The sequence below is a fragment of the Pygocentrus nattereri genome, chromosome 16, assembly GCF_015220715.1.
Source record: "Pygocentrus nattereri isolate fPygNat1 chromosome 16, fPygNat1.pri, whole genome shotgun sequence".
NCBI lineage: Eukaryota > Metazoa > Chordata > Actinopteri > Characiformes > Serrasalmidae > Pygocentrus > Pygocentrus nattereri.
In genome coordinates, this window is record NC_051226.1 from 28976770 (window position 1) to 29048858 (window position 72089).

The 72089-nt window shown below is 39.5% G+C and overlaps 2 protein-coding genes across 9 annotated transcripts; one reads left to right on the forward strand and one right to left on the reverse strand.

Annotated features, from left to right (window-relative positions):
* The first annotated feature begins 2058 nt into the window (after positions 1–2058).
* On the forward strand, positions 2059–43236 carry LOC108431879 (short transient receptor potential channel 5-like). Of its 2 annotated transcripts, XM_037545661.1 has the most exons (12): positions 2059–2712; positions 4376–4422; positions 16664–17090; positions 18921–19442; positions 22041–22377; positions 22923–23062; positions 23244–23566; positions 26015–26210; positions 28493–28702; positions 31881–31922; positions 39756–39845; positions 40689–43236. In XM_037545661.1, exons 3-12 carry the CDS (start codon positions 16704–16706, stop codon positions 41553–41555), a joined length of 3114 nt encoding a protein of 1037 aa, XP_037401558.1. In that variant the 5' UTR covers positions 2059–2712; positions 4376–4422; positions 16664–16703; the 3' UTR covers positions 41556–43236. The 2 variants fall into 2 exon arrangements, with proteins under 2 accessions (XP_037401558.1, XP_017560826.1); XM_017705337.2 differs by lacking the exon at positions 4376–4422.
* Positions 43237–45777: 2541 nt separating this feature from the next.
* Positions 45778–63794, reverse strand: alg13 (ALG13 UDP-N-acetylglucosaminyltransferase subunit). 7 transcript variants are annotated; one of them, XM_017705269.2, is made up of 24 exons: positions 63506–63794; positions 63216–63299; positions 63080–63130; positions 62932–62978; positions 58976–59048; positions 57563–57644; positions 56733–56895; positions 56485–56554; positions 56293–56401; positions 55219–55283; positions 54988–55088; positions 53879–53994; positions 53290–53533; positions 49492–49602; positions 49095–49239; positions 48757–48898; positions 48641–48676; positions 48482–48537; positions 48217–48288; positions 47910–48093; positions 47008–47127; positions 46873–46913; positions 46384–46579; positions 45778–46232 (listed from the first exon to the last, which is right to left on the reverse strand). In XM_017705269.2, the coding sequence occupies exons 1-24, from the start codon at positions 63692–63694 to the stop codon at positions 45955–45957; spliced, it is 2775 nt and encodes a 924-aa protein (XP_017560758.1). In that variant the 5' UTR covers positions 63695–63794; the 3' UTR covers positions 45778–45954. The 7 variants fall into 7 exon arrangements, with proteins under 7 accessions (XP_017560758.1, XP_017560757.1, XP_017560753.1 ...); XM_017705268.2 differs by having other exon boundaries at positions 49095–49242; XM_017705264.2 differs by having other exon boundaries at positions 48757–48901; positions 49095–49242.
* Positions 63795–72089: the final 8295 nt, after the last annotated feature.

Genomic DNA, 72089 nt, shown 5'->3' on the forward strand with positions numbered 1-72089 from the left:
GATTCAATAGCCTTATTTTGCTCCTTGATAGTGTCCTAACCTTTGCTTTGTAGCCTTGGAACTTGATACTAGAAAGCTTTTCTGCGTTTTCTGGTTTCTCTCACTGAATTTCTGAATCTCTTTCTTGGCTTTAATCTGTAATTAAGAAATTAATCAGATTTGTAAAAATATATATATTACTTAAATGGGGATGTTTTGTGTTTAATTACAGAAACAGGACAGGTCAGTAAAATGTTCATCAGGCTTGACGTCACCAACATTTGTCCCATGGTGGCTCCCAAGAGTCCAGCACCAAACTACACAGTGATCCTGGGGGTCCACAGAGTGCAGAAGCCATTAGTGCAGATGTAACAAAAGAACAGATATCTACACTATGAATGACATAGCTCATGGCCACATGAGGAACCTCGGTGTTTTACAGATCCCAGAGTTATCACTAGGCATTTATAAAGATCCTCATTTAATGAGATGGTTAAAGAAGTTTTAAAAATTGCTGAACAATTCAGTCATTAAGACGTCAACAAAGTCATTCTGAGTGGCCTGATACGAAATGCTCCATTCCAGAGAAACTTAGAGAATCTGTATTGTTTGTTTACAAGAGGTTATAGGGCCCAGATATTTAAAGACTTTAATGCCTTTAAAAGCTATCTCACAGATAAGCATTACATGAAATGTTTATGAATACATTGTCTGATAACTAACATATTGTTTTATGACAGCCAGTTTCAGCGACCGAGGATCAGAACACCAAGGCCCAGGCCTTCGATCACTGCCCGATCCACAAAGCACCGAACCCCTACTACTGCCCCTCCCATCGGTGGTGGGTCGATGGGAGGGGGGACTCATGTAGCTCCTTCGGGCTGGGCCCGGCTGGGGGCGAGCCCCTCCTCCAGGCCTGGCTCCATGGTGGGGCCCCGGTAACCCTGATCCGGGCAGGGTACACAAGTCCTGTGTGACCCATTTTTTTTTTCAGATAGACCACTATTATAACATTATTAACATTAGAAATATTAAAACTAAAAAAAGACTAAAAGTTCTATAAGTATCCAATATAATCCAAAGCATATGAAGTTTCCTCCCAAATACCACAAATCAAAAAAATGCTAAGGAGAGAACTAAAACAGGTAAAACAGGTTGACTGCATGGTATTGAAGTGTTTTTTTACCTTATATTACAATAAGCATTGGGAATTAATAATTGAGCACATTGTACATTGGTAGTGATAGTAGGAATACATCATTAATTTCCAGTATGGTTGTACTGCAGATGTGCATGGTAGAATCTACATCACTTTTACACAAACATAAAGCAGAGAAACAAATGAAATGGAGACACGGTCTATGTGCTGGCTGCTGCTGTGTCTGGAGAGAAATGTAATGAACCAACACCTAATCATCTCGGCGTCTGTGTGCATTTTTAAAGGTGGGCGTCTCCCAGGACTGCTGTTCTGTGTGCATTTGTGGCGATGGCAGCAGCAGCATGTGCACACATGCGCACACATACATCAGGCTCTTATCCTGTGCGCTTCAGCATGGCCAAATGAACAGTGCAGAGCGCTGCACGCCTGTCTTGTTTTTTGGAAGGGCTGAGTTGATAGCTGGCACGCACCTGCACTCATACCCACTGAGCCACTCACTGCATTGGGGGCGAGAGATAGAGAGAAATGGAGAGAGAGCGAGAGGCTGTCCCCCAGATGAAAGAAACACCACACTAACGACGGCTCCAATGTGAACCCCATTTACTGCACAATGAGAGTGTCAAGGGAGAATTAGGGTGCAATTCGAGGAGACAGCATCTCAAGGGTGCATCTCACCGGTGGAGCGCCTCGGAGACTAGGAGCTGCCGCTGTCACATTCAACAAGGTTTTAAGATAGTGGGAGAAAGCGAGCTGACAACAAGAGCAAAAAACAACCTGATGTGGAGAAGCAGAGGGTGGGAGGAGGGAGGGTACTAGGGGGGGATGCTGCATAGAGGGAGGCAGAGAGAGAGAGAGAGCGACAGAGAGAGATAGATGGGGGAGAATAGGGGAGGGAATGAGAGTAGGAGGAGAGGGTAAAACATGCAGAAAGGAGAAAAAGCTAGAAAACCAAAAGACAGCAGGATGAGAGAGCTGGAGAGGAAGACAGAAGGATAGAGAGAGAAAAAGAGAGCCAGCCAGTAGCAGCATCGAGACAGACAGAGTTGGAGCCAGAGACACCGCTACAGAGACCACACTCCATCCGGCAACCATGACAACCAAGGCAAGCGCACACCGAGCCCCCAGCCTTCTCCTTCTCTGGCGCCAATGAGGGGGCTATGATCCTCGACGCATTTAGGGAACGAAGACTGCAAAAAACAGCTTAAGAAAACATCAAGAACAACATTACCCAAAGGATACTTATCCTTTTTTTATACCTCCCTCTTCCCTCAGTAGTGATGGAGAGGTATGGGGGTTGAATGGATGGAGCCGTCTCCACTGCTGATTGTGAGGGTGCGCTCCCCTCATTGCTTGGGAGAGATACTGAGAAGCTGTACCCAGGAAACCCTCCAACCTTGACCCAGCAATGGATTCCCTGAGGTGGGCTTGAAACACCTCTCCACCCTACCCCCTCATGTTTCCCTTTGGGAACAAACAAGCAGAACTACTAGACAATAGACTGGAAAACCAACTCGTCCTCCTCAAATTGGTGGAGGAGCCCAAGAGATGAACCATGTAAAGCCCATGGGCATCAGGTGAGTTCATCTGCTAACATTTTGCCATGTCTACCATTTTTGCACAACATGAAACGTGTAATTCCCAGAACTAAAATTAAATATGCATTGCTGCACTATGCGAATGTGGCCTTTTAGTTAATATTTCATTTCTAAGATCAACTGACAGTTTTTAGTGAGCTGCATCAACATATATGAGTTTCAATGAGGCAGCAGGGAATGCTAAATTGAATAGATGATTGGAAAAACATTTGGAAAACATAAAAACAACTTGCATTACACTTTGAAAATGGAAACGATGCCAGCAACCCTCACAACAAGTACATCAACAATAAGTGGATTTGATGTAATTCCCTGGTCAGATTTCAGCTTTCACCACACTGCATCCTCATATTCGACCAAATCCAGAGGGTAAGCTGAAAACCTGAAAACCAGCATCTTTATCTGCTGTGTTTTGCTACTCCAACCCTGATCGTTCTTTCGAAGGCTTAGGAACAGATGACCCCTCTCGCACCAGCACTTGTCCTCAACCTTTTCAAAGGACACAAACACAATTAAGTGCTGTACTCAACAGTGACTGTCAACAGGTTATTAATAGTGTAATGAATCTCCCATGGCAGAGCTTGCTAAAGACCATTCAGGCACCAGAAAGCCTGGAGCCTAAATTTATGGAGGTGTACAGGACAGATGAGTCCCCTCTCCATTCAATAGCAATACAATTAATCAATTAATGCTGCCTGAAGAAGTCTCCATAGAGCATCAGGGATGTACAGTGTGCAGCTACACAAATCCACAATTAAATATCATTCTACACGAAAAAAAGAACAGTGTAGAAGGAGCTTAGTAAATGATCATGAGATTACGTATTGCACACAGGCTTTTTTAATCTATCTTTAATCAATAATTGAATGTCTCTTTGTATGAAGAGTTTTATTCCAATTTGTTGCATATCTATAATTTTGCATACAAAGAAATTTGATAAGAACGATCAAAGGCATATAACACGGTCAAAAAACACATTTTTATTTCTCTAATATAGGTGGTTTTAATCATAATATAGCACTGATATTTCTTGTATGTGTGAAGCCCACTCCCAACAACAAATATCCAGAAAATCATGAAAGTTTATTCATATTTATATAATGCACTACACTGCATTCTACTGTATTCTTTGTCTCTGTTAAAAACTTTAAAAAAGAGTATAATTAGAAAACTCAAAATCACAGTGCACAGTTTCAGAAATGAACTGCAGAAATGTCAGGGTTGCTATCATAACAGTGCCACAGATGAAAAAAAAGTAACACAGCTGTGCACATATGGAACTAAGGCCTGTGAAAAAAATGCATGTTGTGTTTAGAGGCATAATTCTCATATAAATAGGTTGAGTGAGCACAGCTGTTAAACGTTGATTTACAACAGTAACTGTAGGCATGTGAACAGTTGTGCAACTGGATGAGTATTGGTTGCGGGCTATAGACTTTCCTCATGGATGAACTCAGGTGTGCTTTGATGTACCACCTGTGGCAATGCACCTGATACAGACACTTACCGAGTTCCGTTCTGGCATCATCAGCTCATGTGCCCATAAAGTCACATGTCGAGGCAGCATAAAAAATTCTTCTCTGCTTATGACACATCGCATTTCAACATGAGATCACGTTCAATTTTTCTTTTCATACGCCAGGGCACAGTGGTGGAATCATCAAAGTGAGGTCAGCCGTCACAAGTGAGGTAACAGATGTGATGCCACTATTACATTATCCACTCTTCATCTTAGTTATTATCCTGACCAAAAGGAAACTGTCCATAATGAGAAAAACCTGTCTTATGTTTTATGGACTGTTTTCATATTACATTTTTTTTTACTGTATCTGTAGATTTTTTTAAACATTTCAGGGGAGTGAAATTAGAACACAATAACAGAGTGAAACTGAAACACTCAATTATCACTCCAAGTGCCTTTGATAATTGTATCATTAGCATTGACAATGTATGCTGTGTTGGCTGATAGCACACATTATTATGGTCTTCTCTCACAGCAATATCTGACACTCCCACTCACTGTGCTATCTACAGAGGCCAGAAACATACACCATGTGTCAGGTGGTGTAGGATGACAAATGCCTGGAGGGTACAAGAGTGCAGTAGGTGTACACTTTAGATATACACAGAACACAATGCAGGTGCAGTGCAGACTAACTGCTTAGAGCCCTTTGTTGCAAGAGGATGAAGGACGACTGGGGCATGCACTCTGACTGTTGACTAGCACCAGTGCTTTGGATAAATCACTGCCATTGCTCTCCATGAAGGGATGGTTACAAAATATAAAGAAAGTCCTTACTACCTAATGCTACTACAGTTCTGGCTTCCTTTATTGTGCACCCTATGATTATTTTTGGTAAAACTTTTCAGCCGAGTAGGTTTGCTTCTCCTGATATCACCTTGCTGGCTAAATGCTAACGCGGCCTTGAACAGCGCATCTGCGGTTTGTCTGTCATCAGGAGTGATGAGGCCAGTCTGGCTAATGACGCTGCTCTGTGTTGAGGAGCATTAGCTGTGTACTTGTAATCACTCACCATGAGTCACTATGAAAGAGCAGTGGGCAGGTTTTATGGAAACAGCCATTCAACAATCCATCCTTTCCCACATTGCTGATGCTGTAAGATGGATTGCGTCACAGGTTGACTCTACAGGGTTAACAGTGTTGGGTTTGAGAAAAAAAAAAATCACAACAACAAAAGAGAGACGGAAAAAAAAATCCCCCACATCACATTTGCTGGCTGACTCCCCTGTGCTCTAGTAAACAGCTGCCACTACCTAATTAGCGTCTCGAATGGAGTGTCTGCACCATGTGTTTCGAAGGTACTGGCAGCAGTGCAGCTGCCATGTAGCTTTTACTTAATATTACCTTTCCCAGCATTCTCTGCCCGGCTTGTCCTATTCCTCTACAACCCCACGTTTGGTGTAGATTTGATGAAAGCTATCAGCAGAGAAGCAGGTCTCTGGTGGACTTAATTTCTTGGATACGTTAATGAGGTCTTTATTTTGGTACATAAACTGTCCTTCTTCCAACAACAAACAAGCAAACACTAGAAGTTAATCAAAAAAAGTGCTTATACTGGAAACAAGCCAAAGCAGAGATAAGACTTCTGAAAAGAGGTTTGAGAAACTCCATTGAATGCCAAATACCTGTCAGAGTCTCACTGGAATTAATTTGTAGGAAAGGTAAGAAAGGATAATATGCATATATATATATATAAACAAATACCTTTAGAAGAGCCTACATCACATTGCAAAATACACCATTCACTCACCAGTCAATACAGTCCCTATACAAAAACTGAATTAGCTGTTTCTACGATGTCATGAAAACCAACACATTACATACACCCACCCATTCCCCATCCAGTCATGTAAAAGAGATAAGCAGCGGTTCAACCCAGACTGCTTTGTGAATGATGCACAATATAGATCAGCCAATTAGACCGGAGATAATTTGCAAAGGGCAGTCTTAGGCCTTAACCAAGCTGGATTAGTTCTACTAGAGAAGGTCTGGTAATATAATTTTGGTCTCATTTGACTGGCCAGTTAAGACTCAATAAAGGATCTTTGTAATTACCAAAAATTACCCCAAATAGACGGGACTGAAACTTTATCATGCGTACGTTTTTTTTTTTTCTTACGTCAGCAATACAAATGCTACACTCTTGAACAATAACATGTTGTGTAGGGCTGTGTATTGGCAAGGACTTGGCAATATATGTATCACGATACAGGGATTATGTTTCAATAAATTTCAATATATTGCAAGTTTTTAAATCAAATTTTAGGAAACTCATAAACATGCCACCATATGCATAAAATCTGAGTAAATGTAAAAGTTAACTTTTTATGCAATCTTATCAGTGAGATCTGCATTTGCGTTTATCACAGTCCCAGTAAAATCAGACAACACAGCACAACTTAACGTGCAATCTGAACAAAGGAATTAGTATTTTCATATATCAGTAAAAAATGAAAGTTCATATTTACCTCCTTGTATAACGGGCACGGTGTTGTCAGGAGGGTATGGTGTAACGAGGCTCCATTGGATTCACTAGCCTTGTTCTGACACATTGTGCTGCCTTGTTCAAATGTCTTACTGTATTGCATATGTATAGGTAGCTCTGTATCTAAAACCTTAAGCAGGCCATTTTGATATAGCCTAAATCATAAGAAGCTGAAGTCTGCTTCCTACTTACATTTTCCTATTCCACCTTATATGGTGTATGGCAGCGTCCAAAATTCGAACCATTGTTTTTCATGGTTGTGTGCACACCAGCACAAGGTGTTCTAACAATCTGTGCTACCCAAGTGGTCCTACCGAGCATGCACATATCATTACTACAGCATAGTAACTTGTGTTTTTCATGTTAATCCAGGCTTTCTTTAAGTCATCATACAAATTAATCTTAATATTGCCATTTTTTCCTCTGATAAGATGCTGTATGCTATCAAAATATCCTAATTATTCTTTTAATGCTGGTAACACTTTCTGACAAGGAGGTTCAGGTTATCAAACTATTTTACCCATAGCTGTAATGGTAGCATTTTCCGATGCAGTGATTTAAGACAGGGTTTCTCAACCACAGGGCTGAGGACCACAAGTGTGCCGCAAGGCACACCTTGGTGGTCCTTGAACCTAAACTGAGGGGAGGCTGTGGTCTGAAATGGGCCTGTGATAGCACTTTGTCATCAAAGTCAGTAACAGTGACTTAACAGTAACAGTGCCAGTTAACATTAATACAAGCCATTAAGGTGTTTTTATTTATTTATTTATTTATTTATTTATTTATTTTCTGGGCCTTCATGCTTTGTACTGATGAACAGGTGAGGCTTCAGGCGGAAAAGGCTGAGAACCTCTGATTTACGCGAAACATCTTTCCCTCTTTTAAGTAAGGAGTTACCTATACATTTGCCCTATGGTAGGACATTTTGACAAGGCTGTGCAATTTGTCAGAACACTAGTGCTCCATTACTCCTAGCACTGTTCACTTTCTCAGTGCGTCACAGAAAACGCTTTTGCGCTCACCCTGGTGCCCAATTTCATCCCCATCTTGATCCCCGTCCTGGTTTCCAGTCACGCTATTAGCAGTGTTATTGGATGAATCAGTTATATCTGTGCTGTCAATCAACAACTCTGCAACGACCCTCTAAATAAATGCAGAGTGGTTGATATGTAACTATATGCCTTTTTGTAAATATATTTGTAAAAAAACTCAATAAAGTTCACAACTTTCACTGTTTACTGTACTGGCCAACATGGTACTTAAAACGTGCTAACTTGTTAAAACCTCCTAGGGCTCCTTAGGAAGTGAAATCAGGACGGGGGTGTGAGGTCAGGCTTCACACAGGCATTCTATAGCAGTAACGTTAACTACTCAGCTACGCCACACGGCGCGTCAGGTGTGCGAGAATGTAACTATCGCACTATTTAACGTGGAACGGGAAAATTCAAACAACAAGATGGCTAATAAGAAACTGACTTAAGCCTCCTCTAAATCTCCCGACCAGAAAATGTTACCAGCATTAAAAGAACAAGTAGGATGTTTTGCTAGCCTAAATCAGCATATCATGGGGTTAGTATAAATATTTAGCTGGACAATGCAATACAGTGTACAGCAGATTTAATGTAAGGCTGAATTAAAATTAAACAAACAAGTTCACTACACTATTGTAATGATATGGGCACACTCGCTCGATTAGTAGAAATCCTGGTGCTGTCCCTCAGCCTGTCTGTCTTATTATGCTTCAGGACCCAAACAGAAATTGTGGCTCACGACCAATGAGAAGCGCTGTCCGGCACGAGACTTAAAAAACGGCTCCGAGACGAACACTCACAAAGTAGCTACACTGTACTATACACTATACTATATACTATACTATACACTATACTATATACTATACTATACACAATACTATATACCATGTACGATACTATATACTGTACTATACACTATACTATACTATACCATACTATACACTATACTATATACTATACCATGTACGATACTATGTACTATACTATACACTATACTATACTATACCATACTATACACTATACTATATACTATACCATGTACGATACTATATACTAAACTATACAGTATACTTTATACGATACCATGTACAATACTATATGCTATACTATACACTATACTATACTATACCATAATATACTATACTATATACTATACTATACACTATACTATATACGATACCATGTACGATACTATATGCTATACTATACACTATACTATACTGTATACTATACTATAAACTATAGCATACACTATACCATACTATATACTATACTATACTATATAGTACACTTTATTAACTAGTTATAAAGTTTACACCCAAGTGTGTATGTGTAGTGATTTAGCTAATCCAGCGCCCCCACTTCTAGTTGTACAGCCCCGGTTTGTTGATTGTAACTCGTACAGAGATTAGATGAAGCTGAAGTTAGTTTTTCATTATTTGCCATTCCTCTGCAAATGATGCAGCTCTTAGATTCAGATGCATGTTCGGTTGGTAGCGTTTAAATGCAGCACTAATTAAGATGGAACGGAAATTCCAATAGTAAGCTAACATCAGCCTTGTGAGATTATCAAATGAAGTGGTGCTGCTAACAGCAGACAGCTCCAATGTGTTTAGTAACTTAAGCTAGCTCGCAATTTTCATACGTGAATTATGTGAAGATGAACAATAGCGGCTAAAACTGCAGAGAACCAAGGTATGAAAAAGCTAATTAATGAGGATGGGGGGATTTCTGAGCAGGTGGGCAGTGAGGAATTTTGATTTAATGTTAAGTTTAGTTATGACGTTAATGTTGGCTTCATTCGTAGCACATTATAGTATTGTGTCATACTTAAGACAAAGGATTCCTCCTGGGCTGAAATCATCCCCCCATGTAAAACTAACCCTTTTGCACCTTTTTAATTGCAGGGCATAAAGAGAAGTAGGAACATGGTCATGTAACAAAAACAACATCAAACACATTTTATGAATATGTAAAATAATGTCTTTGTTCATGAAATGCTGTCATTCAGTAATTAACTGCCTAACAGTTGTATCATTGGTTCACCTAAATATTTTGTTTATGTTCAATAAAAACTCATTTTCTTTTTTGAGCCTTTTCAGCCTTTTGAGCTATTGGGAACTTTGCTTGTGTGGCTGAGCTTGTGGTTTGTAACAGTAAACTGTTGTCTGGTTAATCTGTGGCATGAACCCATGATGTGTTTTGTCAGACTCTAGTAACCTTGTGTAGTCCAGATTGAGGTCATTTAAGAAGAAATTGCAACATGATGGCTAATGCTAATGTACCTACACTAAAGCTCAAATGATTCGTTGACAATGTTGAATAGCCTTTGCATCAACTCTGGAAAAATGTTGACAGGTCGACCTCTTTAATATTTAAATTATGCTTCCTGTTGAGTATTGTCCTCTGGTATAATGACCTTTCACAATGTGTTGGTGCGTAATGGCTTCTGTTGGTTTTTGGCATCATGAAAGAAGATGTTCAAAAATTGCATAAGTCAATAATTGAAATGTAAACAAAATCATTCAGAATAGTGTGGTGACAGGAACCAGGGGATTCAAGTCCTAAAAAAATCTGACTACAGCACAAATATAACCCTTTAATTTATGGATCCAAAATGACCAGTGAACCTATATGTGACTTCTGAGTTTGTGTATGTAATCTGTGCTATTCTGCGTTGCATATACCGCTGTTCCATGAATGGATTTTTAATATGTTTTACTGTGAAACTATGCTAAAAGAATGTCTCAGGCAATGTGTTCATAACTGTTTAGTGTAAAAAAGTCTATTTTGTCAGATAGCTTTTAGAGGCATCAAATTCTCTAGATGTCTGGTTCCCATCACTACTCTTGAGAATAATTCTGTCAGTTCTTGAGAACTGACTCTGTAAGTTTCTCTAGAATGGCATATTTCACAGCAAACCACCCCGAATGACTTTGTTTACATCTTAAATAAATTAAGTTAAAGTCACATTTAACTTGTTTTAGAGAACAGTAGACAGTAGCCAGGCCCAAATGAGAGCAGTACTTGGAGGCCCTACATTATTAATTCCCTCCTCTCGTCAGGAAGCCATTGCGTTTCACTGCTGAGAGGCAAGACAGAAGAGAAAAATAAATAGCAGCGTGCAAAACCAATGTGATCTTAAATGTATGTTCTGCCAAATGCCAAGAGATTATGCAAGTTAATCAATGAACACATATGCTTCAGAATATTTTGCTTGGGTTGTGGAGGAACGGCGCCAATGCGATATGTCTCAGCTCCATTCTCCCTCTTCTTCTCTGACAAAGGGAAGAATACTATGCCATGATCTCTCTCTCTCTCTCTCTCTCTCTCTCTCTCTCACTCTTGCTCTCACTCCCTCACCCCCCCCCCCCCCCCCCCGCCCCCCCCCGCCCTACAAAGTAATGTTCCACTGTCACTGCTTATGGCCGCGGGCAGGGGCCTGTATGGCTCACTGGGGGTTTTGCTGTTCCTTTTCTTCAAATGAGTAATTCCTATAGTTGAAACATACAGCAGCATTGCTCTACCCACACATACACTGCTCTTAGTGAACTGGTACTCGCGCTGTGTCCAGGATGGATTTACAAGTGCACTGAATCAGTCGCATTAACCCTTCGCTGTATCAGACCTGCACTACCCACGCTTTCCGGAGCTCATGGCTTATCACTGTGCTCTGCATGTTGCTTGTAGTGCTTGTTCATTTGTACCTTTATTGATACATAATAAATTAAACAAATTCAACAGCATTTTTCTTTTGCAGAAAATGCTGGGTCAATTCCTTTAATATAATATGAGCAAAGAAATTGCACTTAAGTTGTCATCATTATAACCTAAAATCTGACCATTAATGCAGAAAAACAGCAGGTGATTTAAAGGAAACATATGATTGCATACAGTATATGAAATAATAAATAAACTTGCAGAAACATTGCTTTTCAGAAGTCAGAGATCACTTTTTTTGTGTAGTTGTCTGCTATTAGCTTTTTTTTTAGGAGATATATGTAAGGAGATAAGGTGTAATCTAATTGCCAAGGGAAATCAAAAGAAAATATGTGGAAAAAACAAGATTTTCTAAAACTGGAGCTTTCCACTGGTCCACTGGTGATTCTGTCCATTCTGGGCAATTGTGGACACACTGAAAAATGCAATTCTATTTAAGCGCTCGAATGTCTGTGTGAAAAATGAACTGAAAAATGAACAACTTGTTCTTAATGGCATTTTTTCTTAAATAAATAAAGGGTGGTCTCTCACTTTTGCACGGTGCTGACGTCAGCATATTTTCTACCATGCAGAATCATATATGACAAGCAAGAGGGTTGACACCCTTGAAGGACAATTTTCAATATTCATTCACCTAACAAACGACACCATTAAATGTATTTAATTTGACTAAATGTAAACTATGGAAAATTTTAGAGCAGCTTCTCTAGCAGCTGTTCAGAGTCAAAAGCATTAGTCAGTATGCAGCACTACATGTAAGAAGAAAAGCAGCTATAAGTAAATGCTATAATCCTGTCTAAACATTCAGTGTCGAGGTTCAAATGTATCACCAGTAGCCTCAAAAGAGCTTGCATTTTCATCTGTATTTGACAGCTCAGCGCATAAGATCCACACAATCAGTAATCAATACATACTTTACTGCTGTTGGCAGTACACATTACCAACCATCTAGTCAGGGATGCAGGTCAGGCCCACAGAACCTGTATTCTGTATTCACGAAACATTTGAGCGCTGCTTGCAATTCTGATAGCTATTTATAACCGCAAGAATTGTAAACGGCAGAATCTGCCTGAATCAAGCATTAGAGTGTGAGCGTATGCACGTCTGTATGCATTTGTTCTCTGACCTCACTAACGAACTCAGGTGTCAGTCCAGTTGTACAAACATACTGAATAAAACATGGGCCCATAATTCCCTGCAGAGGTCTTGTTCAGCTTTTATGAGACAGAGAGGGATGTAAAACACAGCCAACAGAGGAAACACACTAATGCGCTGCTATTAACAGCTTCACTGATTCTAAATTCTGAACCTCAAACTAACGCCGATTTGTCAAACAACACAGTATCTAATAAAACTTTGACAGAAGGTCACAGTAAAACTAGGTTTTGGCTGTTTGACTTTTGGCATGCTCCAACACAGAGCCAAGCCAAGAGCAGTTAAACACTGAATTGTGCTTCCAGTGGCAGTATTTGTTTTACTGAGAGGGGAAAAAAGGCTACATTTTGAATGCGGATATTAAAGTCAATCAGATCTATTTTGAAAGTGATTCAGTGGCAGGACATTATATATCCGGCCATAACCATCAACTGAATAGACCTGTCACAATTATTACATAATCAGCTGAATGCAATTATGTGAGCTGATCTGTTAGTTTCACAGTTGTTGGATTCCACAATCATATGTTTATGTTGAAACAAACACAATGTGAATTGATTTTGGGTTTATCAGTTGGCTTGCATCAAATAGATGTAAATAAATGAAAGCAAAAAACGCTTTTATTGAGACATGTCTAAAAATTGTATTTGACCAGGAGTGTCTAAATATTATGTTTTGCATATGACTGCACATCAGCAACTATCTGCCAGTATTTTTTGATATAGCTGTTTTGACAGCTGTGGATCCAGCATAAATGTTCAAGTGCATGGATGCAGAAGGCATTTTCATTAGGCTAATATAATGGTCAAGTTCTGGTCAAGTTACAGTTAGGTCATCGGAATACATATGAATGTGCATCACAAACCTGCAACCTTGCAAATCTAACCACTACCAACCTCATCTCCTTCTTGCCCTCCTTCCCTTCTCTACCCCACTATTACCCTTAAGCCTCCTTTAAGGCCTGACTATGTTTGTTCTATGTACCACATTATTTGTAAGTCGCTTTGGATAAAAGCGTCTGCTAAATGTAATGTAATGTAATAATGTAACAAACCATGTAACCTTGATTTTTTTTTTAGTTCAATGCTATAAATTAAAACTTGGGCCGGGCCCACAGGTGCAGTGATTAAAAGACAAGCATGTATTTCCAGTACAATATCAGTCTTGTGAATGTGTCTGGAGAATGCAGAGAAGGCAAGAGTAACAGTAAAGAGACTTCAGTTGTGTAAGCAAATTAGATCTGGATGATTAACTTGTTGCCTCGATTACTTTTAAAGGCGATGAACCTTCCTTGTATGTATGCTCTTTAAAGAGGGAAATTCAATTCTCTATATAGGGAAATTCAAATGATGATGTCCTGTTTCTTGTTAGGGTTCATGCATTTGCGTTAATCTGTGAGCATGTTCAATTAATGAGAACCAGTGACCGGAAAAATGGGTTTCCTTAAAAGCATCATAGCATTCGAGCACAGTAGAAGAAGACAAAATGTAGATCCTTCAGTCTTGACTTTTTTTATTCAAACACTCAAGAACTCACCACATCTCCGTAGCGGTAAACCTGATCCACTGATTTGTTCATGTAACCCAAGCAACAAAATTTGATTTATACCAGTGTGTTTCATTCAGAGATGAGATATTGACACAGGAGTGTTAGGGGGGAGGGGTGATTCTGTTAGTACAACGCAATAATTCTAATACTGTTTCATAGTAATTCTGTTATATTTATGGAACATGTTTCTTTGTATTACTTTACTGAACATAGACAGTATAGAATCTGGTTGGAACCCCCAAGTAATTAGAGAATTATTATTGAACAGATCATTTAGTATAAACTCTACTGCGTACTTGGTTTGGTAGATTGGTTTTGATTATTGCGAATCATTTATGTAAATGCTGTTGAACACAGTCTTGATTGCGTCTTCTCTAACTCTTCAATTGGATGTGAAGGAAAATAAACATTATGGGATAATTAGAACTGCAGCATTTTCATGGATTAATATAACCATGACTTAGAAGGTTAATTATTCCAGCTATAATTATATATATTAAAACTGTCATGGAAAAAGGCAGGAGAGACAAACAAGGACACACAGCATCTATATATACTAATTAGGCATGTGCCAATAAAAAATTAATTACAACAGTTCCTTAAACTTTTATCTCACACACACACACACACACACACAAACACACACACACACACACACACACTTACACTTATTCTAAACCACTTATCCTACTGGATCACGGGGGAGCTGGAGAACTTTTGTGATATTATAATTGTTGTTGGTTTTTTTAAACTATATCTTTAAATGTTTATTTTAAAGACCACAACTAGCAGTATATATGTGCAACATTTCCAATATAGTAATAATTAAAAATAAAAAATAGACACTGTGTATCATTATCATTCAAGACTATCAGCACTGAAGAACCCTGCCAAATAGTACTGAGACCTTTTCCAAGAGCTTGTAAGCTCCTCCAACTTAAAATAAAGCATGGAAAATCTACTAGTATCTGTAAAACAGTGAAATATTCTTCATATAATCATCATGAACGTGTGATGTGTGATATGGAATCTTTTATGTTGTATGTTCTTAGTTGCTTTTATTTATATAAAAATTTGTTCTACCGCAAATATGAGATTCTCTATGATGTGTTGGCATCAAGCTAATGGCTAATAGACTTTTGACAAATGGAGCTTGTAACAGACATCAAGGTAGCTCAGAGGAGGGACTGCATCACATGATCAGACTGAAGGCCAACCTTCTCTTACGAGAACACTCAGTAACCAGAGAAGAAGAGAGAGAGCTTATCATCAGGTTATGTTAATAATAATAAAAAAAAAAAAACTTTTAAAAGTGCATCACAAAGATCTTCCACACCTCTGGAGGACAGTTCTCCAACAAAAAACAATGCTTGTTCTTGCATGAGCAGGCTCTGAGAAACACTCCTTCTGAATGTCAGTTTGACAGCCCAGCCCCAGCCAACCATCTCTGACATTTTTCTGCCCTCAGTTCCATGTCCCCAGGTAGGAGCAGAGCACATGGTCGGGGTTTGGTGGAGCACCCTTCTCAAGGCATCCATTTGAAGTCAGGCATGCATCATGAATATGGATGGGCTTCCTGAGGTCACTGCAAGCTGAACTCTAGAGACAGGAAGAGCCCCGTGGAGGAATATGTGGAGTCCCTCCACATGATACAACAATGAAGCAGGAGGCAAGATTGCCTCATAGATCCATTGCCCAGTGTGCCCTTTCATTGTCCTGTCAGTTTCTTAGAGGGGGAGAAAGCGAGGGGGCCAGCATGCTTACCGGGATCAAACACGGCTCCATCAAACATTTATCTGTCCGATTAATTTAACCTTCTTTTAACAGGGAGGGCTGAAGAAGTGTGAAAGTGAGTTGGATAATAGAGGCATTGCTTCTCAGACTCATACGAGTACATATTCTTTTCTCAGACTTATGAGACAGCTGCTCATTTTTTATGTTGAGATTTGAAGATCAGTGTGATACGTATACATGAAACAAATGTCCATGGCTTGTTTTTGAGACATGCTAGTCATTCTGCAAGGGCTTGATTTAGTATTGGTTTGACAATAAAACGACTTCAGAAACATACATTATTTCTAACAAACTGTGGTTAAAACTTCATAGTGAAATCTTTCGGTAGCACAGCTTGAACCACTCTATGTTACTTGAACCATGCTATGTTATGTCACATAGCATGAATTGTCATATTTTGCTTCTTAGTATAACAGTGTCGTGTTACCATTACTGGTAATTGCCATGACGAATGCTATACTGTTTGATAAATGTACTCAGTTGTCATCAAACATTATGACATCTATCATGGCAATTATTAGGAATGGTAACATGATGCTCTTATGCCTTTTTATGTTTATGGCATGGTTACGTCAGTATTATGTTGCAGGGTTCAAGTAAAGTGTTACCAGTCCTTCTTTCCTTTGCAGACATGCTCTTGAAATCTAACCCTGTCTTCATTTAACCTCTTCCTAGATTGCAGTAACCTTGTATAAGCCGGTGTCAGTGAGTCCTCATGAACCCCATGGCCCAGCTGTACTACAAGAAGGCGAGCTACTCGCCTTACCGTGACCGCATCCCGCTGCAGATTGTGCGGGCAGAGGCAGAGTTGTCAGCCGAGGAACGGGCCTACCTGACCGCAGTGGAGAAAGGCGACTATGCTGGGGTCAAGATGGCCCTTCAAGAGGCTGAGATCTACTACAACATCAACATCAACTGTCTTGACCCCTTGGGGCGCAGTGCGCTCCTCATTGCCATTGAGAACGAGAACCTGGAGGTGATGGAGTTGCTGCTGAGTCACGGTGTCCATGTGGGCGATGCACTGCTTTACTCTATCCGCAAGGAGGTGGTGGGAGCAGTGGAGTTACTGCTGTCCTACAGGAAACCCAGTGGTGAGAAGCAGGCGAGTAACAACATGTGTCAATGTACAAATGATGGATAGTGTTACCCTCTGTTCTATTGCAGCTATACAGTTGAAAGGATCATGACATGATGAAGCAGGCGCACACCAGCAAGGCTGACCGGCATCTAGTTGAGCCCATATCCATAGTTCTGTCAGTACGAGAGCGCCGCAGGAGGAAAATGAAAAACTGTAAAGGAGTTCAATATCAGAAGGCTCCTCCACCCTCAAAAAACTCATCTAGTATAACATTTTCTCTACTGTGAAAGTGGAACACTGGACAGTGCTCTTTGAGACTCTCCAAATCAATTTGCTTGCCTATCCTTCTCAGGTTTTTTTATCCATGCCTTTTTTCCACCATTATTGTTATGCATGGTGGTGCTCCTGGCAGATGTCCTGAAATTCATTTGCAAGGTTCTTTAAAGTGAAGCGAAAGCCTCAGAGATCAGGGCGACTGTCATAAAGTAGCCTTTGAAGTCACTGTAAAATGGCAACCACTATCTTTTCTCAGCACTTTCTCTAAGTATTCAGAAATCTAAGTCCTGCACAAGACTTTGGTATTGAATGTTGAAGTGCATTTAAAAAAAAAAGAAAAAAATTGAAATTAGCAGTTATTTTGTTAGCGAAGTGATGTTGTCAAAACATTTAGTGGATGCTACCATTCACATATTTTGACTTATCACTCATACTAATCATTTCTGTCATTTTATAAACAAGCCCAATTCCAAAAATGTTTCTTGGGTGGCAAAGAAAACAAACAGCTGGATCCTCAGACAAATCAAGCCTCACCTCTCAGTCAAAGCTCAGAGAATCTTATTTTGGGCATATTCTGACAAGAGACAGTGATTGAAAGGGCTATTATGCTTGTAATAGTTAAAGGTAAAAGGAGAGATTGACCAGCAACAAGAAGGACGGTAACAATCAGAGGAGCTATGAGCCAACCATTCAGAGGTCTAAAAACCCAAACAAACTATAGGATATTCTGGAAAACACTACATGGATTACTATGGATTGGATGATTAGTTCTGGATCACAAACACCACTCCTGCTCGTCCCAGTGCATGTAATGGTGTTCCATTACTTCAGAAAGAACAGTGCTCCACAGCCCAAAGCTGGGTGGCTTTATATCACTCTACCTGACAATGACACTGGTTAAGGTGATAATATGCGTACCATTCAATTAACAGTGCTGTTATATGGAAATTCTAAATTGTGTACACTGATTATATGCCTGTCTCAGTTAAAGTCAGAAGGGGTTTCTGGATTCTTTTGCACATATGTTGTGATTGTAGGTGTTACATTTAGGAATTTTGGGAACATTTAAAGTTATTAAAGGATAAGAAATATAATTATTATTAATCTACTAAATCTGTGTCGAATTATCTGTCTTGAGACTTGAGACATCAGTGTCGTACAACCTTCTTAGTGATTTCTGAATCACCTATTGCTCTGTTCTTCATTCTGGACACATCTAAATTTTCTTCAATATTTTAACAGCTTTGTATAACTTATTTAAATCTGTGTAGTTCCACAAAACTAACATATTAAAATTATTTTATCTGTTGCAACCAAATTGATTTTACAATATTACAAACATTTATTTCAAACAGTCAACCCTCTCTCTTGATTTGAGCTGTGGCAAATCTAGTTTCATGAAGAGTGCTTTATCAGTCTGTAATTCCAAATTGAGAAGGAACGGCGCAGAGAATATCCATAGATACAGACATATTTCAGAATAAAGACCACTTTGCACATATTTCAGCATTTCTGTTATATGTGTGAATAAAGTAACATTCTCAAAAGTTTAAAGCCTTCTCCTTTTCCCATTATTAGGTGCCTGCTCTGATGATGGACACGCAGTTTTCGGAGTTTACTCCTGACATCACACCAATCATGTTGGCTGCCCACACCAACAACTATGAAATCATCAAGCTCCTAGTACAGCGCAAGGTGACCATCCCCCGACCACACCAGATCCGGTGTGACTGTGTGGAATGCGTGTCCAGTTCAGAGGTGGACAGCTTGAGGCACTCTCGCTCTAGACTCAACATCTACAAAACCCTGGCTAGCCCCTCACTCATCGCTTTGTCCAGTGAGGACCCCATCCTCACAGCATTCAGGCTGGGCTGGGAGCTGAAGGAACTCAGTAAAGTGGAGAATGAGTTCCGGCAGGAGTATGAGGAGCTTTCGCAGCAGTGCAAGCTCTTTGCCAAGGACCTTCTGGATCAGGCACGCAGCTCACGTGAACTGGAGATTATCCTCAACCATCGCGATGACCACAGTGAGGAGCTGGACCCCCGTGAGTGCAGAGACCTGGCCAAGCTCAAGTTGGCTATTAAGTACCACCAAAAGGAGGTAAGCATAGCGTGTGGAATCTTTCTGAGATGTTTATGAGAAGAGAAAAGTGTTTTTTAAGTGGATAAAACCCTAAGACAAATTTAGCAAAAATCAGAGTAAAGTGGAGAAGTTTCTACATGATTGTTAGTGACTGATGATATGCAGTGAACGCTGAGGAACAAAAACGTACAACATAAAGGGAATCTTTTTGCTGGCATTTGCAGTGTTATGAAAATGCTGGAATACATATAGTGCACTTTCTGTAATAGTTCTCTTTGACCATAAGAGGAAATTGTGTTTGCCTTATGAATAAACCAACACTAATAGTTCATGACTGTGAAAGCACCGCAGCTGAAGTGTAGAATGACCTTTCTGCCTTTCAGACATCTAATATTTGAAAAAAAAAATGCTATGAAGTTGACAAAAGACATAACTTCTGTAAACCACAAAATGCCAGTACAGACATATTTAAAAATGATATGAAAGAAACAACCTGTATAAAATGAATATGAAAAGCGGCTGAATAAACGAGATATATATTTCATTCAGGCATAACTCATAAGAACTTGATGAAAGAGGTTGTACTTTATGTCTTTTGGCTGTTTACAAGAGTGTACAAAACACCTCAAGACATGATTCTGGTTAAAACAGAGTTCAATGCTGTACTTTCAGATGGTCATTTGTTCAGGGCCACAAGCACTATTCTGGCTTCCTTCATTCTGAACACGCTCACAGACGTACACACGCATTTCACTTTTCAATGGCTGGTACTGCACAATTATTTTCTGCTCTACAAAAAGTATTTACATGTCTCATAGCCGAAGGGCATAGGTCCAGATCAGATCTTTGGACTAATACAGTGATTCTAAATGGTCATCTGAATGAACGATAAAAAGAGGGATGGAATTCTAGTAAAACCTGGCAAAGAGAAATAGAGCACTGAGAATATAAATTTGCACTCAATTGTATTGTATCATACTCTCTCCAATGAGGTCAGCTTTCTGCAGTGCACTTCAGTGGAAATGAGTTTGCTTTGTGATTCACACAAAATGTGAAAGATGAGGAGTGAAAAACACAAAAGCTGTAACTTCTGGCAATGATAACAAAGGCCAAAACTACAATTATATTCACCTGATAAGGGTTGTTCCATAGGTCATATACTCTGTTGCTGCTGCTGCAAAAAAAAAATCAATAACTAAATAAAACTAAACCAAAAACTTGCATTTGGTCAACACTACACATTTTGAGACGTTCTATGCATATTTCTTAAAACATATTATTTAAAACAAGCAAATTTATGTGTCTTCAGATCACTCACCAAGATAACTGCAGTGTAAAACCAGCACAGAGAATTGCTGTAGGGAAAAAGACTTGGAAGAATTGTGACCTGGTTAAGTAAAGTTTTCAAGAGGGTTATGAAATACTAGTTAGGTTAATTACCCTTTACCAATGGCAGTAAAGTTTTGTTTCAGACAAATTCGCTACAAACTTTTTTTTGTTGTCATGCTGATGTTAAACCTAATCAGTTGGCTTACATATTTGTCAGGATTTCTAAAAAAAGCCTAATATACTGATGTGTTACATAATGTCGTTCATGCATGTGCAGTATGAATATGGCACTTTTATCTTGTAGCTCAAAGGACATATTTAACATGTTACAACTGTCTTGCTGTTACAACTTTACTAAATTTTACATAGATTATATTCAAGCAAGGTCAGTAACTCTTTAAAGCCACCAGGGTGTCCATGGCATCATTAAATGCGTGCTGGGCTGGAATAGTTTCATCATAAAGAATTATTTTTTAAAATACATTGAATACATGAGTGCACTCATTTATTTTCAAGTAGCACAATTTAGTGATTTGTAATTTGTAATTCATTTAAAGTCAGTTCATTTATTGTAAAGAAATTCATATGTGATTGAATGCGTCACAGGTCATTCTAGGACAAAGAATAATTGATATATATTTCCATGAAATGTATAAAAATAGTTTTAATAATTTTTTAACCCCTTAAATGTCAGGGACCCACCCACTGACCCAAAGTTTTACTATTAACTTTTATAACCTAAGAACAGCTCTGCATTGAGTTCCCTGTTGTTACTGTAATTAATAAGCCTTAGTATGTTTAGGGATTTCAATACACTAGCACTCCCAGTAAACCTGGTAATTAGCTGATGAGTTGAATAAAGTCTTTGTAAGACAAAGACTAAACTGTGCAGGAATCAGGCCCTCTTGGACTTGAGTTCCCCACTCCTGCCATAACCCACAGCTGAATAGTGTCAGACTGCCAAAAGGCCCTAGTAGATCTGCTGGGATCTCAATTTACCGCGTATTTACAGTTGAGAATAGAAAGGGAATTTTATTTTGTCCAAAAGATGAGTTCATGTTCAACTTCAACCTGCCAATTCGAATCTGAGGTTCAAATCAAATTCAGATTCAACTCTGTAAATCTTATCCGAATGAATGGCACAGGAGTTTTCCCAGTCTAGCCAGTGTTATGGTAGATAAAACCTTACCCTGAACATGTTTCAGTACTTAGCTCTAGATAATATTTCACATTTTCTATATACATTGTAATAGTATTAACTAATCTTCCTGTCTTTTTCAAATACAGTTTGTGGCTCAGCCCAACTGCCAGCAGCTCTTAGCCACGTTGTGGTATGATGGTTTCCCAGGTTGGAGGCGACGTCACTGGGTGGTGAAGCTGGTGACCTGTTTCACCTTAGGCCTGCTGTTCCCCATCTTCTCCATCATCTACCTGCTGGCCCCAAAGAGCACACTGGGCCTCTTCATCAAGAAACCCTTTATCAAATTTATCTGTCACACTGCCTCATACCTGACCTTCCTCTTGCTGTTGCTCTTGGCCTCACAGCACATAGTACGAACTGACCTTCATGTTCAAGGGCCACCTCCCACCATCGTGGAATGGATGATCTTACCTTGGGTACTTGGTAAGCTTGTCCATTGGTTTGCTTAGGTGTGTCTGTGCTATGCCAGATGAAATATGTGAGTGACTGTTTGGTGTTCATTTACTACAGTCCAAATGATGGAGCATCACATTTCTCCAGCAATAAAGCCAGTCTCTATGCACAGGAAATAGACGGCCAGGGCTTTATCACTATGATTAAGCAAATACTCACTCATGAATTATTGATATCATAATTTATTAGTTTGAAGACGAATGCAGAGAAAATGACATCTCAAGCTCCATATCAGAATGAACTGATTTAATCAAAGCTCAGCCACAATGTTTTGAGGTTCACTGAGGTTCCTGGCGACGCACAAGTAGATTCAAATGTAGGCTTGAGGCATCAGAACTCCCGTTATTTCTGGATGCCAGGTAAAATCTTCAGGTAAAAGTTTCTGAGTCTGTAAACATAGCTTTTTAAAGAGCTGTCTTGAAGTTTGCATATTGTCCATGTATTTTATTCTTTTCTTTCATATTGATATGCCTGAACGCCATTTTGTGGTGGAATGCTTGTTCTGATCTTTGCAGGCTTCATTTGGGCTGAGATCAAAGAGATGTGGGATGGAGGCTTTACTGAGTATGTCCATGACTGGTGGAATCTGATGGACTTTGCCATGAACTCTCTCTACCTAGCCACCATATCTCTGAAAATGGTTGCCTATATTAAAGTAAGTTCCTCTGACAAACATGAATCTCAGATCACTTTTTACTCCAAGGCTCTAGGTTACCTGAGTGGATTCGATCTAAAGTTATACCACTTCCTCTTAGATACCTCTTTACCTACTTTATATGCTTTCCAAAGTCTGCAGTTTTATCACATTTTCCTCTCTCCTCCTGGTACTCTGACAGTACAACAGCTCCCGTCCTCGTGAGGAGTGGGAGATGTGGCACCCTACACTGATTGCTGAGGCACTGTTTGCCATTGCCAACATCTTCAGTTCCCTTCGGCTCATTTCACTCTTCACAGCCAACTCACACCTGGGCCCTCTGCAGATCTCACTGGGTCGCATGCTTCTGGATATCCTTAAGTTTCTCTTCATCTACTGCCTGGTGCTGCTAGCCTTCGCCAATGGCCTCAATCAACTGTACTTCTACTATGAGACTGAGGCAGCCGATGAGCCCAACCACTGCAAAGGGATCCGCTGTGAGCGGCAGAACAATGCCTTCTCTACGTGAGTGAGAAGATCATCTTGAATCATTTTATTTATTTATTTATTACCCAATTTTCTCCCCAATTTAGTCATCTCTAATTCCACCTGCTAGTTAGGACTCCCCCAATCACACAATGCTATGCAAAGCAATTGTGCTTTCTAGGACTCCTGGCTATAGCAGATGGCAGTAGCATCACCAGGGATCAAACTTGTGATCTCCTGATGAGAGACCCAACGCTTAGACGGTTGTGTCACTTGGGAGCTGAAAAAGGCAGTTTTTTATTTACTCTTTTGAATAAGCAAACACGTCAAGTCACACACACAACTGAAATCACACATTAGCATTTACAGCATTTAGCAGACTTACAAGAAGAGCTTTGTCTATCTCGAGAAAGTATCTTTGCTAGTTACCAATAGGTTAGAGAGAAAGATGGTCCTGAGCTCAGATACTGCTAGAAACAAAAAGTCACTGTTGATACTGAGAGAAAAAGGAACAGAAAAGCCACCTTATGTGAATTGAAATCACACATTAGCCACCTTATATCAATCATTCTGTAATGAATCTATATATCAAACAGTTTATAGACACCCCTTTCAAGTAAATTCAGCTGTTGTAAGATGTTGCTTACAGAGAAATTCAGTTGCACTCACACATTGTCAATAGATTAGGACACTCTGGTGCAGCCACACATGAACCTAAGGTACCTGAATCAAGCAATGTAGATTTTTAAAAAATAAGTGTGGCTAGGTTTAAGTAACACAAATTTGATCTGGTGTCATAATAATAATAATATAAAATTAGCAAAAACTACCATATGAATGTTATTTTAAGAATTTTCTTATAACCTCATCTGGTACAAAATTTCTTGAAGTGAAAAATGCTTAAATAAGCTTCAAACTCAATATTAGAATTTGCTTTTTAAACTAAGATGTCTTTAAAATGGTCTTAAATCAATGCTGTAATGCTTAAAATAAGATAAAATGCTTCTTAAAATGAGGCAAAATGTAAAAAAAAGGTTTAAAAAAAGGTTAAACTGCTGTACTAATGACACAATGATGGAACACACATGCTTAAAAACACAGACTAGATTAGATTTGTATGTATGAGGTTGATCAGCTAGCTTGAAACATTTTATAGCTCTCTATAAAAGAAGAAATCTGAAGGCAACTTGTTTTAAGAATGCAAAGTTTTTTGAATGTTTTTAAAAAATTAAAAACCTAGACATATAACACTGTTTTGAAATTTCTTCTTCCATAGTGGACAGCTAGCTGATTAATCCTATTCATACAAATCTAGTTTAGTCTGTTGATCATTAAATAAAAAAGAAAGATCGATTGTTAACTTTTTCAGTTTGATAGAATTGAACTTTTTGCCGTTTAATAGTCTTATTTGCTAATGGTAAGAAAGCAAATACCAAAGAATCGGCACTAGCTTCATCTGACATACATGTCAGATGTCATTTTATTTCTATGTCCTGGCTTTCTTTGCTATGTAACAGAACGTCAACAGGCAAAATGTGCCTGATGTTTCCCAGCTTGTACAAAGAAGAATTGTTTAGGATGGTTTGATTCAAGACAGCTACAGGAGAGTTATTGGAATTGTGCATCATCCATCAACCCCTCTGTACGAGAATACAATCTTCACCTCTAGGTATTGCAACCACAGCATGTTCAAAATTGGAGAAGACTTCAGTGCAAACAGAATGCATCAAGGCCTGTCTTGGGAGGCCAGCAAATTAGATTTTTTTGTAAACAAAGCATTGAAAAAAACTCTTCTCAGTCTTTCCTTTTGTTCAGCATTCTGTCTCTTTTTGTCGACCTTCAATGAATGATGATGTTGTGTAAACAGAGGACGAATTTCATCTGCTGTTTGGTTTTTGGCCCTCAGTCATAAGGAACCACGTCTCTCTTGTTCTCATTTCCTCCCTACCATCCCACGTAACTAAACTTTGCTTTCACCATGTGGATAAACATATTAAATGTAGGGTGTCGAAAAACAATAGAAGATTTCTTAAATGTAGATGTATCTTTGCTGCTACTTGGATATGTCTTGTCACTTAGAAAGGATGCACTGAACTTCATTGAAATCAAGAGGGTGTATCCCTTCAGGCCTAGAGGGGAAAAAATTACAATATGGATTCTCTGTGCACTGCAGTATTCCCATCAGTAGCGTTATGAGCTTTCTTCTTCAAAAGAAGTAATCAGTGTGAGTATGTGAGTGTGCACATGTGCTAGAGTATGTTCAGAACAGAGAGAGCATGAATAGTGCCTCCAGTATTTAATAACTGAATTGAAAGGAAGAGTTTGATCTATCTCAGAACTATGGCTTGTGCACTTAAAATTGTTCCGTACATTCTATGTGTGAGCGGGTACCGTATAAAATTGTCTAGGTCTTAATGTTTCTATAGGTAGAATGAGAAATAATACTTTCTCTATCTCTCCCTTTTTTTCTCACTCTTTCTGCATCAGGTTATTCGAAACCCTCCAGTCTCTCTTCTGGTCCGTGTTCGGTTTGCTCAGTCTATACGTGACCAATGTGAAGGCTCGGCACGAGTTCACAGAGTTTGTGGGAGCTACCATGTTCGGCACATATAACGTCATCTCTCTGGTGGTGCTGCTCAACATGCTCATCGCTATGATGAACAACTCATACCAGCTTATTGCTGTAAGTTATATCTGAGAATTACAGTGGATTTATCTATGACGGCGCTTACACCTGGTCACTCCTTGCATCTTGAGTGTCAGGATTATGTCTGGATAAGGCCAAGCCACATACAAATGTGGAAATGCATCCAAGACACATTTAAAACTGATACAAAACTGATCGCGCAGGATCAGGTGGTCTGAGACACATTTGAGCCATTTGTTATAGCAGTGTAAACGCATTCATTTCGCCAAGACACATTTGACAACCAAAACTCCTCCCAGCACAGCTAAAACTCCTCCCCATGCAGTATGTCACTGGTAAAATGATCATTGTCCATGACCCTGTTTAACCTGTTCACTTAAAGCGTCTTGAACATCGGGAATATGTCTGGATAAGGCCACATAAAAATGGAAGTGTAAATGCACCCAAGACACATTTAAAACAGAAACAAATCTGATCACTCATACCACTTGGTCTGAGATGCATTTGAGCCACATGTTACAGTAGTGTAAATGAGAATTCCAGCTAGAAATTGAATATATATATTTTCTTCAACCATGAACTGATATAAAATTGCATTCAATTGTTGTATGTGTTCAAAATAAATTTTGATTACTTTCTGTTTCTGTAAACTTTCCCTAAACCTATTTGCTGTTTAATTAAAAAACAACAAGTTAGAAGGCATGTAGCACTGCAAATTGGATTTTCTCATTATAATGTACATGGCTGACAAGCAAGGCAATGAGGCAAAAAGAATCTCCTTTGAATCCTTCACTGAATTGAACAGGTCTCTTTGGAGAATCACGTTCAAATGATGGATGTGCTAGAGTATTTGAGTGCCAGGTACTCCACCTGTTCCAGGTGTCAGTATTTAAATACTGTTCAGGTATTCGTTAATGTGCATCATGGAAAGGAAGAAGTGGGTTGTGTGTGTGTGTATGTGTGTGTGTGTGTGTGTGTGTGTGTGTGTGTGTGTGTGTGTGTGTGTGTGTGTGTGTGTGTGTGTGCGTTTTCAAAGGCACGCCTCTGTAAGCTGCTAAATTTTCTGCTAAAGCTGCTAAATGCTACTGATTTTTACAGCGGCTATCACACATCCGCAAGTTTACCGTCTATGTGTATTATGACAAGCTAATATCTACAGCTTTTTTACTTCCTTTTGATTAACCCTCTGTGGTCCATGAATTTGGCCGTGCATTAAATTCAATGTTTCTTCATTTAATTCTCTATTTTTGCAATAATTCAAGCACATAAATACAGTTCAAACATTTCCTGAATCTGTAGACTCTTTCAAGTCTGTCTTATTACATGACTATACATGACTTACATCCAGAGCTATGAGGCTATGAAGAGGGGCAGACACAGCCATCATGTTAGAAAGCCTTTGTTCTTCATTCAGTCAGCATCGAAGACACATGAAATGGCATGCAAAGCGTTTACAGCTACTGAAGTGGCTGCATCAGTTTTGAAAAGTAATGATGAAGGTAACAGAATTTTGATTTGAAACATATGGGAATCATGTTATTCATGTTATATGCAAGTGCCTTTAAAAATGAATTTAATACAAAATATATATGATATACAATACTTGATATACAAAAATTGTGAAAATGCCTTTAGGCCTCAGAGGGTTCACTGAACATCCATTCTTTACAGGTATTCATTTATCAAAATTAGCCAGAATGCACATCCCTAGCTGAAATATTTTCATATAGGATGTTATGAATCTTTCTAGTATTTTCTTCCCATTTGTGGAATTCACTTATGTAAACCATAAGGAATGCCTTACTATAGACTCTGCACTCCATCTCAATCCATCCTATATTTTAAATTAAAAATGAAATATAATTTGCTCATATTTTGTTTACCTCTATTATAAATAGTGCATGCTGTGACTCAGAAAGCCTATTAAAAGGTCCTCATGATGGCTGTGAATCACTGTAAGGTGCTCTGCATGTTTTCTATCACTGCCTGGGCTTAAATAGGCAGCATGAAGCGTTCAGCAGGCTCAGACCTATCTCTGTGGGAGAGTGTTTTGGGAGGGCTTATGTAAGCTAGAGTTAGATCGCCTCTCTCACCCCTTAATGTGTCTCAAATGGGAGCTGTTACAGTAGCTGGGTAAACAAACAGAAGCTTGCGCATCATCATGCATAAATGATCCCATCAAGAGCTGAATAGGTTTAGATCCGGCACAAGAGTTCACTGACAAAAGCTGGCCTTTGAACGTCATCCCATGTGGCTTGCAGCAGTAGAAGCTGACTCTTGTCTAGTTTTGAATACTGTTCTTTTCCATCCCCATGCAGGACCACGCTGACATTGAATGGAAGTTTGCACGCACCAAGCTGTGGATGAGCTACTTTGATGAAGGAGGGACACTTCCCCCACCCTTCAACATCATTCCAAGCCCAAAGTCGGTGTGGTATCTGTGTGTGTGGCTGCACAACCGCCTCTGTGGCCAAGGCCATCCCAGGCCTGAGGAGCAGCACAAACATGAGAACCTCAAGGAGTTCACGGTACGGACTGGTTTAAATTTTTCTAGATAGCTAGAGATGGTGTGCTCAAGGCCAGGGTTTCTCACCAGGAGCTGTGATGCATCCTCTAGTGTAGGAGTACACAAATCCAGTCCTGGAGGGCCTGTGTCCAGCACAGTATGGTAGTTTACCTATTCCAACATGGCTGATTATGCTTATCTGTTAATTGTCCGGTTAAGTGGGTGTGTTTGAGCAGGGAATCCTCAAATCTGTACTAGGACCAGCTGGACCAGACTTGTGCACCCCTGCTCCAGTGGTCTGTGGGCCTGTACACAGAGGGAGGCAATAATTCTTAGTGAGCCTGTAACATCGCTGTGAGTCATAAAAGCATAAGTGGGGAAAAAGATTTACTTAATAATGAAAAATCTATAAATGGAACGTTTTCACATTATAACCAATATGAATATTAATAGAGATGTACAAATAAAAATGTCACAGTAATGGGCTAATTAAATATCATCTGTTTGAGACAACACAGCTGCAGGCGTGTGATGCAGTCGGCTAGCCAGAGGTAGAGAAGTTTCTCAGGGCGCTTTGTTTGGAGTGGACATTTTTTGAGTGGACAGTACAGTCTGCATAAAGACTGTTTTAACGGCTTTTTCTTTACAGACTCTAAGCACAAGCTGTTGTTACAACCAATAGACATAAAATAATAGCAAAGATATGCATTTATTTTTAACTCTTGGATCTCAGCGTCCTGAGTAGTTAAACTCAAACTGCAAAAAGAAATGGATCATTTATCATTATTGTTGATGGTGACAACACTGATCCAAAAACCTGGTAAATGGAACGTGGTTTCAAATGAATCACAAAAACTCTCAAAACCAAAGAGACCAAACAATTACTCTTCTGGGACAGCCAGTGGGGTATTTTTCAGTGAAAACACGATAGACTGCAGCTTCAAATCACAGTCTACATCTACCTCATACATTTCTAATATTTTTTCCCCTTTTTTAACATCACTACAACAATGTGTTTGTTACATACCTGTAAATTTTGCAAACCACTGGCAACTTATCAGACAGGTTTTGTTGGTTCTTTTGTCTGTTTATTAGATAATAAATACAATTCAGTTTATTAGATAATAAGCCACAGCGTCATACAGTGCACAAACCACATTTACAAATCTGTTTGAGACTATTTAACAACTGGATGTGGACAATGTGTGTGATGCTTTAGGGAGTTCGCATGGTGTTAATTGATGGGTTGTATGTTTCCATATGGCGCTAGATTAGCTTAGATTAGCCTTATCCTCAGATCTCTCTCTTTCTTTTCCCACTTTACTATAATACTTCTTACTAATAATGTTCGCTGTCCGGTGTCGACCAGAGGAGGATGGGTTCCCCTTCTGAGTCTTGGTTCCTCTCAAGGTTTCTTCCTCTTTTAGGGAGTTTTTCCTTGCCACCGTCGCCGCTGGCTTGCTCATGGGGGCTCGGACCCGGAGTTTCTCTCTTCTTTTCTCTTCTCTCTGTAATACTGATTGTTCTGTAAAGCTGCTTTGTGACAACACCTGTTGTAAAAAGCGCTATATAAATAAATTTTGCTTGCTTGCTTGCTTGCCTTATTGCTCCAGGGCAAATCTAAGGAATTAATATATAACACTGTATTAGCTGATCAACTGCATTTTGATTAATTCATTAATTTAATTTGATAAAATTTACACATGAAATGTGTAAATTTCCTTTTAGGCCATTCCACAGCTATCATCTACATCCAAAAAGAAGTGGGCCTGAGAAAACATTATTTATACTTTTGATTTGGTACTCTTTTAGAGTAACAAGCCTTCTTTTCACTAATGCCAGAAACACATTATACACATGCAATGCATCACTAGAACAAATCAAAGCCTTTACCTTTAAAACATTAAATATTTAAAACGAAATATTACAGAATAGTTTGGCTATTTGTACCAGCTTGTTGATAGCTTGTTTTAGCTGGATAGCTTGTCACTAGCCGGATTCTTGGTGGTTCAAGATTGTCTGCATCACACTCAAACAAAAATATACTTTATGCTATTCAACAGCTTAAGCATTTTAGCTTGATCTGGCCAGCCTGTTGTTTTCGGCAAAGACGTAGAATGAGGAGGATATCCATACATTTGAATAATGCAAAAGTAAAACAGCTCAGACCCCCAAGTAAAACGTGTTGTATTTCTGTATAGCTTAGTTAAAGTGTAGAGTTTTCCCTCTTTATATTGGCCATCTGTATCCCTGTCTTTGTATACAGTCATTGCAGATTTGCCGTTTTGTCTTAACTGGCACATAATAACTATTTATGAAAGAAAAATAATTAAAAACAATGTACGGTGTCTTTGAATGACTGGAATACGACAAGGAAAAAATCCAAAGACAGAAAACATGTTCTCTGTGCAAACATAGTTAGGGTTTTTTGCTAGGAGACGGTGCACGTTGCTTGTCCAGCCTCAAGTTGCCGTAGGCCAGTGGTGGTTGCTAGGCAACCGCGCTTCAACCATGCCAATTCCCCTGATGTCTTCCCATCAGCTGAACTTCTCTGCTCTGCATGCCGGGCTCCACAATTTTTTTTTTCTTCTTCTTTTTTCTTTTTTTTAAACGCCCTTCTCCTGCAAACTTGCTCACCCACGTTCTCCCACACACAGCGTGCTGAAACACACAGTTTTGCGTTCAAAAATCATTACGTAAGGCTGCTGGAGTTTATTTTTGAATTCTAAACTAGGTGTTGCAGCGAGTAGAATGTGAGTGATGCTTTTAAAGTGAGCAGAGGAGCTCGATGTTACTGGCTCATCATCTTTTCTGGTGGTGTTCCTGTTGGTAGCAGTTTCACTTATTGTACAATACCAGTAGCCATAATGTAGCTTTACAAATATTGCACAGATGGATGTGTTTGTGTACTATGCACTGGGCTGGGAAATCATGTAAGTGTCATTACAAATAGGAATAGCATACCAGCCTCTATGTAGGTCAAACAGTTATCAGTTCAGGATTGCACGTTGCTTATTTCTGTTCAGTTGATATGCATCCACTCTGCAAATAATACATGCTACATTGTAGTCAAGGTGTGCAGCAAAGTGCAACAGAACAACACAAATGTGCACAATGCTGATTATTGAATGAAATTGAACTGTCAAATGGCAATGGTGATGAATACTGCATTGCTCACTCTATTTCTCTTTTTTGGGCAGGAACGACATGCTGACAACCTCATTCAAAACCAGCACTATCAGGTAATTTAGCTGTTTCCATTATACAGTGACAGTTTACACTGACATATGGATTCTCTTAGGCTAACATCTTAGGCTAACATTAGAGTTTGTGTTAACATATGCCAACAGCTGACACCCAAATGAGCAAACAAGCAAGGTTGAGAGACGCATTAGGAAGGCTTTACATAAAGCCTTTGGATTTAAGCGCAGCGCTGAAGTGCTGCAGGATTTCATAATTGCATGCATTTATTTTCATCCTTCTTTCGTGTCACTGTTTTAATGTGACTTAGCAATTTCTCCTGCATTGTCTGCATGATGCAGGAATGACACATAAAGGGAGTATAGAGTAGATTTAAGATTTACATAATGCTCAGTCATCATTTGTGCACTTCTAACTTATTGGAAAAAAAAATTGGAAATTGGTTTTGTCATGTGTTGAAGGCTAAGAATCAAGCTCTAACGAAGTAAATAGAATATTTTGACAGCAGCATTCAATGGATAATCCACTAATAACAGAAAGCTTTATCAAAGTACTCTGGACTTGTGGATGTTTCTGGCTCATTTTGTTATTGACAGGGAATATAAATATTGTGTTGCGCTTGCCCTTTTGCTGTAGTGTGTTTGAAACCTGTCATTGTTTACTTCCTTACATACTGTTTACTTTCCTCACACAATGTGTGCTACCCTGCTTTTTTGGATTGTCACAAAAAAGGGCTGGGTAGGGTGGATTTGACCCCTAGTACCTGATATATTGTGCAACATCAGGTAACAGTGGAACATTAAGAGACTCTAGTTTATTCTTGTATCACATTGGCTTGTCACAATACCAGAATTTTCTCTTGGAAACTACATTTACCTACATCTGTAACATGACTAATTGTAAGTCATTCTGGCTCTGCCTAAATGGTTAGGCAAGCACACCAAGTTATACCAACAAAGAGTCTTTGGGCAATATTTTCTCCTAACAGTACATAAGATTACATTCACAACATGATTAATTTGTAAGTTGCTTGTGGGTAAGAGGGTCTGCCAAATGCATACATGTAAATGTACCAAGTGTAGTTTCACAGTACTTGATATCAAAGTTATACTATAGCCAAAAATCATTGTCAGACCACCCAAATGAACACAGGAACAAACACTCTTCAGATGTGAAATAAATGGCCAAAAGTATGTAGACTCCCTTTCTCATTACATGGTTTGACTGTTAAAGCCACACCCTTGTATAACATATAGCCTTCCAATCTCCTTAGACAGATGTTGGCAGTAAAACAGGGTCATACCAAAGAAATTTCTATCCTGCTAGAGCTGCTCTGGTCAACTGTTGTGAAGTGCTGAGCCGCAAAGCGGTGGGCCACACGAGCCTTTAGAATGGAACCACAGAGTGCTGAATCGCATAGCCCAAAAAATTCTTTGTCCTTGCTTCCTCGGAAACTTCATTGATTGGGTTTCCATGGTCAAGCAGCTGCACACAAGCTTAGGATCACCATGCGCAATGCAAAGTGTCAACTACAGTGGCATAAAGTACACAGCCATTGGACACTTGAGCCATAGGAACACATTCTTCTGCAGATGAATCTTGGTTTGCAAGTCCTCCAGGAGATTGCTACCTGCCCAAATACATAGTCCCACCTGTAAAGTTTATTGGAAGAGGATTAGTAGAGGCTGGTGTTTATGTGACTGAGCCTCTTAGTTCCACTCAAGGGAAATCCTAATGCTACAATATACAAGGACGTTCTAAAGATTTCTGAGCCACGTTGCTGACAGTTTGAGAAAGGCCTTTCAGCATGACAGTGCCCCTGTGCAAAAAACTGAGGTCCATCAAATCTGAATTCAACCCCATCTAACACCTTTGGGATGAACTTGAATGCCAACAGTGAGCTATGCCTAATCGCCCAACATCAGTGTCCAACCTCACTAATGCTTTTGTGGCTGAATAAAAGCGAATCACTGCAACCATGTTCCAAATTCTAGTGAAAAACCTTCCCAGAAGAGTGGACGTTGATATGAAAGCAAAAGGGAGCAACTCTGTATTAATGCCCTTGGTTCTAGAATGAAATGTTCAACAAACACTTATGGAAACAAGCATAGCACAGTGTACTTCATGTGGATCATTTCTAGGAGTAAAAGGGTGTCTTTATTAGTCTGCCTCTGCCCATCCAAAACAAATTATGAACAATTTTATTTGCATACAGGCAAATGTCAGTTTAGTGTTAGCCTATTTAAAAGTAAAGAATGAAAGAATTCAACGTGTCGAAGGTTAGTTATTAATTGTTTACCATGTTACAGTATTTAATATTAATTCATTATAATATTTAATATATCATGTAGCACTAATTTCAACTTAAGCTTGCTAGCGTGTTCCAAAGGAAGAGGCGTCAATAAGAGAAAACATTTTTTGTTTTTTGGGTGGAAATCGAATACAGCAGTGGCTTTATTATTCAGGGTCTGTAATGTGCATTCATTACTTGCTGTGTGTGAAATTATTTGAGCCACAGCAAAGATTTTATTAGTAATAAATATTAGTATTATGTTAATATAAAAAAAAAAACCCTCACCATTGACCCTCCTGACTTTTTTGCCAAATGTACATTTACCAAGCACTTTATTTGGAACATCTGTACATGTACTCATTCATGCAATTATTTAATCAGACATTTGTGTGGCAGTGCATAAAATCATGCAGATACTGGCCAGCAGCTTCAAGTGATGCAGTTAGCTTCTGGTGCCAACAATTGTGCCACAGTAAGAATCACTCAGATTACAATTGTGTGCAATTGTGTACAATTGTGTTGAGCAAAAAAGCATCTCAGAATGCACAAAACATTGATTCTTGAGGTGGATGGACTACGACAGCAGAAGAATGCATCAGGTTACTTCTGTCAGTCAAGAACAGAAAACTGAGACTGCAGTGAGCACAGGTTCAACACAACTGGACAGTTGAAAACTGGAAAAATGGAGCCTGGCCTGATCAATCTCAGTTTCTGCTGACGCACACAGATGGTAAAGTGAGAATCTCAAACTGGTTTCGCAAACATCACAAGGAGTTCAGTGTTCTTTAGTGGCCTTCCCAGTCACCACATCTAAAACCAACAGAACACCTTAGGGATGGGGTAGAATAGGATGAAAGTGCACCTAAAAATCTTAAGGAACTGCATTATGCAATCTTGTCAACATGACCCAGAATCCTACTTGAATATTTCCAACATATTTTAGAATCCATGCCACTATGTATTGGGGTATGTTCCTAATAAAGTGCTTGGTGAGTGTATATGCCTTTAATGATGATTGTGTGATTATTATTATGTGATTAAAGACTGTATATTATGTCTGTATCTTTAGTTCCTTATGATTTATGATTTAAACGGTATCTTTTACTGGAATCTGAAAGACAACTCTGTGTCTTTCCCCTCTTTACATGGCCAATGTTACATTGGCTCCAAATATCTAGAAACATGAGTGTTATTCTTCACAAGGATATGATCAACATGAAGCCACAGCAACCACCTTTAGGCTCCACAGTAAAGAGACATTAGCATCAGCAAAGTAGATTAGAAAAACGTATAATGTCCTACTCTAATGTGGTTATGACATCATTACATGGATTTATAAGGTACAGTACATATTGTGTTTGACAAGGTCTGGCCCAAGAGTTGTCCATAGGGTAAAAGATAAAAGAATTTTTTGCATGTAGGGAGAGTGGTCAATGGGGGACTTCAACCAAATACAACAGCAAAGCCAGAACAGCTGCAAAGCACAGGCATTTTGCCCCAAATTCTTCAGTTAGGTGGGGGAAATACAAGTGAAGTAAGGCAGAGGACATAGAACTCTCAGAGCAAACAATGTTGTGTTGTTCCGATTTTCTTTTTTTTTAAATCTATTTGTGTGAATCATTACTCATTTTTATTACCATAAAACTGTTCTTGCTGGATGAGTTTTCAAGTAAATCTGTCAAGAGCATATTGGCATTGTTTACACCCTGTGTAAAATATATATTTTGGAAACTGAAGCATTTTCAATTTAGCTGTTGAACAAAGCTGTACGATCTTTTGGGTTTGTAACTGCTGGCACTACCTAGCCTAGCAGTGTTCGCTAAAGGGCTAACTAAAGGGCCAACAAGTGTTGCAGCTCTTTAAATCAGTGTTTATTAACCCCTCTTACATGCAGCTCCATGTATTAACGGCAGCTATGAGTTAATGCTGCTGTGACTTCCAGTAACAAAGAGGGTCCCTCAAGGTTCGATCCTTGGACCAGTATTATTTAATATTGATATAAATGACATTGCCACCTCAATTGTTGACTGTATAGTTATATTGTGATGACAGTATCTTGTACTGCTGGACTGACTGTATCGGTACTGCAGTAGATAAACTACAGCATTCTTTTAATGTCCTACAATCAGCTTTTTACAACCATAAACTACTTTTTAATGCTGAGAAAACTAAATTTATGCTGTTTTCCAAAGCCTCAAACATTTTTAACACTTTTAAAATCACAAACCTGAAGAGATCTGACATTGAAAGAGTTAAATACCTTTTAAGAGTTAAATTAAAGAGTACAAATACCTTGGCATATGGCTAGATGGCAAATGCACTTTTAAACAACATGTTAACAAACTTACCTGTAAACTGGGACTAAACCTTGGCTCCTTGTATTGTAACAGCTGGAATTCATTACAGGAAACTCTAAAACTTTGCTCACTGGTGTCAAATGAACATTTTAAGCTTTTAGTCTCTAACCACCTCCATACAGCCTGCAACTGCTTTATTTCATTTCACTTAATTTTTAATAGGACTTTTTTGATGATTTCACTTAATTTTTAAAATGACATTTTAGCTGTCTTAGCTTATGTTTGCTTTTGTACTTTTATCTTGTTACTCTATTATTCTTTTTATTTCTTTTTTTATTGTCAATTTATCGTTTTACATCTTTTTTTTTTCATTAATTTCTGTTTTCATTTTTTATCCTTATTTTATATAGCTGCTATATTGTAATTTTAATCATTTATTGATTTAACAGTTTATTGGTACCATATTATTATTAAATGTTACTTTTGTGATATTTATTATTTAATTATAGCATTTTTTTTTTTTTAAACTTTTTTTACTCCTCAGTCCCTGATTCCTGTATTCCTCGGCTACATTGTAAATGAGGGTCTCCCTCAATGTATTCTGAGTTTAAATAAAGGTTGATTGATTGATGGATGTTTAATCACTACAAAGGGGATAAAGTTCATCTATCATAGTTGGTTGTTCTAGGATTTTATGAAGACAGTTATGCCAGTCTTTTCTTGTTTCTACCCACATAATCCCTCCTTGTCAGTTCCTAAAACCGGCTTTCTATCCCTGCACGCTGGTTTATGGAGTGCTGCTGCTCCCCATCACTGTCTTCACATTAATACAGTGAACTAACTTTAGTTATTTAAGCAGTTCTGTTACCAGCATAGCTATTCTAATTAGCCCTAGAACACACTGCTAGTATAGTACAGTACAGCTTTGTTCATTCATAAACTAAGTTTGTGTTTTTGCCCGAAATGTTATTTCCTTTTATACATATAGACACAGGCCCATAGACATAAAATTTTAAAAGGAACATGACAAATATGCCAGTATGCTCAAAGCAGCACTCAGTACAACATGTTCCACTATGCTGAGGGCAGTTCAGTGCTGAGAGCAGTGTGTGCTCAGAAGACTTGCCATTTTAAAGCAGTTGAGCAATAATGAGTGCAGGTGAACGCCCTCTTCTAAGACTTGCCACCTGTGGCAAAATTCAGAAGAAATGTTTTTTCCAGAAGGAAAAAATATATATCAGCAAAATCAGTAAAACCTGGCAAAATGAGTAAAAAATGTTTATTAGAATGAGTAGAAGTCTTTTTGAATAACAACAAAAAAAGTTTGATTTAACTCTCTTTAATTATTTGTATTTGCAGCTTATTCTGGTCATTTTGATCATTAATAATAATTTTCTTATAATTTTTACAGCAGAACAGGAGCGAAAAAGTTAATATTTACTACTAAAGTCTGTCTATGGCAACTTTACTCTGTTTGACTGAGTAGAACTGTGCATTATAAATGTTAATAGTCTACACTTATTTAACTTGTTAAATAGGCTGTAAAGAGTCTGCATTGTCCTACCATGTACATTTCATTGTTTTATTAAAATATGTAAATGTATTTTGACTACAATTTAAAGTGCAATTATTTTCTTTATTTTTCGTTTCTTTCTTTTTTTGGCCGATCAGGCCAGCGTGTCCTCTTTTCTCTGACTTCACAGTTGGACTGCTGAACACAGTGTGCCAGACTGCTAGTTAGTTGTGATTGTATTGTCATGCGCTCTCTCACTGATTGGTCTGTTCACTTTGGCCGCTGTTCACTTTAAACTGCATTAAAATGGGGAGTTATTTCTCATAATGCAGTGCACATTATTTATTATTATTACTGCAAACATTGAAAATAAATGGAGGCAGTTTGATCGCTGCCAGTGAGATGCATATTGTGTATCATGAATGTGCCTTGAAATATTGTGATATATTTATGTTATTGCGATATATTGTGATATAGTGTGTTATTGCGAAATAACTTCATGGCTGTGATTTGCCATAGATCATCACAGCCTTGATGTTATAGCGATAACACAACCTCGAGTGTTCTATTGCTTTTATATAACAGTTAAATAAAGTAAACAAATAAACTGGGCCGTGAACACAGCGTTTAATATATTTTAAAGTTAGCGATTCCTTTCTCCAAATTAAAAGTTCTTTAACAAACAGCTTGTTGCTACGTCAGAGTAACAAGCTCCACTCACTTGCTGCGCAGCCGGCAGTTCGTTTTCCAGCTCCTTACACAGACCAAGTGACCAAGTTTGGGAATTTAGTGTAGTCTCATCTTCAGAGTCTGACCAAATCGGCTGTAGGTCAAATGTGATCTTAAAAGTAACCATTTTCGGTGTTTCTGTTCTCAACCAATCAGCTTGCGCAGCCGGAACTAATAGTTGTATAATTTGCCATATCGCCCACTTCTATGTAACATGCATGCTGTGGGCCCTGAATGATAAAGCCATTCTTTTATTTAATTTCACTCTAAGATTCTTTTTACATTAACATAATCTATTATTTTTATAATGTCCCTTGTCACCTAATGACCCATAATAACATAATAACCCTTTTTTCTGTTGGTGTCCTGTGTACTGATACTAGTACTAATACATAGCTAGGATGATGTCTGCACCCTCTGCTTGAATAGTCACTATCCATTATCTACACTTCCATTTTCCAGTTGCCTAAATGATTTATGCATGATCAAAACACACAACCTGCCATGCTCTTGGGAGCCAAGGACAACTTGGGTGACCTGTCTTGAAGCTTAGCAAAAGGCTTTCTGTAGCCTTTGGTAGCACAGTTTTTCATCTATTATCCCTTGTCAGATATTATTCTCCACACTCAAGTGTGGTGTGATTGGTTTTATTTGTCCCTAAGCAGGTTCAAGCTTTATGAATGGGACTGTTTTGTAGAGCCACCGCTGACTTGTCCTTTATTGAATATGCAAATTGATGCTAATGCATTCGAGTCCAGATTTTTACCTCCAGCCAACCCATATGTCATGAATATGCCCAAAACAGTTTTTCTTCCTTCATAATCTAGAATTGCATAATATTCATACACAAATAAGTACCCTCCCCGCCATCCTTCTGCCCCATCAACAGTAAGGAAGATTATATCACCTCCTTTGGGGTCTACGTAGTCCTCTGAAAATGTCTGCAAGGGGAAGCGTGATTAGAGTATAATTAGAGTATAAGAGTATAACATTCTGTGTCAGCATTCTGTTGCAGTAATGCTTTTGTGGTTGCTCACTTTAGGAGGTGATCAGAAATCTGGTGAAGCGATACGTGGCAGCCATGATCCGTAGAACCAAAACTGATGAGGGGTTGACAGAGGAAAACTTCAAGGTTTGTCCTTTTTCCCTAGGGCAATAGCCCTTCTATTTCCTATGTTCACAGTTCTTAACGCTGCTTTTAATCCTTTTTACAAAGTGTGATCTTCTAAAGTAAGAAAGGACACAGAAGTGACTTTTCCATAGCGGAAAGGATAAGGAATAAAAAAATTGCTTTTAGAGACTATATACTGCTAATTCAGAGAAAACTACTTGGTTTCATTTTGTATTCATTTATAATTATGACTTATTTCCTTATTTTTATTCCACATAAGACCTGATAAAGAAAAGAACACATCCTCTTGGTGGTAGTAGTATGAAGGACACTAGTACTATCGAAATACTCTCCGGGTGATTGGATGTTCCCAATGGAGACAATGTAAATGTAAAGAAGCCACTTAAAGCATTCTTACATTTTAAAAAGATTCTTTTTTTGTTAATGTTCTTATATCAAGAGCTTTGCTTTGAACTGTTTTTATCAAATTAGAGGTATAATTAGCATAATATGGGCTCTTTTCATTTCAGGGGTTAATATGTCCAATTTGAAAGGCAGTTGGTTATAAACATATCTCTATTTCCCATGTTAGGTCTCTTTTTACATAGACTTTTGTCTCAAAAATGGAATGTAGCTGTAAACCCTTAAGCAAGCCTCAGGCACCAGCTTAAAGGACACTCTATGCTCGCTCACGTCAAAAGCAAAAGAGCCTTTGTCTGCATGTGTTCTCGCAGCCATGCTAACCTCCGATGCTCATTCCTTCAATTAGATTTCAATGGCAAATAATTCCTGTAATTGAATGCTGTGGGTTTGTGTGGTTTGCTCTGCCGTAATTGAATTCCCGTCTCTTTGCTATCCATTAAGGAGCTTAAGCAGGACATCTCCAGTTTCCGCTATGAGGTTCTGGACCTGCTGGGCAATCGCAAGCCTCCACGTCGCACCTATTCCTCCAGCAGTGAGGCCACACAGCAGGATGATGCAGCTGAGCTTGAGCAGGACGAGGAGAGGCGGGTCAAGGACGCAAGTTGTGGAGAGGGGGCAGAGTCATCCAGGGTCAGGAGCTCTGTTTCCTTTGCCCAGGTGGACAGAAAGAACCGCGAGAGTCAGTACAGCGTGTCGGCACTTTTCCGGTCTATGGCAGGCGTGGAGGAATGTCCTGACGATAGACTAAAGAGCAATGGCTTGAGGAAGAGCAAGTGGTCGCCATCCTCGTTTGTGAGGACGAGCAGCCGCCTACAGCGCTTTTCACGCTCCAAGAAGGACTCCTTGCGTCGCTTGGGCCTGCTGTTCCATCGTATGAATGGACATATGCCGGAGGCACGTACACAGAGCCTCGGCAATCAGCCTCTTCAGCAACAGCAGCAGTCCGCTTACAGCATCTCGGACACAGTGTTACAGCCACAAACATCCTGGCAGGACCCGCAGGCTCTGCCGGAAGACCGAGTGACAAGGAGCGAGCTGCACCTACACACACTGGGAGTGGGATCCAGAGAGAGAGATTCAAACCCAATGCAGTCCACATCTCAGCAGGCAAATGGCAGGGACAGTATCTTACTCAGGCCCCCCGGCCACTCCTCTCTGCCTCCCCTGCACTGTGCTTCCAGCCTGACTGCCTCCAGCTCCCGCCTGCTGTCCTCCAATGAGGACCTTTGTCAGGGTTGGGTTGGACCCTGTGATACCCTGGGTTCTTCCTTTTGGGAGCAGGAAGAGTCTGTCACAACTCAGCTCTAGGCACAGACTCTCATTTGGTGCTTGAGAGCAGGCCATGACAGCTGAAGCAATCCCACTATGACTGTTCCCAGCCTAAAATGACTGTGTATTAACAAAACTGGCAATGGTCAACACACATACAAACAATACTCAATATGCTTTTATTACTGAAAACTATGATTAGCAAATAAGTAGTCTTTAAATACTGTGTACATTATTGGGAATGTTAACATTTACGTTTTCTGCAATATGGGAGCACATTTGCATTGATGACACACATCTAATGCAATGTTATTTTTTATTATATAAATGCATACCAAATTTCATAAATGTTCTTTGCAGCATAGACTTATAGACTAATATCCACATAGAGCTGTCATCAACACATCAGCTACATGCTACTGATTTGATTCTGCTTCCCTAGCGTCTAAGTTGAAAGTGTCAAAAAAGTGCTGTTATGGGTTTGAAAGCAAGCTTAGCGTGGATTTCAGGCAGGTACACCAGTTAAGTGCACCCAAATTTACAGTGAAACTTTTGGCTATGGTTTGCTGATCTGGCAGGTATATAAAAGGTGGTAGGTGGTAAGAAGCATTACTGCCAGTGCCAAAGTGCCGCTATGCAGAACATTTACATTTTACCTTTATCCTTCACAGGTGTAAGGTTAGGGTTAGGTTTAGAATCTGCAGCATCTCAGACAGAATCTAAAAACAAGAATAGTTTGTGCTTAAGTTTCAGCCCTTTTTACAATGGAAATGATGAGAAAAAGTCGAACAGGAATAAGGGTCGATCTTTGTGAGGCCCTTGTGATGGAGGACAAATGTCTGATGAGAAAAGCTCTGAAAACTGCACTGAAATTTCATACAAAGTGCCAGATTAAGAAATATGCATTTGAACAATAATTCCATGTGCATGCACTTCATGATGTCATTAAGGTGTTTACAGAGGAAATATGGATGTTTCAGCTGAGGGGTTTTCCCTAGTGAATGGCTGTTGTAGTGTTTGTCTTACTTTGAAACCTGAGCTGGTTTTGTAGGTCCAGATTAAAAGCAACCGTGGCAGACGTCCCTGCACAAACACAAATTAGTCATGGACTAAAACTAGGCTTAGTTTATGTCCAGAAACCTGACTTGTGTATTCATTAGGATTATGAAGTGTATTGACAGGATGTCATCCATTATTTTCATTTCTTACTTTTGTTTGAATATGAAAGGTTTTAGTTACATTTTACGTGTTATGGTTCAGTAATATATTAATCTTATTTGTGCGAATAAGTTGAACTGATCATTTTCAACTTCCTTTTTTGAGACTTTTCAAATAATAACTTTGCTTTTGTATAAAATTATTTTTCTATATTCTTTTCTGGGATTTTTTTCTTGAGGTTTTTGTTACACTTTACTTATGTCTCAAAGTGACTTTTTTTTACTTTGATTTACTGAAAAGTTGCTTTGGTATGAATTTCTATACTGCTCAGCTATGATTACAAGAATGAAAGGATGCCTATTAACTAACAGTCACAGCTGACTGCTAACCTGTCACAAGGTTATTTTTTATACCCAGTTTGATTTGCATGGATAGCATTATTAGAAATATCCTTAAGATTGTTGGTCAAAAATTGAAGTTGTCAGAATTTAAATTGTCAGTTGTCAAAGCTGTCCACATTTCGCTTCAGAACATCCAAATATATCATGTTAACACAGATAAAGTGTTGTTATTTATTGTAATCAAAATTTGAGGAATCATCATCACAAAGCCTTGGAATGTTGGAAAATTCAACACATATTTTTCATGTAAAACAATTATTACAAATGATGATTTCAGACTTCTTAATCCTGTTTTATTGCCACATTACTGAAAACAGAGAGGAAAACTCCAGAGAGGAGTCAATTGGGAGATTCACATTACTGATGGCATCACAGAATCACTGTCCTGGTAAGAGCATAACTCACATTTCAGCAGGCAAACAGCAGTAAGTCTTCTACTTGGGCTCCATCAGCCATTCCTCACTGCATCCCTGCACTATGCTTCCAGCCTGACTGCCCTCAGTGAGGACCTCGATCAGGACTAGATCAGGGCCTCTAACTGCCTTGGATCTTCAAATGCTCATTTGTCCAGTTCTGTTAGCTTCTTTTTTTAATTAAAAAAAAAAACTGTCCAGGATGCTGCATAGGCATTTAAGTAAAAGTTTCCTCGGGCTGCTGTCCAAGGTGCTGACTTGCATTCTAGGCCTCTTCACTCCAACTCTTTGCAACACTATTGTTTTTTTGGACCCCATTTTCCATCTATTGAATAACATTGGAATACCTTATACAAACATCTACAAATGTGCTTAGGAGTGAACATCAGCACAACTGTATACCTCGAGCAGCAATATTTACTCTAACTCACCACATTAGTATTATTACAAGAAACATTTAAAAAGTACAACCCCAATTCCAATGAAGTTGGGATGTTGTGTAAAACACAAAAACAGAAAACAATGATTTGCAAATCCTTTTCAACCTATATTCATTTGAATCCACTACAAAGACAAGATATTTAATGTTCAAACAGATACATTTGTATTGTTTTTTGCAAATATTCACTCATTTTGAATTTGATGCCTGCAACATGTTACAAAGAAGATGGGACAGGGGCAACAAAAGACTGGGAAAGTTGAGGAATGCTCAAAAAACATCTGTTTGGAACATTCCACAGGTGAACAGGTTAATTGGAAACAGGTGAGTGTCATGATTGGGTATAAAGGGAGCATTCCTGAAAGGCTCAGTCGTTCACAAGCAAGGATGGGATGAGGTTCACCACTTTGTGAACAACTGCATGAGCAAATAGACCAACAGTTTAAGAACAACGTTTCTCAACGTGCAACTGCAAGGAATTTAGGGATTTCATCATCTACAGTCCATAATATCATCAAAAGATTCAGAGAATCTGGAGAAATCTCTGCAAGTAAGCGGCAAGGCAGAAAACCAACACTGAATGCCCGTGACCTTCGATCCCTCAGGCAGCACTGCATTAAAAACCGACATCATTCTGTAACGGATATTACCACATGGGCTCAGGAACACTTCAGAAAACCACTGTCAGTGAACTCAGTTCATCGTTCCATCTACAAGTGCAAGTCAAATCTCTGCCATGCAAAGTGAAAACCAAATATCAAGAACACTCAGAAACGCCGCCGGCTTCTCTGGGCCCGAGCTCATCTGAGATGGACTGACGCAAAGTGGAAAAGTGTCCTGTGTTTTGACGAGTCCACGTTTCAAACTGTTTTTGGAAATCATGGACGTCGTGTCCTCCGGGCCAAAGAGGAAAAGGACTGTCCGGATTGTTATCAGCACAAAGTTCAAAAGCCAGCATCTCTGATGGTGTGGGGGTGTGTTAGTGCCCATGGCATGGGTCACTTGCACATCTGTGAAGGCACCATTAATGCTGAAAGGTACATACAGGTTTTGGAGCAACATATGCTGCCATCCAAGTAACGTCTTTTTCAGGGACGTCCTGCTTATTTCAGCAAGACAATGCCAAGCCACATTCTGCACGTGTTACAACAGCATGGCTTTGTAGTAAAAGAGTGCGGATACTAGACTGGCCTGCCTTCAGTCCAGACTGTCTCCCATTGAAAATGTGTGGCACATTATGAAGCGCAAAATATGACAACGGAGACCCCGGACTGTTGAACAACTGAAGTTGTACATCAAGCAAGAATGGGAGAGTTCCACCTATAAAGCTTCAACAATTAGTGTCCTCAGTTCCCAAACGCTTAATCTTCTTCTTTCGGCTGCTCCCTATAGGGGTTGCCACAGCGGATCATCTGCCTCCATCTTGCCCTATCCACTGCCTCCTCTACTTTCATACCATCTCCATGTCCACCTTCACTACATCCATAAACCTTCTCTGAGGTCTACCTCTTCTCCTTCTACCTGGCAGCTCCATCTCCAACATTCTTTGCCGAATATATCCCAAACGCTTAGTGAGTGTTAAAAGGAAAGGTGATGTTATACAGTGGTAAACATGCCCCTGTCCCAACTTCTTTAGAACGTATTGCAGGCATTAAATTCAAAATGAGTGAATATTTGCAAAAAACAAGTTTATCCATTTGAACATTAGATATCTTGTCTTTGTAGTGTATTCTTTTGAATATAGGTGGAAAAGGATTTGCAAAGTCATTTTCTGTTTTTGTTTTACACAACATCCCAACTTCATTGGAATTGGGGTTGTAAAAAGACTGCAGCAAAAAAAGAAGCAAGCATACTGGGAAACTCTTTATTAAGAAAACATCAAAACAATATCCAACAGTATTACAAAACACAAACCATCAAGTGAGAAATGCAAAAACGAGTGAACACACCATAAAAAATAAAAATAAAAGGAACAGTGTTGGTGAGGTAGTGCTGCAACAGAGGTTCAAGCCCCTCTTAGTGATTAGTTACATACTGGGTGGCACAAAGTGCGTGGGGTGAGGTGGGGTGGTAATGTAATTAACATGAGGGTGGGATGAGGGACAGTATGAGGTATGGTGGAAACGTGGATGTGGTAAAGACCCGGGGGTCCAGGGTGTGAGGTAGTGGTAGGTGGTGGAGAGCACAGGCACGTAGGGCTCGTAGGTGGGGTGGAGTGGGGGTTGGCTGCACTGCTCCTGCACCAGGGGGAAGAAAACCGTGCCAGGGACTGCTGCAGTGGAGGGCTCCATAGCCAGAGGAGTGCCTGGAAAGGAGGAGGCAAGAGAGAAGGGAGGTGAGGGCAAGAAGAGTTGTGAAGTAGTGGGGATAGGACAAAAGGACAGCAGACTAAATGACAAGGCTAAGGTGTAAGGTGAGAGAATGGAGGTATGCAGAGGTGATGGAGATGCACTGACCATTACTGGCCGGCTCACCCTGAGGGTGGGGACATGAACGAGCAGGCTCAGGGTAAGGCTGGGGGACAGTGTGGTCTGGGCTGGTTGCTGCAGCAGGAGTCAGGTAAGGCTGGAACTGAGGCTCCCCACCAGCCCCGGGCGGCTGGTACATCTGCTGCATGTGCACCATGGAATGCCAGTAACTCTGCTGGTAAGTCTGCATAATATTATTACAGCAACTTCTGATTACACATTCTGATTGAAAAGCCTGTTTGAAAGCTAAGCAGAAATGTGGAGTTACATTTCTTTACAATATTCGTGTCAAATACTGGGTTCCTAATATAGCATTAAAGATGCAAAAACATCTAAAAGGACTTGATAGATCTCAGTCTGATCAGAAATGAGAGAATTAAATAAATGTTAAAAACTACTGACAGTCAATACAAAACCCTACTGAATCCCCTTTTTAACACATCATTAAACCCAATCTTCCTTTTCGTAGCTACCTACCTGCACCCCTAAGTTGAAAAAATATTGGAGAACCTTGCAATCTGTGGAAACAAGATATTGTATTTGATCAAAATCAAAAAAAAAAAAAAAAAAAAAGTTAACAGTATGAATGACATGTCGCTGGCTTGCTCTGACCTCTAGGCAGGTCATTGCCACTGGGGTCATAGGAGTAAGGTGGAGGTGGAGCCACAGTGACTGGTTCCCCCATCTCGTTAACAAACCAAGGAGACGCTGGTGGAAACTGCATGGATACAACTAGAGAGCCAGAGAAAGTGCAGAACAGGACAAACTTGCATATGAAATGTGTCTTGTCTGAAATAATTTGTTTTTAAAAACACTAGCAACCAGGAGACTAATCAAGGGTTTCTCCTATTCACCTTGGACCATAATCAAAACTTAATGAATACTGGATCAAAACTGAAGCCTATACAGTTGCAACACTGACCCAAGAACCTTGAAATAAACAATAAACTGAGATTAGTACTCATGCATGGCAAAAGGTATTTTTAATTCACATCCCGTCCACAGAAACCATATAATGAAGCAATTCTATTTGACCTTTGTTCTTATTCTATTTGCCCTTATTTTTAAAATAATTAAAAGTATAATAGCCGTATTCCACAATCCTGTCCAAACCCAAACTTTTCAAGAGAGGAAACCCACCCCCCCTTGATCATTTCTTATAAATTTGACATTTATAATGGTGTTGAATAATTGAGCTGTAATCAAGTGTCATTCAGAAATATTTGATATGAAATTATGCACTATATTTACTGACTGTTTACAGTGGTGGTGATAGGAACCAGAAGTCACACGGTCTACACCACAAATGTTTATTTACTATTCAAAATAACCAATAATGTGCAATTAAAGCATAAATGTAAAATAAAAAACTATTTCCCTTTGGGTACCATTTTGCCTACACAATGCTGTGTACATACATCTCCACAGTTAATACTCTGAATTACTCTATTTATACCTTAGCAGTTTACCTATGCAATGCTTCAGAAAAATCAGAATTTCCCTTTAAGACAAACCTGGCCTTCCCACCGTGTGTAGAGGTGGGGGCTGCCCGGGTGTGATGCTGGAAGGCTGTAAGGGATTTGGGGGGCTATGGGAGCTCCCTGCTGAGGAAGAAGGAGAAGAGTTGGAAGTGAAGATGGCAGCAGGGGCAGAGTTGACTGGCTGAGAGGAAGAAAGGACTGCTGACTTTACCACCACCTGAAAAGACATGATACATCAAAGACGGCATGCTAAGCAAAAACAAAAAAGGCACAACAGTAAGCAGCTGTCATGTACTTCCCCCATCAGTAACATGTAAACTGTAGCAAATGGAAAGCATGCCTGTTGCGAGTAACTGTAGGTAGCAATGCCCTCTTGTGGTGACCCAGCACGAGAGCCTGCCTCTTGAACGGTCTAAATGCAAGAAAACTTGGTAAGCATATTAAATGATAGGTTTTCTTAAACAGTGTGCAATAACATGTTCACCGTCAATGTAACTGACTGGCCATCTGAAGTGTACATGCAGCAATTTAAAAGCACAATGTGGTCAAAAAGTGCACAGCTCAGCTGAATTTTGAGGGATCTGTAAAGAAGCATTATGCAGTACCAGGTTGGTGGTAGACTCTGCGGCAGCATAAACAGATGGACTCTGAAATCCTGCATCTGAAAACCCAAAAGAGCAAAATCAATATCATTTAAGGAAATGAAAAAGCTGGCATAGAACAGTGAGATGTGTCACATCGAGTCCTTAAAAAGATACACTAACCAGGGGCAGAAAAAATATACTCCTCCGAGTATTCACCTGTGGAAAATGACATATTGAAATGTTTACATATTGCAGCGTAAATATGCACATTTACATGTTGTAGGCAAGGAAGCTACCATGGTCTCCGGCAGTGCTCCTTTCATCAGGGTCCTCTTCAGATGATGCTATGGGCTGTTTGCCAGATGGAATAGGGCTTGGGCCTTGTGGCACCCAGTAAGTAGCAGCACCAGGTACCATAGTACTGGTAACCGTTTGTCCCTGCTGATACAGACTGATGTTTAAAACAATACCTCAGAAAGTTGATCTAATGCCTATCTGCAGCATACTCAATCACCACAGACATTCCGAGATGTTTCAAGGGAACTAGTGGAATGGAGTATTCCTTTAAAGAGATTTAAGAGGAAAAACATAACATTTGTCAAGTAATAGTTACTTAAATAAGACAGAAACAAACCGGTATGGGAGAGAATGCATTTTCATCTGCTTCCTCCATTTCGTAGAAGGTCATGGTTCCTTCTATGTCCTGGGTTTCGTCTTCAGGCTCAGGCACAAAGCTGAACTGACATTCCTTATTCACAGAGTGCATCTGACGCCTACTTCTGCTGTACAAGAACAAATACACTTACAGTTGCATGGCACATTTTTGTTTCAAGTACTTGATTCAAGTACTAATAGTTTTTCATGCAGGATCATAATGATCATCAACAGTAGTAATTCAGTGATCATGACCCTCCCCCCCCTATAAATAACTATATTCACAGCATAAATTAGAAGAATGACAATCAATTCCAGGTAAGATGGTCTAACAAACCTTTTAGGCTTCTGTTAAATGCCTAGAGAGATTCTCTTACCGTGATTTAAAGGAATAATTGTCAAAGCTCTGGTAGCAGCGTTTGCCAGCGCTTGGATAGTATGTCACCTCTGGTCCAATGATATGGTGTCTATTCAGGAAACGTGCTGAGCTTCTGACCAGAACAGTGAAGACATGGAAACAGCAGGAAACAAAAACAAAAAGGCACCAGTATACAAAGAGAGCAAGACCGACACACACCAAGTTGTCACCAAGGCTACAAAAGCTGAACAGAAAGGTATTTGTGACAGTATATGGCATTGTTAGCGGCCGACTTAACCTGGCGTACACAATACGACACCAAAGCTTTGTGGACAATGTGCTTCCATATATTTCTAACCACCAAAACACCATTTTAATACCATGTCAAATACACTGCACCTACTGCATTACTGCTGAGTGTAGTATGTTCTGATGTCACTGTACTAAGGTTTAATGAAAAAGGAAGCTAAATTCAGTTAAGAACATCAACTTCCAAAATCACCAACAAACTGCAGAGCACCCAGAAACAACCTAACCACTAATCATATTTCAGATAGACATCTGAAAAGCGCTACAGATGTATGCAATTTAAGAGCAATAAGTCAGTTTTCAAAAAAGCTACATGTTGAATATCCACAAACGTGATTTGTAAACTGCCTTTAACAGGTATTCAAGAAAAAAAAAAAAGCTATTTAATGGTTTCACTCAATTAACTTGATTGATTTTTGTAAATATTAATTCTAAATCTGATGCCTGCAATACATTCCAAAAACATTGGGACAGCAGTATAAGACTGGAAAGCTTTTAGAATTAACTTTCCACAGGTAAACTAATGAACAGGTAATTAGTGATGGCATCATGTCAGAGACCCAGCTGTGTGAGTTTTTTGAGAAAAACTGAATGAGCAAATAACTTTAGCCATTGGTTAATCAAAAACCTATGTTACATATACGTACATTTTTGCTTATGCAAACTTGAATAAATAAAATCCAGATACTGTCAGGGTGTTTTTGAACTGAAAATGAATTAGATGATGTTATTTCTCATTACTGAATCAAAATAATTTATTAGCTGAAGGCAGCCATGATAGATTTTTTGTCCCATTGGATTTATGCTAAGGAGTAAACTCCAGACAACAGGACAGAGTTTATTTTTTCTATTATCCGTTTTCTCATATCAATTTAATTTCAAATCAAGTTAGATGTTTATCAGCTTTTTTTTTTTTTTTTTTAAATACAATCCCATTTCCAAAATGTTTGAACAAAATGTAAATAAAACAGCAATATACCAAGTGCTGAGACTGAAAAATGTTACCGTTTTTTTTTTTAAAAAACGTATGTCTACTTTTGAATTTGATGCCAGCACCACGTTTCAGAAAGGTTGTGACCATGGCAACAAAAGACTGCTTTCAGAAGATGGGGAAGGGTTCACCACTCTGTAAGACTGTGTGGGCAAGTAGTGCAACAATTCAACAATCATCTTTCTAAACAAAAACAGCAAAGAATCATCTACAGTACACAAAAAAATTGAGAATCTGGAGCAATCTCTGTTTGCGAGGGACAAGGCTAAAAATATACAAATACATGCACACAGAGAGGATCCAGAAAGCTCTGGGCCTCCGAGTTAATTTAAGATGGACTAAGGTGAAGTGGAAGATTTTCCTGAAGTCGAACAAATCAAAACGTGAAATTCTTTCTAGAAATCATGGACACCGCATCCGCTGGGCATAGTGCACAGTTCAAAAGCTAGCATACATGACTGTATGGGGGTACACCGGTGCACATGACATGGATGACTTGCACATCTGTGAAGGCACCATTAATGCTGAACGATATATACTGTACAGGTTATGGAGCAACATGTTCCAAACTGCATGGCTCTGCATTAAGTGTCTGGGTGCTAAACTGGCCTGACTGCAGTCCAAACCAATCACTCACTGAAAGTACTTGGTGCATTATGAATGAATGAATGAATGAATGAATGAATGAATGAATGAATGAATGAATAAAATAAAGTAATAAATAAAGTAAGTAAGTAAGTAAGTAAGTAAGTAAGTCTCCTCAGTTCCCAAATGCTTACAGTGTTAAATGAAGAGGTGACGCACTAAAAAGTTCTTAGTTTCAACGTTTGATTTTTCAATTAAATATATGGTGTAAATGATTTTCACATCATTGTATTCTGGTTTTAATTTACATTTTACACAGTGTCCCAACATCTTTGGAAACAGGGTTTTATGTAAAGGTACAATATGTAATTTTTACTGTACTAAACCATAAGATGAGCCTCATGTGTCAAAGATTATGGAAACAAGCCAAGTTGAAATGCATGTTTCACCAACTAGTGTTACAGAAATTATGTTCTCCTTTGAATTCTCCGTTCTGGAGCAAACAGTTGGTTTTGGTCTGTGATCCCACACGCTATCCATTTCCCAGGGTCAGATATGAAACAAACTGGCAGGCAAACGGTTTGATTCAGCCATAGAAATAAGCAGGTCGACTGGATTCTGCCAGAGGGATAGTAAAATAAAGAGTAAATACTGGCTTAGAACCCATAAGGACTTTAAGACTGATGCCAAGTTTGCCAATTTTCAAATTGCACCGACCTTTAGCTAAGGTTACCTAACCTTAAATCACTTGCTATTGTCAAAGTTTAATGTTGAGCTTATCTGTTAAAATTTATTAGTTCCCAATTTCTTTCATTTTGAGCGAAAGACTGTGCACTGGAACAGCCCCAGTCTTGCTCATTGGAATGCAGCCCTCCGTTACCTAACTCCACCCCTCCCCATTTGCTCAGAGTTCAAGCACATGCTCCAGCCTGTTTGTTGTTGCTCCTTGTTTTCAGCTGTAGTTTCCCCAATTGTCAACACTAAAGTCAGAATTAGTCATTCAGAAGATTTGTTTGAGTAATTTGTGCAATAGTGGATTTAAAAGGATGATTTAAAGCATACATTGGATTTTGGGTCGTTTTTCCCAAGCTGGTTTAATGGCTGATACTTTCATGCATCCAGGTGAAGTCACACCAGCTGAAAAAAAGTGAGCCCATCTTAGCAAGGTCATGTGTGTATTGTGTCACTGTATTAGCCCTTTGTAATAGGTTATTGTTTATGATACAAAGCCTGAAAGCAGAGAACCAAGATCAAGTTAGAGTAAATTTTGGGTCATTTTTTGAGCCAAGTTACTCTGATGCCCTGTAACACCTAGATCTCACTCTAGATCTAGGCTAGAGAGGGCAGGGTCTGCCGATTGCTGTGATGTGTGCCATGTCCATAGCTTAAACCATTAAGCTGTGATGGCTGGAAGTTAACCATGAAAACAGCCCACAAAATATGCGCTTCAGGTTAAGAATGTTTCTCAATGAATGACTGCAAGAACTTAGAACAGGCAAAAACAGTCATAAAATTATCAAAAAGACTGAATATCAAGAGAGGTCTGAACACAAAGGATAAGAACAAAAACCAATACTGAAAAACTTCCATCCCTTAGACATTGATCCACATCCACCATATGTTTTTAGTGCATTCTCAGCCCTGCAGTGACACACAGCAGTGCTGCTGAATTTTTTAGAACATCAGTGTCACTGCTGAACCGAGAATCACTCACCAACCAAAAATATTCAGCCAGCAGCATCCTGTGACCTCTGACAAAGTACTACAGCATGAACAACGCAAACTGTGCGGCAACAGATGAGTTACTGTCTCTGACTTTACATCTACAGGCTATAGTCAGTTATTTTAGAACTACAAGGTGTATCTATATAGTAAGTGGAGTGATACAAAGTTTGGATAAAGCTTCACTAAGAACAGCACTGGGTGTCTGACCTAGATGGTCCATATCCACGAGGTGATCTTGGGGCAGGGTGTGGGCGGTAGTGCTCGTAACTCAGGCCAGGTGGGGGAGGAGCAGGAGCATGCACTCCAGGAGCACGAACAGGGGCCAGGGGCCCTGGGCAGGGCTGCAGGCGGGGGGGCAAGCCAGGCTGAGGCCGTCCATAAGACATAGCCATCAGCATCTCTTTACCTCTAGCTTTCTTCAGGAATCTCCGCCGTCCACGCAGGTCTGGGTCTGGAACACAATACACATTCAGTTGAAAGAAACACAGTAGAAGAACGCCAATACCATGGACGACCTACAGTAATCTCAGTTATACAGCACACACACAAAAAAACACTTACTGCACACTAAAAGGGACCATATCCTACATATTTCTTGTCTTTTATTTTTGGTCTGTGTGGTCCACTTACGGTGTTTACGCATGTACCAAAAAACAGTCATGATTTTTTTTACATGACCAGCCTCCTTTTATCCCTCCATCTCTTAGTTTGTGATATGGACTCTTTAATATAACAATCATGCAAAACAAATATTGCCTTTTTTTATGAAATATTACTGATAGAGAGAAGGCGGCACCTAGTTCTCCAGAATAATGTTCAGCATGGCTGTAGGAGCTGCCCTTTCTGCTCGGTGTTATGTTCCATGCTGGGACAGGGTTCACTGGCTTCAGATTAGTCAAAGATACCAAGTGCCTAGAACATCAAAAACAAACACTCAAAACCACTTTGTCAGCAAAATATTAAAATCAGTCTTCGAAGTATAGAGCGACAGACGGCAGTCCCGGCAGAAATGCAGTTTAGAATTCTACCTCATCACATACCTGAATCAATTATTCAGCTCATGCCAAACTCCTTCACAAGCTCAATTTGGTTTGTTAGAGCACTTGCTCCTGGGGACCCATAGCCTTGAAATGCATGTTTGGGATCAGCTTGTTAAACTTTTGGTGTTGGATTGTGGCTAAATCTGCTGCCAAAGAAGGAACACACCATCTAAAACCTTTAAAGTCCTAAATTCCTCAACTCCAGGGGTGTCCAATTCTGGAGCTCTACCACCCTGCACAGTTTAGCTCCAACTCTACTCAAAACGCACTCATACCAACATCTCTGTGCTAATGACAAGAACCTCAGTTTGACCACTACCTTTGTGAGGCACTGGACTAGACCCGAAGTCAAGCCCTGTTTGTTCCTACTCAAGAAGTCTGCGTTCCCACTGAGATTTAGCCAAAATTTCTCAATCATCCCCAGACAAACAGGACTTATGAGATCACTCTTTACCTTGCACCATCAAGCATTCTGCTAATGAGTCGATGACATCAGGTTTGTTGGATGAAGAAAACATCCAATTCACCCAATGTGAGGACTAGAGGATTCCTAATCTCTGCAGGGGTACGGCCCTCAAGCACCCACGTTTGACATCTCTGCACTCAGGTGGACAATCCCAAAACACACAATCCTTACGGTAGGGGTGCACAACCCCAGGTTGTCTAGAGCCCAGCAAAGTTTGGTAATTAGATGTGCTTAAGCAGGTAAATTACACTCATTTGCGATTTTCCAAGGTTGGGGAACCACCAAACTGTGCTGGATACTGGCCCACTAGAACTGGAGTTGTGCACCCCTGCCTTACGGCATAATTTAATTCTCGACCAAGATCATCATTAAACCTGTAATGACGTGTATGGAGCTCACTTTTCTCCCAGCTCTTCAATGAACACCGTCACAGCGCTGGGGTGTGTCCCTACTTCCTGGATAAAAGCATTGTAGTACTTCCCTTTAGGATCCAAACGCACCTGACCAACAAAAGCATGTAAGATTACTATATCAAAACACACTGAAGACATTGTTATAGTAGGATCCAGTTTTTGCAAAAGCATTCTAGATAAAATCTCAACTACAAAAAACGTACCACCATAGTCATACCTGACACTTGTCTCCTAAGAAATACTGTCTCCCAGCAAACACCATGTAATCAGTCTTCTGGAGTTCTGGAATTCAAAAAAAGAAAGGCATTCGGAAACCCTAATACTTTTTTTATAACTTTAGTGGACACCAATGATAGTGTTAACATACACAGGCTATGTTCAGCATGGGGGACCAGGGGACACTACCTATACAGAGAGCAGCTGACATTTAAGGAGATTTAGCACAATCTGTGATTAATATCACAAGCTACTCACCATCATTAAATTAATTGATTATTGTGGTCGAAGAAAAAAAAAAATTTAAAACAAGACTGCATAGGAAAAATTAATACATTTTTTTCCAAATACACCGTACTCCGACTTCATGTTGCTGGGCTGAATGATTGGGGGCAATGTTTCACCAATACTGTGATTTAAATGTGATCAAGTAAGATCCAATGTCCTGCCCCCCCTCCAAAGTCCAGATTTTAGACAAAGGCTTAAATACTAAATATAATGCTAGTTCACAAGCTCTACATTACAATATTAAATTCCCCCACTTGTTGCAATTTTATTATAAAAATAAATAATTATTCATCCTTAGTCAGTTGCCAATTTCCGTTCTACTGGAGGGACAGCCCATGGATCAAACATCAAAACAGCAACGGTCAGTTAACCTTAATTCAATTTCCCCAATTTAATTTTTTTTTTTAGCCCTCAGAGGTATGCACCCCCCCCCCCCCCTCCCCACCCTAAAACATCCAAGTTGTATTTTGAGCTTCTGTACCTTATGCCTTTGAGTTGAATTGCATGAGTAAACGTCAGGGAAATAAATCAGTGCAGGGGGTCCGCTTAATTTCTCATTAAAAAGAAAGACTGTCCCTAGTGCAAAACTAAAACCTCACTAAAGTATTGTCCAAAAGATCATCAAATTTTAAACATGATGCAGTCCCATTTGGTCACATGGAACATTCATTTCAAATCATAGTTCAATTGAAACTGATTCAAGTTGACATCTAATCAAAATCGCTTTTCAAGAAATAAACGTCATAATGGGAGTGCAATAAAGTTCAACTGACTTCAGTTGACTCACCTTTGCGGCAATCTTGCCAAACATCAAACTCCACATTGCGGTACACTTCAGGCTCCAAGGCTTTCAGTACCTTGTAGGGAAGAGTAACCTTTGCTGGTCCATCGGGAGACTAAAGGAAAGGAGGCCCATTTGTCATCCAATGAAGAATGGCAAAATCTCTTGGCCTTCATTCTAATTTTCGGCTTTCGTTACCTTTTGGTCTTCTGCTCCAAATTTGGCTTTATCCTCAGAGCGGTTATGACCACCAAGCTCCCATTCCTCTCTACAAAAGCAACTTTAATTATATTAAATAAATAAACAAAAATAAACCACACACACCTCTGTGGACCATATCAGAAACGATGTGTTTCATTGGGAAAAAAAGGGGTACAGTAATAAAACAACGCAAGACGTCAAGCAGAAATACATAGCCTTGAATTTCTGTTTGTACACGTGCACACCTCGGACCCCTATCCTCAGGGGTATCATAACCAGCCTCCTCACTGCACACAGACAGGCTGTTCCTGTACCGGCGCCCCGCTGTTCGACACCCTTCCAGAGCCATATGCAGATCCTCCTCTTCGATGCCCAGAACACGCGTATACAACAATTCATACAGAAGGGCTGTAAACAAACAAAATGAAAGCTCCATTACCACCATGATTAACCCTATTCACTCCACTTACATTTGCAAATGCCAAATAAATAAATAAATAAATAAATAAATAAATAAATGGGGGACATCTATAACTATTATACACACTGATCAGGCATAACATTATGACCATCTTGTTTCTACCTCACTGGCCATTTTTATCAGCTCCACTTACTATATAGAGGCACTTTGTAGTTCTACAATTAGACTGTAGTCCATCTGTTTCTCTGCATACTTTGTTAGACCCCTTTTACCCTGTTCTTCAGTGGTCAGTACCCACCAGTGGCCCTCACAGAGCAGGTACTATTTGGGTGGTGGATCATTCCTAGCACAGTGAAGATTGTGTGTGTTACGCTGGTCTGAGTGGATCAGACACAGCAGTGCTGCTAGAGTTTTTTGCAGAGAAACAGATGGACTACAGTCTGTAATTGTAGAACTACAAAAGTATATAGTAAGTAGAGCTGATAAAATGGACAATGAGCATAGAAACAAGGGAGGTGGTCATAATGTAATGCTGATCGGTGTAGATTAATGCAGTACATACATTTCAAATATTGCAACTCCATAATAGTCAGAAAGAACAGCCCAGGTTCGAGACTGTGGAACTTGAGATTCATGGGTTTTGGCAAAACTCACACTGGCACATTGCTGCATTCACTGGATAGGTCCTTGAGTAGACAACGTCATAATGACCATTGCTTGAGCAACAGAGCAAAACCTGAAATACATAAAGTGCTTGTTAGGTCAGCATTGTACAACACAATGATTTTTTAAAAATACACTCTAAACTGTATACACAGCATCCTGCAGAATCAGCTCTCCACACTGCCCCTCAGCTCCGCCTTGGCAAATAAACTCCATTGGGCATTAAATAAAATAAAATAAAAAAACACTACTGAAATACGGTTAGAGCATGCCTCATGCATGATAAAGTTTCAACTATAACCTAAGAGAACATCAAAATATGCCTTGTTTAGAAGTCAGTGCTCAACCTTTTATTGAGCCAATCAAATCAGGCACACCTCAGAAAAGAGACTTTATGCATTAAAACACAACATTCGAACAAATGTTAGTCATATCCTGCAAGCTACAAATATTAGCAAAACTGCCTTAAGTAATAAACTGTGCGGGTAAGTGAATGTACTGTACATCAAACGTTTGGTGCTAATACAACACTGCAATTTCACAGAAATGCCAGCAGAAGACACGTCATTGTAGTAGTGACAACTGAATAAACAAAGGCTCCTAAAAAAAATGAAGTTTTCCATATTATACACCTATACCACAAAAGATGCATACCGACTCTTTGAAGAATAGTTCAAATTGAATTAAATTGCTGGGTGTTACTGATGGGTGTCATGATGTCAAATTTTACCATATAAACTTATTCATGTGCTACAGCCAACCAAATTCTGTGTCATTTCAGGCTGGATTGCTAACAGAATTAGATCAGATTCATACTTTTCCAGCCTACAAAATTTTTAGCTGATCTCCCTGATATCATCTCTGAATGGTATCTATATTGCTGCAGCAAGCCTAGAGCATTAAAATGTATTTCTAGCGGTCAAAAGCGTATTTAGTCCTGTTTAATCGCCGCCTTTAAAACTTTACAAGACTAATAAACAAGTATGTCTTAAAGATGATTATATACAGAACCGTTAACCCTCAAACTACCTTTGGATCGCACAAATGGTTCTTTGCATGGTCAAGTGGGCCTTCTCCTTTGATGCAGCATGAGACATTCTGTCCACATCATGCCACTAAGGAGGAGGATTGTAGTCAAGTTGGGGAAATGTCAAATTAAGCTGAGTGTACTCCACCCTGTGTTAAAACTTTGACTTGCTTTAAAAAAAAAAAAAAAAAAAAAAAAAAAAAAAAAAAAAAAAAAAGCACCATCTGGTGGTAGAAGCATAAACCCAAGGTGCTTTTGAACTTCTCGCCAAACAAGAAGTCACCAGTCTTGCACACCAAGGACTTGGCTACTGAGCTGTCACACTAACCAGTTCAATAAACTGAATAAATGGGAAACTTCAGTCAACCTCCCACTACCTTGGGCAAGCTGTCATCATCTCCAATCTTGGTTGGCGGCTTCCCTGGGTATCTGTAAATGACAAAGCACCTCCTGCACCACACAAGAGGATATTTACATTACAAGATTCACAAAATTAATTCACACATAGTACAGAAATTGTTATTCTAGCATCCTCTGAACCATAATAACTGCAAAAGCTCATATCGATGTTGGCATACTTCTTTACATTTTGCGGGGACCTAGATAAAATAGGAGGATTTCAAGCTACTCGCCTGCATTTTAAACAATCTGTTCATTTGATCATGTTTAATAGCTGGAACGCTTTCACCTGAAACTTTGCAACAAAACTTTGAGAACTTATCTGCCTGGATGGGGGATTTATGCTGTTCAAAAGACACCCAGTTCTACAGAGGAAGGGTTGTCAAGAGATAAAGCTGTCTTTAATAAAGAAAATGGTTCTATATAGAACCATGAACATTCACAGAACAGTCTGCTTCTTGCATCAAGAAAGGGTTCCTCAGTTTGATGGAAAAATGCACTAAAAGGCTCTAAACAGCACCAAAAAGTTTTTATCGTTACAAACTTGACATTAACAATAACTGACGGACCCTTCTGGTTGAGAATAGAATCATTTTCTTTACTAAAGAACATCTGAGTAACTCCTTTTAAGAGTGCAATTTACCTGCATGAAACGTTTTTCCATAGTTCAAGGTATACGGCCATATAAGCCCAGCACACAGGAATTCTGTTTTTTGTCTATACACTTCAGATAGTTAATATTGATTGTTCTGTATAATTCAGATTTATTTTTAACTCGCTAGCCAAAATGAAGCGCTGTGGTTAGTGCCATACTGAATTATGTGAAATGGTCCCTTATCATGTATGTAGTACATGGACAATGCAAATTGCTACATGTGAGAAACAAGCCAAGTGATCAACAGCATTACTCACCTAAATTGAAAAAGCACTGGGCCTCACTCAAAAGTTGTTTTTTTTTTTTCCCTTAAATTTGTTCTTGAGAAAGGTTATAAGAAAAAAAGAAGAAAAAAAAAAAAAAAGTGTACATCATAACATTTGTTTACACCTTTGTGCTCTTGATTGTACATAGGCTCTGTTCTTACCCAAGAACAAATCCCAAATCAGAAAACATTGGTGAACACCAGAATAGTCACGAAAACTGCGTGAGGGGATTTTAAGAAGACTATTTTCAACAACAACTGAATGAGGCCCATTGAGGCTACCCTGACCGTCATTAGAGGAACAAAACCTTTCATTCTGTATTCCTTGTACATGAAGATGCATTAGCAAAGACACATTTTCTCATTGGGCCCCATTCATAAATACATTTCCAAGTTCTTTCTTGAATTTCTTCCTGAGAAAGGTTCTAAGAAAAAGTCTACGCAGATAATCCACAGAATTGTTTACATTTTTTGCTCTTCAGTGTACACAGATCTGACCCAAGCAAAAATCCCAAATAAGAAAATGATGAAGTCAGAATCTCGATGAAAACTGTATACGTGGTTTTAAGAAGACATTGCTTCTTAAGACTAGTAGGTGAACGAGGCCCATTGATGTCACCTTCCAGATTATGCTACAAGAGCCTTTTTGACCAATCAGTTAATCACAGAAGACAACCCAACTCTCTCTGACTGCCTTGACTGTGTTTGTATGCATATTTAACTGTTTAGGTGGAGTAGCTTTTTAACTTTTAAATTAAGTAAACATATCTTCTGCTTAGGTAGTAAATAACTTTTATGTCTACCAGAGGAATTTCACAGAGAGAAAACCAAAACGATGTTAACGTAGAGCACGATTCTAACAGATATCAGTGATACTATACAGAGCACTACAGTTGTGCTTTGGGGTGAACAATAAGAAGATATTTTATTGTAAAATTATGCCATAATATACTTTTCTGAGCCTTGTACTTTAAGTAGCAGTAATATTTACAACGATCAACCATATACTATAAAGTATATGTAAGTAGTCCTGTTTAACTGAAATCTTAAATTTGTTCAAGGGTTCTTTAGAAAAGGCAATGAATAAATATTTCTAGACAGTATTCTTTAAAATATTGCAGTACTGGGGCTTTTTTTTCCCCCCCTCATCAAACCCAAGAAAAACTTCTTTCGGCTGCTCCCTTTAGGGGTCACCACAGCGGATTATCTGCCTCCATCTTGCCCTATCTACTGCCTCCTCTACTTTTACACCAACCATCTCCATGTCCACCTTCACTACATCCATAAACCTTCTCTGAGGTCTACCTCTTCTCCTTCTACCCGGCAGCTCCATCTCCAACATTCTTTGACCAATATATCCACTATTCCTCCTCAACACATGTCCAAACCATCTCAACCTGGCCTCTTTGGCTTTATCTCCAAACTGCTCCACCTTCACTGTCCCTCTGATCTGCTCATTTCTAATCTTGTCCATCCTTGTCACTCCCAACGAAAATCTCAGCATCTTCATCTCAGCCAACTCCAGCTCAGCCTCCTGTCTTTTAGACAGAGCCACAGTCTCCAAACCATACATCATAGCAGGACGTACTACTGTCTTGTAAACCTTCCCTTTCACTCTTGCTGCTATCCTTCTGTCACACATCAGCCCTGACACCCGTCTCCACCCGCTCCATCCTGCTTGCGCCCTCTTCTTCACCTCTTTTTTACACTGTCCATTGCTCTGGATGGTTGACCCAAGATATTTGAAGTCATCCACCTTTACGACCTCTACTGCTTGCATCTTCACCTTTCCACCTGCCTCCCTCTCATTCACACACATGTATTCCTTCTTGTCTCTACTGACCTTCATTCCTCTCCAGTGCAAACCTCCACCTCTCCAGATTCTCTTCCACCTGCTCTCTACTCTCACCACAGATCACAATGTCATCTGCAAACATCATGGTCCATGGAGCCTCCTGCCTGACCTCATCTGTCAACCTGTCCATCACCATTGCAAACAAGAAGGGGCTCAAAGCTGATCCCTGATGTAATCCTACCTTCACCTTGAAACCATTTGTCACTCCAACTGCACACCTCACCACTGTCTCACTATCCTCATACATGTCCTGCACCACCCTAACATACTTTTCAGCTACACCTGACTTCCTCATACAGTACCACAGTTCCTTTCTTAGCACCCTATCATATGCCTTCTCTAGATCCACAAAGACTCAATGTAGCTCCTTCTGACCTTCTCTGTACTTCTCTACCAACACAATGCAAAAATTACATCTGTGATACTCTTTCTGGGCATGAAACCAAACTGCTGCTCACTGATCTGAACCTCTCGCCTTAGCCTTGCTTCAACAACGCTTTCCCATACCTTCATGGTGTGGCTCATCAACTTTATACCTCTGTAGTTGCTGCAGCTCTGCACATCACCCTTGTTCTTAAAAATGGGGACCAGTACACTGCTTCTCCACTCATCAGGCATCCTCTCACTCTCCAGGATTTTGTTAAACAACCTGGTTAAAAAGTCCACTGCCTTCTCTCCTAAACATCTCCATACCTCCACAGGTACGTCATCTGGACCAACCGCCTTTCTGTTCTTCATCCTTTTTAAAGCTGCCCTCACTTCCACCTTACTAATTCTCTGCACTTCCTGATCCACTATCTCTCCCCCATTAGTCATTAGTTCTTCAAAGTACTCCTTCCATCTACTCAACACTCTCTGTTCACTCACCAGTACATTTCCCTCTCTATCCTTTATTAGTCTAACCTGCTGTACATCCTTTCCCGCTCTATCTCTCTGTTTAGCCAAACGATACAAGTCCTTTACTCCTTCTTTACTGTCCAGCCTCTCATACAGCTCATCATAGGCCTTCGCCTTTGCCACCAAACTAAATATGAAAAACATCTATTGGCAAACGCGTCTTCTTGTGGACTCTATGAGGGCACCCAAAAAAAGTGGGTTGGCAAATATTGATTTAATTCACCTGAACTGTAAAGGAAGGTAAATAAAAATCATAGACTACCTGTAAAGCATAGACAAAGCCTTGATTTCCACTTGGCCTGCAGTTTCCTAAGGGCAGAATTAGAAACAACGTCACACATTAGAAGTTCGAAATCCTGGCAGATGAGGTGTTCACCTCCCTCAACAAGCATGAGCAAGAGCACACTGACCTTGGGATCCTCCAAACGCTCCAAATACTTCTCAAAAAAGCCTTCAACGAACTGCAAGAAACAGCAATACGACCTTAAAAAGGAACTGGCGAGTCAAACGTTGACGATAAAGTCTAAAAAGTTGACTTTTACTCACAGGTTCGAAGTTGATTCTGTTTGCCCTCATGAAGTCGACGCAGTCTTTCCTGATTTTGTAATGGTAATTCTGAGAATAATAAAGCTAACGACACAAACCCCTTTTTTAATTCTATTATTTCGAACTGTAAAAACAGCTTTTTCTGGCAGAATCTGCCGCATATGCAAAAATTCTAAATTTTGCCGTGAAAATGGCACGACTGGAAAACTAAACCAAGCATTTCTTTTCAAACTAGCTGTTTTCAAAAACAATCAATTTCAAAAACAAAATCGTCTCGACTGTTTGAGTACCTGCTCAGAAACGGCTCGAAACAGGCAGGACGCGTCTCGGGCCATCATCTTCCTGTAGAAACCGATGCTGGCTAGGTACTCGTCCATGTTCACGAAATACTTCTTAGGAGTTTTCTGCATGGTAGAGAAATCATACGTTAAAAAAAGGCGCAAAGCTTCATAACTCTCCACGTCCACGAAAAAGAGCATGTAGCTCCAAAGTTTCCTGTCGGGTTCGGACAGAAACAGGTGCTACGGATGAGCACTGATTAACTTAAACCCGCAGCGCTGCAGCTCAACTCACGCTGTGTAGAACTACAGCGGTGCAGAACAACTGCAGCACGACCGTTATTGTTTGTTTGGTGGGGGGGTGGGGGTGGGGGTGGTTGTGGGGTTGGTGCCTTTCCGCGATTTCAAATTTGAATTTGTGCACTATCAAGCGCAATTATAGTTTATACTGTAGCAAAAAAAAAGATATAGCTTTAGCTTTAGATATTCATAACATTAAAAAAAAAACAGATTTTAGGAATTAAAAAAAAACCTGTGTAAGGTGGTCTCTCTCTCTCTCTCTCTCTCTCTCTCTCTCTCTCTCTCCTCTCTCTCTCTCTCTCTCTCGACTAAAAAAGTTAAATCATTTTTGATTAGTTTTGTAGACAAATATGCTTTTGAACATTCTTAACGTTAACCCTTTATAGTCTATATTATTTGATACTCAAACCTTTCCCACAACAGAAAAAATAAAAAGACTTTTTTTTTGTACTACAGTATTATGTGTAGGGGGGCGGGTTCGTTTAGAATATGAAACATTTCAAAACAATGGCAATTGCAATACCTAAAAAAAAAAAAAGCTACGCATGTCCTCTGGAAGCAGTTTTTCATTCTTCCTTTTTGAATTTTAGACAAACATCTACAGCAGTATTTCTCAACTAGGTCCTGGAGGCCCACTAACTCGCTCATTTGAGTGCTTTTCCTGCTTTGACACACCCTCTTTACCTAAATAACAGGTTGTTAGTGAGCTGATTAGTTGGATCAGGTGTGTTGGGATCAGAGAAAACACTAAAAAGTGCGGGGTGGTGAGTCTCCAGGACCAGGGTTGAGAAACACTGATCTCAAGCAGGAGTGGGGAACTGGGGGCCAGCGTTGAGCACAGTGTGTTGATTTCCCTTGTCTGGCACGTTAAGTAAACTTAATGATTAACTGATTAGTTAAGTCAAGTGTGCTTGAGCAGGAAAATCATGAAACATTAAAGGAATCCATCCTTTTAGGATGGGACTTTTCAGGTGGATCACATATGTTGGGAGTAGGGAAAATACAAAAATGTGGAGGGCAGGGGGTACTCCAGGACCCGGGTTAGGAACCATTGCCATTTGGTGTCTCTGGCAGTAAGTAGTCATCGTTCTCCCAAATGCTTCATAGAATGTCTTATTGCAAAAAAATGCTATCTTGGAAACATATGATGCAGTTGACAGAAGTTCCCCACCATTAGTTAAATATTGTCAATGCCAGCTATCAACATAAGTAATAATGCTGTGTGACAGCAAATGTAAATGATTATTGAAAATGGTGATGCCATTTATCATCAATGGGCTGGAAAGGGTTGACACCAGCCAGTGGGCTGACAACCTAGGCCATGTTTGAGAATGTCCTGACTTTTGAAGCTCATTTCGAAGACCATCTTCACAACAAAAGCAGTGATATGAGCGGTACAAATGACGCCAATGCTAAATGTGACTGAAGACTTGATAAATCTAGCACACAGTGTGGTAGGCCCAACTCTGGATTGAAGGTTACAGTTTTGAACAGTAGATGGTGCTATAAAGCAGGAGATGTAGACTAAACATCTGAAGGAGGCAGGAAAGGTACTTTGAAGGTGCCTTCAGTTACTTCTCTTTTTCTTCCATGTTGGGAATATTCTTTGTCATTGTGTGGAAGCTGTCATTCCATAACCGTGTAGTAACTAGCACTCTTTGCTCTGCCTTTAAGTCTTTAGCCTCTGTCTATTTATTAATATATTAATAATTAATCTGGCCATATTATTTAAAGTCTGACTGAATATTTGTGTTTTTATGGCTAAAACTAAAAGAAAGAATAGACAATTTAGATTAATGTCAGACTGCTTCTAAATGCTGATGTTCGTGTTTTGTTGATTTGCACTGTAGCTTGATTGAATAGAAATAAATGATACTATGATGGCTTTAATTATGATTTTTTGTAGGAACATGGTTTAGACTATTTTATATGTAGGTATCATTTGTTCAGGTCTCTCAGATGATCACCTTCTTAAACTCATGCAGCTTCCCAGGTAACATTCTATCACTAACCTAACTTTGCCTTGATTCTTGCTAATTACAGCAGAGAGTGAGACCTGTCCATAGGGCCTCAATGTTTGTGGGTTTTTTTTTTTTTTAAATCTTGTCTAACACCAGCAACTAACGGAAAGAGCTTATTAAAGATCAAATGTGTTATTTGAAAGTCTTCAGTAAATCAGGGTTCGTCTTAGATCTGCACTCCGCACCACTTTATTAACCTCATATGAATTGGTTTACATAACATATCAAGGGTTTGTGCAGACAGCCTATTAAGGAAAACACACTAATTAGAGGAAACAGGAAGGAAATAATCTACAGTGAACATAAGGGGTCTCACTTTGCTTTGAACTGAAAACACTTTATAGCACCTAGCAGGCCTCTATATATAGGAACAAAACAGCCTATGTTCAGACAGTATGTGAGATGCTGAAGAAAACAAATAGAAAATGGTGATTAGTAAATATTATTATTATTATTTTATTTTTTTTTTCTAAATATACACCCATTTCAAATTTGATCTGTTTCATGTTACTTCTTTTTAACAACACTTGATTATCAACACTTGATAATCAAAAAACAGATTGATCCATTTTTGAAAGCAGATTTGTTGAAGAATCCTTAATACACTGTGTGCACAATTATTAGGCAGGTGAGTATTTTGACCATATTATCATTTTTAGGCATATTTTCTAACTCCAAGCCGGACTTGATTGCTTAATGGATTTAAGCATAGCAGGTGATGTATATCCATGTAATGAGGGAGGGTGTGGCCTAAGGAGGTCAACACCCTTTATCAAGGTGTGCATAATTATTAAGCAGCTTTTTTCTTTAGGCAAAATGGGCCAAAAAAGAGACTGAACTGACTCTGAAAAGTTAAAAATGACCAAAAGTCTCTCAGAGGGATGCAGAATTCTTGAAATGGCTAAGATATTGGGGCGAGATCACAGAACCATCAAACGTTTTGTTGCAAATAGTCAACAGGGTCGCAAGAAATGTGCTGAGAAAAAGACACAAAATAACTGCCAAGGATTTGAGAAGAATCAAGCATGAAGCTACCAGGAACCCATTATCTTCCAATTCTGTCATATTCCAGAACTGCAACCTAGCTGGAGTATCAAGAAGTACAAGATGTTCAGCACTCAGAGACGTGGCCAAGGTAAGGAAGGCTGAAACCTGACCACCACTGAACAAGACACATAAGCTGAAGTGTCTAGACTGGTCCAAGAAGAATCTGAAGACAGATCTTTCAAAGGTTTTATGGACTGATGAAATGAGAGTGACTCTTGACGGACCAGATGGATGGACCCGTGGCTGGATCAGTAACGGGACAGAGCTCCACTTTGAGTCAGACGCCAGCAAGGTAGAGGTGGGGTACTGGTATTGGCTGGTATTATTAAAGATGAGCTGGTTGGACCTTTTCGGGTTGAAGATGGGCTCAAAATCAACTCCCAAGCCTACTGACAGTTTTTAGAAGACACTTTCTTTAAGCAGTGGTACAGGAAGAATCTTCATCTTTCAAAAAGACGATGATTTTTATGCAGGACATGCTCCATCACATGCATCCAAGTACTCCTCTGCATTGCTCGCCAGTAAAGGCATTAAAGATGAAAAACTTATGACGTGGCCCCCTTCCTCACCTGACCTGAACCCAACTGAGAACTTGTGGGCAATTTTTATACAGGAGATTTACAGTGAAGGAAAACAGGACACCTCTCTGAACAGTGTCTGGGAGGCTGTGGTTGCTGCTGCACAAAAAGTTGATCGTCAACAGATCAAGAAACTGACAGACTCCATGAATGGAAGGCTTATCACTGGTATTGAAAAGAAGGGTGGCTGTATTGGTCACTGATTTATTTATTTATTTATTTTTTTTCCTTCTCTCAGAAATGTTTATTGGAAAGCTTTGAGTTGTTTGTTTATAATTCTCACTTGAACAGATGAAAATAAAGTGAGAGGGGAAAAATGTGTTTTTCATTTAGCTGCGTAATGATTCTGCACCATTATAGTTGCCCAATAAATGTGCCCATATAGATATTCTCCTAAGAAAGCCAAAACTTCACTTTATTTTCCTTAAACATTAATGTTAACCAAGAGCTCTGTAGTTGGTCATTAATAAAAATAATCCTCAAAAATAAGACTTGCCTAGTAATTGTGCACACAGTGTATGTCTTCTGCTGTGCAACTGTACAGGGTCTTCATTGCTGTTGCCATATTTTATGCTACATAGTGCACTGTAAATTTTCAATGGAAGACATCTCTGGAGTGCAGGCGGACCAGTCTAGCACTCACTCTCTTGATTACACAGCCATACTGCATGCAGAATGTGGTTTGCTGTTGTCATGTTTAAATAAGCATAGGCATCCCTGAAAAGGACAGCATCTAGAAGGCAGCATATGTTGCTCCAAAATATGTATTGGTCAGTGTTAACTGTGCTTTCACAGATGTGAAACATTTGTTCTTAAACTACCAGATTATTTGCACATTTTTGACAAAGTGGCAAATCTGTAAAACATATTTACATATTTTTCAAAATATATATGTGAAGTTTTTCCATGTATATTTGACATTTGTGTAAATATAAAAACAAAAAAACACATTTAATCAGTTTCCCAGATATTTCATACATATGTGCATATGTGGGTGGCACGGTGGCGTGGTGGGTAGCGCTGTCACCTCATAGTGAGGAGGGCCTGGGTTCGATTCCCCGGCCGGGCAACCAGGGTCCTCTCTGTGTGGAGTTTGCATGTTCTCCCTGTATCTGCGTGGGTTTCCTCCGGGTTCTTCGGTTTCCTCCCACAGTCCAAAAGACGTGCAGTCAGGCCAATTGGACATGCTAAATTGCCCCTAGGTGTGAGTGTGTGTGTGTGTGTGTGAGTGTGTGAGTTACTGTCTGTGTCTGTCTGTCTGCCCTGCGATGGACTGGCGACCTGTCCAGGGTGTATCCTGCCTTTCGCCCGAAGACTGCTGGGATAGGCTCCAGCATCCCCCCGCGACCCTGACGGAGAAGCGGCTTAGAAAATGGATGGATGGATGTGCATATGTTTCATACACTATTTCCGAAAGTATTCCCTCCTCTGCCTTCACATACATATGAACCTGAGTGGCATCCCATTCTTTTTCCAGGATCAGCCCACCCTTTGCAACTATAACAGCTTGAACTCTTCTGGGAAGGCTTTCCATAAGGTTTAGAAGAGTGCTTGTGGGAATTTTTGACCACTCTTCCAGAAGCTCATTTGTGAGGTCAGACTCTGATGTTGGACGAGAAGGCCTGGCTCACAGTCTCTGCTCTAATTCATCCTAAAGGTGTTCTGTTGGGTTGAGGTCAGGACTCTGTGCAGGCCAGTCAGGTTCTTCCACACCAAACTTGCTCATCCAAGTCTTTATGGCCCTTGCTTTGTGCACTGGTGTGCAGTCATGTTGGAACAGGAAGGGGCCATCCCCATGAAATTGTCCAAAATCTCTTGGTCTGCTGAAGCATTAAGAGTTCCTTTCACTGGAACTAAGGGGACTGAAAAACAGCCCCATGCCATAATCCACCCCCTCCACCAAACTTTACATTTGGCACAATGCAGTAAGTAAATTACTGTTCTCCTGGCAACCACCAAACCCAGAGTCATCCATTGGATTGCCAGATGGAGAAGCATAATTCTTCACTCCAGAGAACGTCTCCACTGCTCTAGAGTCCTGTGGCAGCACTTTACACCACTGCATTCGACGCTTTGCATTGTGCTTGGTAATGTAAGGCTTGGATGCAGCTGCTTGGCTGTGGAAACCCATTCCATGAAGCTCTGCTGTTCTCGAGTTCTCGAGAATAGTTCTCGAGTTAATCTGAAGGCCACATGAGTTTGGAGGTCTGTAGTAATTGCAGAAAGTTGGCGACCTCTGCTCACTATGAGATTCAGCATCCACTGACCCCGCTCTGTCATTTTATGTGGCTGAGTTGCTGTCATTCCCAATTACTTCCATTTTGTTATTATACCACTAACAGTTGACTGTAGAATATCTAGTAGTGAGGAAATTTCACGACTGGACTTGTTTCGCACGTGGCATCCTATCACAGTACCACGCTGGTATTCACTGAGCTTCTGAGAGCAAACCATTCTTTCACAAATGTTTGTAGAAGCCTAGGTGCTTGGTTTTATACACCTGTGGCTATGGAAGTGATTGGAACACCTGCATTCAGTGATTTGGATAGGTGAATGAATACTTTTGGAAATATAGTGTATATCTAAACGTTAAATTGCACATTTAAATACATTTAGCACATATATTTTAAAACATCAAGTACAGCCCATTTCCAAAAAAATTGGGATGCTGTGCAAAATGTATATAAAAATAATACAGTGATGTGCAGATAATCTAAACCCAAGAATTCAAATTGAAAATAGTACAAAGACAACATATCAAATGTTGAAACTGAAATATTTTTGAAAAATATATGCCCATTTTGAAATTAATTCCAGCAACACCTTTGAAAAAACTTGGGGCATGGACATGTTTACCTCGGTGTTGTATCGCCCCATCTTTTAACAACACTCTGTAAGAACAGACTAATTGCTGTAGTTTTGAGAGTGAAATGTTTCCCATTTTTGCCTGATGTAGGATTTCAGCCGCTTAACAGTTCATGAGCCATGTTGTTGTAATACAGAATGTGGTTTGGTATTGTCTTGCAGAAATAAGTACAGCCTTCCCTGAAAAAGATATCACCTGGATGGCAGCATCTGTTGCACCAACACCTGTGTTTATCATTCAGTATTAATGATGCCTTCACAGATGTGCAAATCTCCCATGCTATGTGCACTAAGGGCCCCCACACCATCATGGATGCTGGCTTTTGAACTGTGTGCTGAAAACAAGCTCAATGGTCCCTCTCTTCTTTAGTCCAGAACACTTTAGGACACTTTTCCACACTGGATCAGTCCATCTTAAATAAGCTTGGGTCTAGAGAATTGGGAGGAGTTTATGGATCCTGTTTATATATGGTTTCTTCTTTGCATGGTAGCAGGAGTTTTATTTTGCTTTTGTGAATGCAGTGATGAACAGTGTTCACAGACAATTTCTTTCCGAAGTGTTTCTGGGTCCATGCTGCCATACAGGCGACCTTTCTAATATGGAATTTGCCTTTTCTCCCTGTGTCTGCATGTCTTTTGACTGTAGGAGGAAACCCACACAGTCAGGCCAATTGGCCATGCTAAATTGCCCCTAGGTGTGAATGTGTGTGTCTGTCTGTCTGCCCTGTGATGGACTGGCAACCTGTCCAGGTCGATCCTGCCTTCTGCAGCTGGGATAGGATCCAGCAACCCCCCTGACCTTGAGAGAGAAGCAGCTTAGAAGATATGTTTTTTTTTTTGCATTTCACAAACTGTCCCAATTTTTTTTTTTGGAATTAAAGGTCATAATTGTCCAAAAAAAAAAACCACTTTGTTGCATTATGATCCACAAGGTGGAGACACCGCTCTAGATGTGTCTGTAAAATGAGATGTCTTTTTGTGGACTGCGCACAAGCTGTAAATCTGATTATCCTTCTAGAATATTGTTGAGGCTGACGAGGCCCGTACACTTATTTCTAGTGTTACAAATGTGGTCTATGAAAGTGAAAAAGGACTTGAACTTCAAAAGATTAAAGAAATTGCAAAAAAAATAGCTGGTAATTATTTTAAAGAATAAGCAAGTGAACTATATTATTATTATTATTATTATTATTATTATTATTATTATTAATATTATTATTAGATAGCAATATTTTCCATAAACTGTTATGCTTCACTAAGGATTTAACCTAATAAACAGTTTGGCCATTAATAAATTGCAGTGTGTAGATCAAAGCAATCTGAATTCTTCTATGAAACGAATTGTTAGATTAAGTAAGGACACACTACTAACTGCATTCATTAGAAAGCGTATTAATGAGGTTCCATTCTCCAGTTAGTTCTAACATTGCTGAAAGAAAAGTGAAACATTTTCAAGACGACTAATTGATTTTTTTTTACCCCCTTCTTGGGCTCCAAACACCTTGTTGCCAGATGTTCATTAATCTATGCAAGAACTGCTTAAAACTGACTTCACTCAGCAGAACACACCAGATTTGGCTACTGAAAGACTTGGCAGTGGAAGAAAAAATGAAATTATTGATGTATTGACCTGAACCTTTTCTGAATTAAGCCTGTTTGAGGAAAATGAAATTTATAATAACTACTAGAAACGGATTCAGCCCAAGAATCATGGGAAGTTATTCTCCACTTTCCCTTAAAAAAGAACAGGGTTAAGGCAAGCATTCATGTTTTGAAGGCTGTTTT

Excerpts from the sequence above, each read along its gene's own strand:
- alg13 (XM_017705262.2), bottom strand. The coding sequence starts at position 63,694 with ATGCTCTTTTTCGTGGACGTGGAGAGTTATGAAGCTTTGCGCCTTTTT. Across the intron at positions 55,284-56,292 it reads TTGGCAAGATTGCCGCAAAG|AACTCCAGAAGACTGATTAC; the intron begins GTGAGTCAACTG and ends TTTGAATTCCAG. Across the intron at positions 55,089-55,218 it reads TCTTAGGAGACAAGTGTCAG|GTGCGTTTGGATCCTAAAGG; the intron begins GTATGACTATGG and ends TTTGTTGGTCAG.
- LOC108431879 (XM_037545661.1), top strand. The coding sequence starts at position 16,704 with ATGAACCCCATGGCCCAGCTGTACTACAAGAAGGCGAGCTACTCGCCT. Across the intron at positions 23,063-23,243 it reads AAATGGTTGCCTATATTAAA|TACAACAGCTCCCGTCCTCG; the intron begins GTAAGTTCCTCT and ends GTACTCTGACAG. Across the intron at positions 31,923-39,755 it reads TTCAAAACCAGCACTATCAG|GAGGTGATCAGAAATCTGGT; the intron begins GTAATTTAGCTG and ends TGCTCACTTTAG.